General features: G+C 42.9%; 1 protein-coding gene across 1 annotated transcript; it reads right to left on the reverse strand.

Annotated features, from left to right (window-relative positions):
* Positions 1 to 39,027: 39,027 nt before the first annotated feature.
* IFI44 (interferon induced protein 44) lies at positions 39,028 to 59,018 on the reverse strand. Its single transcript, XM_079776110.1, has 9 exons — positions 58,928 to 59,018; positions 58,249 to 58,697; positions 55,715 to 55,751; positions 52,375 to 52,570; positions 50,198 to 50,344; positions 43,850 to 44,021; positions 42,459 to 42,559; positions 40,172 to 40,346; positions 39,028 to 39,291 (listed from the first exon to the last, which is right to left on the reverse strand). Exons 1-9 carry the CDS (start codon positions 59,011 to 59,013, stop codon positions 39,248 to 39,250), a joined length of 1,407 nt encoding a protein of 468 aa, XP_079632236.1. The 5' UTR covers positions 59,014 to 59,018; the 3' UTR covers positions 39,028 to 39,247.
* Positions 59,019 to 72,089: the final 13,071 nt, after the last annotated feature.

Here is a 72,089-nt window from a genome sequence, read left to right on the forward strand (position 1 = left end):
TTTGCAGTCTCATCAGTCTACTCTGGCATAACTTCTTCCTTCTAGGTTTATATTTGCCATTATTTTAATTCTTAATTCTATTTGCCATTATTTTATTACTAGAGGCCTGGTGCATGAAATTCGTGCATGGGGGGGGGGGGTGTCCCTCAGCCCAGCCTGCACCCTCTACAATCTGGGACCCCTCTCACAATCCAGGACTGCTGGCTCCCAACTGCTCGCCTGCCTGTCTGCCTGATTGCCCCTAACCACTTCTGCCTGCTAGCCTGATCACCCCCTAATCACACCCCTGCCAACCTGATCAACGCCTAACTGCTCCCCTGCTGGCCTGATTGCCCCCAACTGCCCTCCCCTGCAGGCCTTTTCCCCCCGAACTGCCCTCCCCTGCAGGCCTGGGTCCCCCCCAACTGCCCTCCCCTGCAGGCCTGGTCACCCCCAACTGCCATCCTCTGTCAGCCGGTCACCCTTAACTGCCCTCCCCTGCAGGCCTGATCACCCCCAATTGCCTCCCCTGCTGGCCATCTTGTGGCAGCCATCTTATGTCCACATGGGGGTGGCCATCTTTGACCACATGGGGGCAGCCATCTTGTGTGTTGGAGTGATGGTCAATTTGCATATTACTCTTTTATTAGATAGGATGTGTTTCTTAACTCACACAAATCATTTGTGGAGGCAGGGCATGAATAAATGTGAATTTAAATAACAAATGTTCTTTTTATCTAGGTATCCACAGGCAAATCTCTCACTGGTTCCTCAGTATATCCTTATTGTGTGTTAGGTGTGTAAAATTGCTAAAGAAAAGAACCCTCAGTGGCAAGGAGAGGCCACCATCATTATTTTTGGGCAATGCTCTATTCTAACCAGTTTCCTAAGCAAGCATATGCCCTGTGCATCTATAGTTTCCTAAGCAAGCATATGCCCTGTGCATTTATTTCTTTTCAGTATGAGCACAGGGATCAATCTAGCCCTTGACTTTTGCATCCAGTTCACAGGACTTACACTTTCCATAAAATAACATTTTCATCAGATTCAGCAGTCAATAGAGTCTAAGAAAATAGTTTAAGTTTGTAAGAATAGGTCAAACTAAAACTTCTTGGCCAGAGATAATATCCATTAATACTTCTTTTTTAAAATATCACTTTTATTTCCTTTTTGCAAAATATGATTTAATTTGATAATCCCTTTTCCTTTAGGTTTTGTCTCAAATGAGTAACCTCTTCAAGCCACTTATTGTAGAAGGATTTACCCCAGCAGTTTACTGATGTGTAAGGAGAAATTCCTCTTTGCTCTAGACGGCACTGCTGGCTCCACTTGAATCCCTACTGTCTCTCCATCTCTCACCTCCACTCAGGGCACCTGTTACTTAGCCTCTCCCCATCTCTCTCCTACTTCTGAGAGTCTGGAATTTTTTTAACCACCTGACTTTCCCATCACAACCCTATTTTTTTCACTCAGTAAATAAATATTAAATGACTATTATGTGCCAGACACCAAGTTGAGGCATCAGGAATACAGAGAACATGGTGGTAAACAACATAGAATAAATGCCTTCAAGGAGCTTATAATCTTGAAGAAGATCAATGAACACAGGAGAGGTTTCCATCAGGAATTTATATTGTTCCTCACTTTTATCACTGGGTTTTTCTCTAAGTTCTATTTAATACTGTACCACATCCCATCCCAGATCTCACATTGTTACTTCTGTTATTTAAATTAACCTTATCAACATACAAACACACACACACACACGTATCACATCACATATATGTAACATGGACTTTACATAAAGGATTATACAAACATCTTCTCTAAGGAGATATTCAACATGACATATGTTTGCCCCACAGAATATCTGACTTAAGCTAGCAATATTAATTAGGAAGAGAAATAAGTGCTCATTTGCTCATAGTAATAGTTCCTAACTAGGGGACCTTTTGGGGAAGGGGGACACAATAAACCCTTGAAATATATGCAGTAAGTAATAAATTGGACAAAATCGTATTCACCAAATTATATTCTGCAATGAATTTTTTGAAATAACTGTATGAACATATTATGTTGAGGTGTGCCTCCAACAGAATATGATAACATATAGTAACAAATAGTGATAATTAAACTTCCTCTTAGGACTGTGGGTCCAGGACACTGGTAGAATATGTTTCACTGACCACTGTGTGGAAGTTTGAGTAGCTAAATTTAATCTTAGGAGCTGGGAAAAGCTGAATTGCTATGCGATTTTCAAAGGAAAACACTGGAATAAAAAATAATGAAGCCAGGAGTCTGTGTGTAGTAGGTGAGGGAAAGGGACTACAGTTTGTCCAAAGTCTGTGCAGTTTTGAAATTCTTATATTTTCCTTAACACTCATAGACTGTAGTCATCATCCATTTCCATGATCTCAGCTTCCTAATCTCTACTTTTCCTTTCTTACCTCTCAGCACCATTCAATAGTTAATTTTTCATTCTAGTATTGTCTTTGATCTTGATATTTAACTCATTTCATCTTTTGTTATGGTTCTGGTCATAATGCCTTGGTATTTATTTTATCTCACCTTACATAGTATCTTAGCTTGCAAAGAGACTAACCTCCTTGTAGGAGTAGTGGCAATGGTGTCTATTGTTTCTCTCTCTCTCTCTCTCTCTCTCTCTCTCTCTCTCTCTCTCCCTCCCTCATGTGTGTGTGTGTGTGTGTGTGTTTTGGTTTTGGGGAATTTAACTTGTCTAGGATCTAAGAGATGAGTCATCAGGAAAACCCGAAATGAACAAGCTTCGCTCCCAGAAAAGTGTCTGTTCATCAGCACAGGATCTTAGTAAACCCCAGACCTGGAACAGACAAAAGTGAAAATCTCTGACTAGATTAGGTAACAGATGTGACTGCTCCAGCATTGTGTACATACAGGTTAGTTAATAGTCATTAAGTAAGTATCCAACATTAATCTATAAATGTTGCTATAAGGAAAGTTCTTAACATAGTATCTGGCGCAAAATAAGTGGCCAATAAATGTTAGCTGAAATGGAGAGGAAGGAAGGAAGGAAGGAAGGAAGGAAGGAAGGAAGGAAGGAAGGAAGGAAGGAAGGAAGGAAGGAAGGAAGGAAGGAAGGAAGGAAGAGCACTGAGGAAAAGTAGAGAATGAAATTCCTTTGGAGTGGTGAACACACAATACAGTGTATAGATAATGTGTTGTGGAATCGTGCATCTGAAACCTGTATGATTTTGTTAACCATTGTCACCCCAATAAATTCAATAAAAAGGAGAGAAGAAAAGAAATTCCCTTGGGACAGAGCTTAACTTCTCTTTTATTATGCCTTGAATTTGAACCTTCCTCACAATCTTCACTCCACAAAACCAGAGCCCTACTGCCTTAGAGGACAATTCTGTTCCCAGCTTTTGTTGGGTTTCATGCCACACCAAAGAGGCTTATCAAAGTAATGCATTTTTTTCATCCACATTGAATTTCTTTCTGAGAAGTACAAATAAATGAAATTTTGTTTATTGTATTTTAACTAAGGTTCTAGCATCTTAGTTATGTTTAAGAATCTCTTATGGATTACAACCTGTGCACTTTCTTCCTGGCCTGCTCATTACGGTTCTTTCATTTACTTATCCAGCCATTTATTCAGTGACTCAGTCTGAAACCAAGTCCACAAGAGGTGAAATGATTTGCCTGGGTTGCAGAATGTGTGGTTTGATGGGGACTTAAGCTGAATGTTCTGCCATAATTTGAGTATTCTTGCCTTTTGTTATAATTTCTTATTTAAAATTCAATTTGGAGAACTTTGTATACTTTGCATTTCAAATGTGGACATTAAAATTGACTAAGAAATGAATCTTCTAAAATTATAAAAAATTAACAGAAAATACACAGACAACCCTTACAAATTCTTTTCTGATTTTACTGCCATCAGTGTCAGTAGACTTTTATTTTAACTACCATGTTACTTTCTGTGAGTAGTACACAAATTTTACAAATGTTTATTTAAAATATGATCTGACAGATTCTGTTCTAAATTCTGTAATTGTGGTGAAAAATTTACTTTTTCCTGACCAGGGAGACTAGAACAGGATTTGATAAATCCCAATGGTATAATAATAATGCATACTAGCTACGACATATTTTCAAGGATTGGGCTAAAGCTCAGCTATAATATGGTTCTGGAGTTTGCCATCGAATGCTCTTTAGATAATATTGTACTGCAAGTTCTTTGGGACATAGAAAGTAGATTGTGAATGCTTTAATTTCATTTTCTCTACTCTTGTGGACACGGGAATTTACCAAAAATTAAAAATTTTCATGGTTAGCAAAATGTAAATAATTTTGCATCTTTCCAGAAACATAAAGTGAGAAATTCACATTGGCCAATGTCCTAAATGGTCTTACAAATATAATATCACTAGAGGCCCAGTGCACAAAATTTGTGCATGATGGGGGGAGGGGGGCGGCGGTCCCTCAGCCCAGCCTGCACCCTCTCCAATCTGGGACCACTTGAGGGATGTCTGACCACCCATTTAAGCCCAATCCCGGTGGGCAGGTGGACATCCCTTTCACAATCCAGGACTGCTGGCTCCCAATCACTTGCCTGCCTCTGTCTGATTGCCCCTAACCACTTTTGCCTGCCAGCCTGATCACCCACTAACCACTCCACTGCCAGCCTGATCGATGCCTAACCGCTCCCCGTCCGGTCTGATTGCTCCTAACTGCCCTCGCCTATTGGCCTGGTCATATCTAACTTCCCTTCCCTGCTGGCCTGGTCTCCCCAATGTCCCTCCTCTGCTGGCCTAGTCACCCCTGACTGCCCTCCCCTGCAAGCCTACTTCCCCCCAAACTGCCCTCCCTGCTGGCCTGATCGCCCACAACTGCCCTCCCCTGCAGGCCTGGTTCCCCCCAATTGCCCTCCCCTGCATGCCTGGGTCCCCCCTAACTGTCCTCCACTGCGGCCTGGTCCACCCCAACTGCTGTCTACTGCAGGCCTGGTCTCCCCCAACTGCCCTCCTCTGCAGGCCTGCCCCCCCCCAATTTCCCTCCCCTGTAGTCCTGCCCCCCCAAGTGCCCTTCCCCTGCTGACCTTGTCTCCTCCAACTGCCCTCCTCTGCCAGCCCAGTCACCCATAACTGCCCTCTCTGCTAGACTGATCGCCCACAAGTGCCCTCCCCTGTAGGCCTGGTCCCCCCAAACTGCCCTCCCCTTCAGTCCTGGGTCCCCCCAAACTGCCCTCCCTTGCTGGATTGGTCTCCCCCAACTTCCCACAACTGCCCTCCCCTGCAGGCCATCTTGTGGCAGCTATCTTGTGTCCACATGGGTGCAGCCATCTTTGACCACATGGGGTGGCCATCTTTGGTGTTGGAGTGATGGTCAATTTGCATATTACTCTTTTATTATATAGGACAATTCACTTAATATTATAATTCATTTCTAGAAATAGGGATTTATTTATTTCTGACTAAGAATCTCCTTATAGTCTCCAAGTAAAATAATAACACAAGGTTGAGCATTGGGACAGATAGTATTTTTTCAAAAATTGCTGCACCCATATGTAGCTCATTTCCCATGGTAATCTTACAATATGATGTTTATAACTGTTCCATCAAGGGGTGAGATGTATTTGATTTCCCCTTTACCTAGATGGACCTGTGTAACTCCCTCCACCAATAGAATAGAGTAGAAATAATGCTGTGTGACTTCCCAGGCCAAGCTACAAAAGACAATTCAATTTCTCTTTCTTTTTTGAGGGGCACGCATTTGAAACTCCAAGCCACTCCATAAGAGTCTAGCTATAATGAAGCTTTGATTCAGCAGAGACCACGTTGAGAGAGAGAAGTGCCCAATCAAGGAGCCCCAGATGTTTTAGCCCTCAGCAATTTGAGTCTTTTCAGCACAGCCTTCTGACACCTGAGTCAGACGTCTTTAGCTGACTTCAGCCCCTGACCACTGGACTGCCTCAGCCGTGCTGAGTATAAAGGAAATGAGTTATCCTCACAGAGTCCTGCCCAGACTGCTGATTCTTGTTATGTAAGCAAACTAAACGTCATTTTAAATCACTAAGTGTTGGGTTTGTCACAGTCATAGTAACTGGAACAGAGATGTCCACTCTATGCAATTACACTGGGCGGAACAAATATGGCAAAGAACAGCTGCAAAATTCATTCACTTATTCATGCATTTCCATAAATATGCATTAAGTACCTCACATGTGCCAGTCACTGGGCTGTACAGTGGTAAGCAAAACAGGCAGTGTTGGCCCCCATGGAATTTAAAGCACTGGAAATATGCTGACAACAGGCAGGCCTATGAACCGTCTGATACCCTATCACAGTGGGCATTATTAGAGGGAACTAGAAAAAAATCATTGTTACAAAATGATTGTGGGAATAGCTGAAATCTTTTCTTTCTCAGTGGTGACATGTAGTCTCTGCCAATCAAATCTCCCTGTGCACAGGAAGAATTTACACCAAAGGACATTAGGGAAGAACAGGTGAATAAGATAACTCAGATCTGGTGTTTTCTAGGCATCTCTTTCTTTATATTAAATTGTGTATAACAGACACCATAATTGTATCATGTAACATTTTACGATGTTTTGAAATCTTTGGGTCAGATTGGTCAAAAAAGTATAATTCTAAGACCTTACTATTGGTTAATTCAACACATAGATGATACTGAGAGTCCCAACTCAAATCTACAGTGTAATTTGGATTGTTTTAAACTCTTTTAAGCTTTTTATTCATATACAATATGCTTCTTGTAAATAACAAAGCTAGGAAAAAATAGAAAAGCTTTGCACAGTCTAGTTACACAAGCTTAATCCAACAGAAGCTCTAATACTCATCTCAATACCATGATAAACCTCCAAACAGCTGAAATATTTTATTGGGAGAATGAATCATATTATTCCATTTAGATTATTTCAGCATTAAAGGATATGGCTTATTCATGCTACAGATGGTAAAGTCGTATGGTCAGGTTAATGCTAAAATGACAAATGCTGTGCCAAATTTGAGAATATATGAAAAATTTTAATTAGAATTTTATAAAACTCAGAAAAATTTCCAAAGGATTCATCCTTATGAATGAACTTAAAACAAGTTTGGAGCTGATATATTTGCTAATATGCAGGCAGTGTTAAAGGGAAAACAGGTGGCTGGCGCATAATTTCCACCGTGGTCTCCTTTTTAAGGCTGGCTGTGGAAGCCAACCCTATTTGCCTGCGGGGGGTTGTTTGTTTTCAACAAAGAGCAATCAGAAGTTTGCTTCACTTTGTCAGGCATCATGACACACTCTCAATCTTTATGCTACTTTTCTTAGACCAAGATATCTGACTGGCCCTCTAAAAACTATTTTTAGATGTGTTTATCTCTCCTACTATTCATGTATAATTGTTCTTTCTTCACAGATTTGTCAATGAACTTGACTGGAAGATTACAGGAGAAAAAAAAAAAAGCATTGTTCAAGGGGGAAAGAGGAAAACCAGAGAGATGTTGATTGTTGATCAGGCATGCCTGCCTGACCTTTCTTACCTTGATAGCATCTTACAAGTTACTCTAAGATGCTAAACCATTGTCACCAGGAAGTAACACTTCAGTTATAAAGGGGTTATAATAAATGCAGTAAAATGTTTTTTTAAAATATGCTGTAAAAAAAAGATAAATACAATGCAATTCACATAAAGCCTAATGTATTATGTACACTCTGTGCTTAATAAATGCATTACTCATAAAATATACATTCACAGTCCTCCTTTCTTATCAATAAAGCAATCAAGCTGAGCATAAGATTACCCAGAAATTCTTTTCCCTCTTATATAAAATATAATCGCATTATCTCATTGTTAAATCATGCTCAGATGAACAAGAAACAAGAAATAGGTACCTTTACTTCATTGTATAAGGTATTTCATATTTAGCCTACAAAAAAATACTACATGCATTTTTTTGGACTTTCATGTTTCAGAGTATGGAAGAGAAAAAATGCAGCCTTTTATTCCTAACCCAGGAACTAATCTTAAAGTATAATACAGATCAGTAATTGAGACTGGTTAGAGTTACCTTGAAGCATTTAGAGACTTTCTGTGCTACAAAGACCATGTATTGATTATCAGTAAATGGACAAAATGCTAGTTCCTGATCTCTAAAGAATTTGACTCTGTTTTGCTTGATATTCTTCTCCATTTGTCAGATTGAACAACCCATATCCACTGTTTGCAATGTTCAGCATCCAAATTACATTTCTCCAACAGTTTGCCCAAAGAATTTCTTAAGCTGAGATCAAGACTCTGTCTTCAGAATGAGGATTAAATTGAGTGTTGGAAATGTGGTCCCTCCTGATCTACTATTTTTCATCTGGACAAATGACCCCTTAGTTGTGTATCTTCATACTCCTGTATTTTCTAAGCCCTATTCTATTGATAAACAATTACTTATCAGGCTAAATTGGCTGTGGTTCATTCCAGTATATAGTTAGGCAGATTCTATAGAAAGCATGGAATGTTAGCAGAATCCTTGTAGTCAAAATTATGGTTGATTATTATGGGAATAAGGGAGACATTAGAAAGACAAAACAATGCACAACAGATTTTACTTCCTCCTGCCCCCACTTTATCCCACCCCAAATTCAGACTTGTTTATGATTATTCACAGCATACCGGAAGACTTCACAGCTCTCTTCCCTATCTGCTAATGCATCTTGGTGTACTTTACTATCAAACATGTCATTTGGAAAGGCAAGTACCAATTTACATAAGGCAGGACTTTGTATAGCTTTCACATTCCTTTCTCTCTCTGACAGACAGGAAATCGTGGGTCTCATTTTCCAATCCTTATTAAAAAGTGTGATTCTGGTTGTTTGGAAGGCTCATTAGAACCATTGCTCTGTGATGGACTGCACATTTATAAGGAAGACAGATTGTGTGGATGCATCAGTCCACTGGCCATAATGAAACCCAAGTGCATCCCCCATAAGCCTTAAAATTTAGATCTTCATTTGCTTTTGTGAAAAATGAGAGCCAAGACCATGAGCATTTGAAAACACAGCTAGATTCTTGTCTTCCCAGTAATAGGAGTGCCGCACTGTTGCATATATGACCTTCAGGGAAAGCAAAAGATAAAAAAAAAGAAGCAGTTAACCATGTAATGTTTTGCAACTAGAGCACCAAGACCAGACAAGAAGCATGCTCAGCAGAAGGTCATTAGCAAAGGTTTAAGGATGTACACAGGAGCAAGCGCAGAGACTTACCATCTCATCAGTGACGAAGCACTGGTCTCTTGGGTGACAGTGTCAAAGGCATTTAATTTCTATAGTCTTCGACTTCCCCTTCCAAAAAGATTAGTCACATGGTGTCTTTATCGAGGTCACAAACTGTCAAAAGTAAAGTTAAATGAAAGTTAAATAAATCCACAGATATCATACCCCTGGACTTCAAATTATCCTACAAAGCAATAATAATCAAAATGATGAAAATGACCTTATCTTCTTATATAAAAGAGTAATATGCAAATTAACTGTACCTCCACCACACCCACAAGCCACACCCACCAGCCAATCAGGAGCAAGTATGTAAATTAACCCAACCAAGATGGCTGTGGCTACGGAGAGAGTAGGAGGCTTGGGTTTCCCCAGCAATGGAGGAAGCCAAGCTTTCCACCTGCCTTAGTCTGCCTTGGCCTCTGCTTAAGGCTACAAAGTTTCAATTATAGAAGATAAATAAATCCCAACAAAAATGGCTGCGGCCATGGAGCAAGCAGGAAGCTTGGCTACACTCAAGGCTACAAAGTTTTAATTATAGAAGATAAATAAATCCCAGATACCAGGGCCTCCCCTTGGGTCGCCAGGGGGCATGACCAGCCTGCCAACCACCACAGGCCCCTCACCCAGGCCACCCCATACCCCAAGGGAACCCCCACCCTGATCCGGGACACCCTTCAGGGCAAACCAGCCCACCCCCACCTGTGCACCAGGCCTCTATCCTATCTAATCCTATCTAATAAAAGAATAATATGCAAATTGACTGTCACTCCAACACACAAGGTGGCTGCCCCCATGTAGACACAAGATGGCCACCACAAGATGGCCAGGAGGGGAAGGAAGTTGGGAGGGACCAGGTCTGCAAGGGAGTGCAGTTGTGGGCGAACAGGCCAGCAGGGGAGGTCAGTTGGGAGGGACCAGGCCTGCAAGGGAGGGCAGTTGGGGGCGATCAAGTGTGCAGGGGAGGGCAGTTAGGGGTGACCAGGTTGTCAGGGAAGGGCAGTTGTGGGGGACCCAGGCCTGCAGGGGAGGGTAGTTAGGGGCAAACAGGCTGGCAGGGGAGCAGTTAGGCATCAATCAGTCTGGCAGGGGAGTGGTTAGGGGGTGATCAGGCAGGCAGGCAGAATCAGTTGGAGCAATCAGGAAGGCAGAGAGGTGAGCAGCTGGGAGCCAGCAGTCCTGGATTGTGAGAGGGATGTCTGACTGTCCGTTTAGGCCAGACAAATAAAACACGACCACACAAATACATGTCTGCAATGAGGGGTCCCAGATTGGAGAGGGTGCAGGCTGGGCTGAGGGACACGCCCCCCCATGCACGAATTTCATGCACCAGGCCTCTAGTCAACAATAAAACAGCTAGAACACTAGTAGTTCTGATCTTGGGGAAAATGAAGCAAGCAAAATGCTGCTAATACAGTGAGTAATCCAGGGCTTCCTTTGATTTTTTAAAGGAATGTGTTTCCCCACCTCTAATGAGCTATGTTTTCTATTCCTAGAGTCTCTCTCAGATGAAGACCCTATGAGGTAGAAAGCACACTGGTCTTGCAGTCCTAAAACCTTACTTTGCCTCAGAGTCTGTCACTTACTCACTGGATGAATCATATAACCCCACGGGGCCACAGGCATTACCTGTCCTGTATTATGGAGTTGTTATTTTAAAATATATATGTAAATAAAACATGGACAAGAGATTTCTGAAATTAATTTGACTTTTGTGACCATCTAAATCAATCTCTTCATTTTTGTGACAAATTTAAGCAGAAAAGTTAAATAACTTTACCAAGGTTACCCAGTATTTAAGTACCAAAAGTTGAATTAATGCCAAATTATGATATAACAAGATCATTTGTATGGTATTTTTTATTATTCGTGTACTTACATAAATTAAAACTAAGAGTACCATTTATCCCAATTAAATTAAAGTCCAAACACTTTAATAACTGATATAATTTATATCATATCTCTTCTGAAAGTTACCTTAAAAAGTCCTGACTTAGAACTAGTCAAAGAGTCAGGGCCAAGTGTTAGACATACTACTTTGTAATTGATCCTTTATCCTATTCTATTTTTCAGTCTCTGCTTCTCCTACCTCCAGGTTTTAAGGAATTTCTTTCTCGGATCTGCCTGCTCTACCCCATATTAACTCATGCACAACAGAGCCAAGCGGGTATGGGCCAGCATGTCAGCTAACCAGTAATTCCAAATACAGATTTAGGCTCAGCTGGGACACCACACTTTATAAGCTAATATGACGGTGGGCAAGCATTAAGTAAAGACGACAAGGTGGTATCCTTACAAACTTAAATAGCAGTGCCCTTTATGATGAACCTTTGAAGTTTTCTGGTAGGCTAAATATCATGACTAGAAGCTTCCTTCTGTACATCTGGCAAAGCCTTCATAAGTATCTACTGCTATTTAGCATTGGCAAATTTACAAATAAAACATACAATTACTCTTGAAAAGGTGCAGCATTTTCCCCAGGTGTCTCCAGCTGCATGGATACCTGTATTTCCTAACCCTGCCAAAATATTCCAGGAGACATAGCTCATTAAGTGATAAAATATATCCATACTTCCACAGCTGCAAATGAGCTCAATCCCAGATGGCCATTGTAAGAATTAAATGAGATGATGCTGTGAAAATACTTGAAAACACTGAGGAGGCTTACCATTGTAAACCCTTATTGTTCTTAAAGTATGATTTCCTCATTTCCTAAAACTGCTGAGATAGGAAGATATAGTGAGATATTAACTGGCATATTTTTCTTTTCCTTCCTTTTTGCTCCGTGGTCATTTTCCTTAGAGTAGCTCATCACAAGGGGAAGTGGTACTAAAGAAGAAAGATGTTAAATTCTTGGCTTTATAAGTCAAAAAGCCCAGTCCTTTGGTAAATCCAGGGGTAAGAGTGTAAGTATTTAAAATAATATGGGACACACTTTTTCCTCTGCTTTTATGCCCCACTTCATAAAGATCATCCAAATTTGGAAGAAAGAAGACTTGGATAAGAAAGGGCCTTAATCACTGTTCCAGGTGGCTTATGCCCCGCCTTTAGCCTCAGAGTCCCTGGGAGGATAAATTGGGGGAAGTTATGGACACAAGAGGTATGGGCCTCATTACCCTTCTGGAGTCATGGGCCTGTAGAGAGAGCAGCTACAGAGAAAGGACAAGAACACCTTAGGCATTCTTACAGAGCTCCGGCAGGCCCCAGCAGGATGCTGAGAATTACCAAACATTGTCTGGATTGCTTTTCTTTTCTCCTGTATGGCATGACTTTGTGGAAATGAGCTGCACCACTCTAAGGATTCTCAGAGTTGAGATGAGACAATTTATGTACGTACCAATACTGTACGATTGAGTTCCAAACTCAGATGCTATAAAGGGATAACATTATCTGAAGGTTGAACACCTCAGTGTATGCCAGCACAGGGCAGGTCCCTCTGCCCACTGGCACCACACCAGTGGGTCATTGTCCCAGGATCAAAGAGAAGAATGAAGAGAAGGGAAATCTTGATTTCCATTTAGTTTAAACTTGAAATGATCTCTCTCCCCCACAAAACAAATCCCTGAATTTACCTAAAAGTGTAAGAGGGAAAATAAGCACCTTTCCTGCCTTCAGTTGGCAATATTGGCTTGAAATAAAAATTAAGGTAAGTTATAGGAAAAATAAGTTACTTTTCACCAAATGATTATACAGTTGGTGAAAATTAGTATCTTATATTTCTAATAAGACAACATTACATAAAATGTAATGGCATTGTTTGGCTCAGAGATTCTACTCCATAGTTCTTGCATGCATTTATCTTCTCTGGACCCCAACAGCACTCTTCCACAAATATTATCAAATCGATTAATGAAATTTTTAAAAAGTAAAAAACAATAGGGAAATTTTCCATAGCATTTATTTAATTAATACTTTGAAAACTTTGTTTTTCCTTTACCCCTAGCACCTCATCATCATAATTTTTAAAACTTCCCCTCAAAATGTACTTTATTGAAGCCCTCCTTTCTATAGGTACCAACATATAAAATGGACACAAATATCTAGAAAAAAATAAATTCTGCATTTAATCTTAATTATTCACAAAGTGACTCTTCTTCCCTGCCCCACCTCCACGGGTCAGATTGGCGTCCCTACTCCACCATGAGCTCAGGATCAGTCACGCTGCTTGTTTTGACCAACAGAATGCTAGCAGATGTGACACAAAAATAAAGCTTGGCAGGTGCTTGGCTCTCTTGTGCCTATGATATCACCGTAAGAAGAGCTCCTGCAGATTGGTCGGCCTAGACCAGAATACACACACGTGGAGCAGATCTGAGCTCAAGTCTCAAGGAGCCACTTCCAGCTAGACCGCCATTTGAAGCAGAGGCACCCAGATGCTCTCACCCTAGACCTGTTCATCCCAGGCCACCATGGGCACATAGGCAGGAATAAATTGTTGTTTGCCACCTAAATTTTGGGTTGATTTTGTAAGCATCAATAACTCATAATATAGGACCTTAGTGTCACCTGATCCTTAACTCTCAACTTGAAATAGTAACTTTGCCCGGAGAGGATAGATAGCTTGTGCACGTGCACCGGGTGAAAGCGGAGGAGCTGAACTTCCCATGCACACACAGATGGACGCATGCTCATGAAATCACATTTACCTTGAACTGCTTGGGCATGCTTTGCTTTATAAAATCATCAGCAAGGGAGAACCATGTTTCATTTTCCCTGAACACTGTATAGGGGCCTGGAGCCAGCTCCACTCCTGAAGGTGGAATCCACAGACAACCATAATTCCCAGGACTTTCTTACACAATGCTCAGTAAGTGTTTGGGTTGGGGTGCTCCCTCCCACAGTAAAGATTACTCATACCTTTGCTTTAATTAACAAGATGGGAATGTTCAATCCTCTAAATAGTGAGCATCAATCCCTTAGTGGAAAAAGAAGAAAAAGGAGGAAGAGGAAAAGGAGGAGGAGGAGGAGGAAGAGGAGGAGGAGGAGGAGGAGGAGAAAGGAAAGAAAGAAAGAAAGAGAGAGAGAGAAAGAGAGAGAGAGGAAGAGAGGAAGAGAGGAAGGAAGGAAGGAAGGAAGGAAGGAAGGAAGGAAGGAAGGAAGGAAGGAAGGAAGGAAGGAAGGAAGGAAGGAAGGAAAGGAGGGAGGGAGGAGGGAGGGAGGAAAGAAAGAAAGAAGATGACAAAGAGGGAAGAGAAGGAGAAGGAGGAGGAAGAGGAGGAGGATAACTAGAGGGAGAGAGAGAAAGGGAGGCAGAGAAAGAAGGAGGGAGGGAAGGGGGAAGAAATAAGGAATATTGACAAGAGATCTAAGAAGTATACCATTCTCCAGCTCAGCTGCTTTGACGGCAGTAAACAGAGCAAAGGCATGATGGTCATTATGGTATTTTTGGTACCATGCTTTCCTAATAATAATTGTCATTGTGCCCGTGTGATAGAAGGCATCTAGGTGTAAAGATCTGTTTGTAAGGGGAGAGGGGGGTGCAGAGTGTGGAAGGACATGTGGCTGGAATGGTGAGTGGATAGTTGGGAGGAGAATGGAATTTGCCTCTTTTCTAGCATCCCATGTCCCATGTGAACAGATTCCAGAGGGTACACAGACTGCAGACATTATCAAAACACACACAGACACAAATAAATAAAACTACAATAAAACTGCAAATGTGGCATGAAACGTGAGGAAAGGAATTCTGTGCATTCCATACAGATTGTTCTCTTGAACTTAAATCTATCTTCAAACAGACACAATCTGTGCTGTAGTTGTCTTGGGAATATGATTCTATAACAACTTTTTCCAAAAATAATAAACATTCTAAGCAGAATTGCAATGACTTTATGTATGTTTTCTAGCAGAAAATAAAATGTAAAGAAGAATAAAAATTTGGGTGATATAGTACCCAAGCATACTGTAAAGAATACAAGTTTAAATGTTTTAAAAAACATTCAAGGAAAATATCAAAGGCCATATTTTCCTTGCTAAACATAAGGAATTCCCATGGAAGTCAATGGGGTTTTACATAAAAATCAATGGCAAATTATGCTCCTTAATGAAAGAGGAAATTATAATTATAGCACCACTGGTAGCATCACTATAGTTAAGGCTGAGCAGTCTTTTCCATTATCACTTATCAGGATTTAATAGCTCAGCTGTTTTGAGTCCTTCCTTGCTGAAAAGCGATATACAACTCATCAGGCTGGATTATAATTAGTTATTATTGTTGTTATTACATAAACAACTATTTTAATCAGTAAAGCATTTTTAATTATGAACTTAAAGAGACTATATTTTCCTAGTGACAGGCACAAGGGTGGGGAAGGAGAGAGAAATAAGTAGACATGCTTCAAAGACGGAAAATTGAATGTGGCAGCTCTCACAACTAGAATAGCTCCCTTATCTTTGATGGTGGGCACCAGTGTGGCCAGCGATGACACAGAAGCTCCTGGGGGAAACAACACTGTAGGAGACGCAGGGAAGGCCATTCACTGGCTTTTAGCAACCCATTTTTCCTATTACGGACATAAATGCATATGCAAAGCAAACACGAACACACTACAGGGCTTCTAGAACTTCTCAGCACCTCCTTGACGATGCCAATTGTATTTTTCTGGGTGAAAGTTCGTCATCCTTGCCTTATATGTGTTTTACTGTCACTCAGTCTGTAGGCTTGTACACCTTAGAGGTGGACGCACCTGAGATCATAGATCCCAAGGGGAGTTTTCAGGATATGTTGCAAATATCCTTTTCTTACCTGTGTAAGTGGCCTCCAGAGACCAAGATATAGGTTTTTATGCTTACTGCTCATGGTTCATAGGTAAAGAAACTAAAACAGCAAAGTCTTTTTTTTTTTTTAGCAATTTTTATACTCAGAACACCAGTTTCCTAGCCCTTGGACAGGCCACCTGTGGCTCTTTACATCGAAAATATTCATTAGCAGGAGGAGGGGTGTGTATTGTTTGAAAAGAATGTGAAAGGAAAAAGTAAATGATACTTGTAAAGTGTCCATGATGTTCATGATGCACTTTACCTACATTACTTTATTTAATTCTCCTAACAACCCTTATGAGTGGTATTTTATTCTCAATTTACAGAGAAGCAAAATGAGGTTCAAAGAAATTAAGTGATTTTTCCCAGACGGGTCAGTTCGTAAGTGGCAGAGACCAACTTCAGTCTCAGGTCTTATGGGACAACTTCAGTGCTCATCCGATTGTCCTTCTTAACCTCCAAGTTCATACCCTCCTTCTCCTCTCAACACTGTTCATAGGAGTTTCCATCCAAAACTGCTCTTGTCAGGTCCACTGCAACCTCCATGGCCCACTCTGTCAGTCATGGCTCCATTTCCATCCTTCACAACTCTCAGCAGCCTCCAAAGTAATTGCCCCCCCTTTTTTTAGGGGGGGGGTTGTCTCCGATCTTCATTGTCATAATTACTATTATCCTGAGATAAGTGTTCTTCCCTTCTCCCTGGTGTCCTTTGATGGCCCCTCCTCCTTCTCCTCTTCCTCCTCCTCCTCAGCCTTCTCTTCCTCTTCCTCCTCCCCTTTCTCCACTCAGCCTCTAAAAGTCACAAGGTTCAATCTTGGGCTCTCTTCTTTTCTCCTATCTGCTCACTCCTGCCCTGGGGGCTCCTATTCAGTCCCAAGGCTTTTTCTTCCCTTCTCTGTGCTGAAGACCAGACACCAACCCACATTCTCTACTGAGATGGGGACCTATACATATAACTACCTAATCAATAATTTCATAGATTTCTAATAAACATCTTATATGCAGCATTCCACAAATAAACACTTGCTTCCCTGTCCTCAGAAAAACACTTTATTATTTCCCTGTTTTCCCATCTTAGTGAATTGTACTATCCCTCTTATAGTCATTGAAAACCAAAAATGATGTGTTATCCCAGTCTTCCTCTTGCCTTCCATTTACAATTCATCAACAAATCCTGGTGATTCTGAATCTAAATAATATCTGAAATCTACCCATTTTTTTTTCAGCATCACTGATTTTCTTTTCAGCATCACTGTTCTAGGTTTACAATTGCCTCCTGCCTGGGCTCCCAGCTTTTACTCTATTTGGTAACTTAAGTGATTTTTTTTTTTAAAAAGACCCCCCCCCCCAAAAAAAAAAAAAAAACACATAAATCAGATCGAGTTATTTCCATGATTTAAAGTGCTCCATGAAAATAAAAAGTCACATACACACACATTCAAAAATCTTTCCCACAATCTTTAGTATAAAATCAAAATTCCTTTTCATATCCTCACCTTAACCTCACCTTTCTCAGTCCCCTTCCTTATGCCTCACCCTCACTCTAAACCAGACATTGGGTCTATTGCTCTGAGCATCTCCCCTTTCCTCTTGCCCCCATAAGCTGGAAGCCTCGCCATTTAAGGCTTTTGAGCTTACTCTTCACTCTGCCAACAACACCTTGAGCTTTGCATAATTGGATCTGACCTGTGCTTGATTTCTCAGCCAATCATCATCTTCTTAGGAAGACATTCCAGAATAAGCCTGTTAATGCTGGTCCTGAACCATTTATTCTCTGGGCATTTGCATTTGCATTAGTCAGCTCAGGCTGCCATAACAAAATATCATGGTTTGGGTGGCTTAAACAACAGACATTTATTTTCTCACAGTTCTGGAGGCTGTAAGTCTGACATCAGGGTGCAAGCAGGGTCAGGTTCTGGTTAGAGCACTCTTCTGGGCTTGTGTTCTCACAAAGTAGAAAGAGAGCTTTGGTGTCTCTTCCTCTTCTAATGGCACCAGTTCTATGGAATCAGACAACTATCCACATAACCTCATTTAACTTTAATCACCTCATTAAATGCCCTGCTTCCCATACAGTCACACAGGGAGTTAGGTCTTCAACATGAATTTTGAAGAGGCACATTTTAGTCCATAGCAGCAGCCTTTGTAGAAAAAAGTTCACCACTCCTGATTTTTACCAAAGAATATGGTATTTTTATTCTACCATATTGTCCATCTATCTGGCACATATATTTTACTGGTGTTTAATGTTCATTTTTCATAAAAATTATTATGTATATGGAGATGAGTCAGATGAGAGATAACCATGATTTTGGTTATAAAACAGCACCCAGGCCCAGCTAGTGTGGCTCAGTGGTTGAGTTCACCCTTGAACCGAGAGGTCATGCCCAGATTTCAGGATCAATCCCCAATAAGGGGGCATGCAGGAGGCAGCTGATCAATTATTCTCTTTCATTATTGATCTTTTGATCTCTCTTCCTCTCTGAAATCAATAAAAATATATATTTTTAAAAAACAGCACCCAGTTACTTTAATTTTATAATATTTATACTTTTGTTCTCTCTTTAAAATACATTGTTAGAACAGAGAAAAAAATCTAAGAGTAGAATGATTTTCATGTTTGTGCATGGTAAAATGTAAAGATAGGTAATAATGGAATCAGAAAGCCCTTCCAGAAGCCTGAAAGGAACAAAGCAGCTCTTTAGTGAGGGACTAAGAATACTTTTTCCAATACACACATACTTTGTTTTCTCAGTTTTATTCACTGTTTGTTACATTTTTAGAAGTCATTTTACAAAATGTGTTTGTTTTCTAAAGTCTGACTATGCCCTAAAAAAATGAAAGAAAAAAGTAGATTAGCCCAAAATTATCCAGGTCTAGTTTTGTTCATAACTAAAGAAATAGCCAATTAAAATGTAGTAGATTCTTACTAGCCTATCTAATAAAGAGGGAATATGCTAATTGACCATCACACCTTCACAAGATGGTGGTGCCCACAGCCAATAAAGAGGGAATATACTAATTAACTGCCATGTCCTCACAAAGATGGTGGCGCCCCAAACCACAAGATGGCAGTGCCCAGTCCCCTCAGCCCCGCTCATCCAGCCTCAGTCCCCCAGTCCCCTCAGCCCAGCCTCAGTTTCCCAGGCCCCTCAGCCCCATCTCAACCAGCCAGAGTCCCCCAGTCCCCTCAGCCCCACAGGGGAAGGCAGTTGGGGGCAATGGGGCTGGCAGGGGAGCGCAGTTGGAGGCAATTGGGCTGGCAGGGGAGCAGTTAGGCGTCAATCAGGCCGGCAGAGGAGCTGTTAGGGGGCTATCAGGCTGGCAGGCAGAGTGGTTAGGGGCAATCAGGCAGGCAGGCAGGTGAGTGGTTAGGAAGGCAGCAGTCCCAGATTGTGAGAGGGATGTCCGACTGCTGGTTTAGGCCCTATCCCAAAGGGGTCCCAGATTGGAGAGGGTGCAGACTGGGCTGAGGGACACCCTCCTCCCCCCGTGCACAAATTTCAAGCACCGGGCCTCTAGTGGAATAATAATAGCAGTTAGGAGTAACAACAAATTGAATATTTCTTAGAAACCTAGTGTTGAGTGAAAAAAATAAGAAATCAGAAATCAATAATATAATACTATATGAAAATTAAAAATGTGTACATTCACAAAACACTATGTATTTTGCAAATGTACAGACAATGTCAAGATGAACTATCAACTACATGTGCATGAATGCCTAAGGGGGAGATTGATTTGGAAGTTCAGGGAAAAAAATTTTAAATAAGAGAAGGGTTTGCAACCAGTGATGATGGTACAGACAAGTGGCTCAGATATTGCACCTGAGTTTATGTGTATAAACTGGAAGGAAAAGAGGGAGGGAGAGAAAGGAGCATGGAGGTGGAAGTAGTAATACAATGACGGTAAATACAACTCTCTTCTAACCTCATCATTTCATTGAGAGTTTGGTCCTAAGTCCCTCAGGATGTGCTCAGAGGACCCTTCTTGAGTGTGGACTAACATTGCAGAGTGCTAGGATCAGAGAGGCAACTAGTACAAGCTTGACAGAAGGAGGAGACATAAAAGGAAGGAGCTGCCAAATTGTCCTTTTTCTTTCCTTGAGCCTCTGAGTCTATCCTGACTTATTTATGCCATCTACTGGCCTTTTCAATTAACCGCCTTTGCAAAACTCTCGCTTGTTGCTTGATGGGGACAGCATTAGAATTATTTGGGAGCCAGTACTGAGTCTCTTCACTCAAATACTCCATTTCTTCCTAAAGATATCTTCTCTGAAGCAACCTTTTGCCCCCATACTGGCAAGTTCTTTCTTAAGCTTTTTTTGTTGTTTGTTAGTTAAAATCTGCAGAATTAACTCCTTTGTTTAGAGACACTCTTTCAGGGAAAAACTGGATGCAGTTTCTGACATAAGCAAATTTGCTATATACACTAGCTTTGAATTTCCTTTTCTAAAGCTGAAAACTTGCTTTGGAACGAGGTGTCCTTATATCTACCTAAAATGCATTTAAAATACTTTCTCATTTGAATTTCTAAAATTTTCATAAACTGTTTATAATCTTGGGGATAGATTTCTAGGGTTTCTTTTTTTTACCTTTAATGTAAATTTCTGTACTGTAACAATCTTATTCACAATTGGATGTGTATTATCATATGTCCTTATTATCTTATTGCCATTTCCTCTGTCTTTCTTTTTTAATTTCCTCACTTATCAGACTATATTCTCTGGCTCAACTTATCAAGAGAAGATAAATGTCAGTATTTTTAATGCTGTTTCAGCCAGATAGCCAGTCACTTACTTCATTACTGATGTTCCCCCTGGACATGTGCAGAGTCTAGTCAAATCGTCTAACTGTTCATAAACAACAGTCATTCATTAACCAATGTAAAATTTCTACAACAAAAATCCTGTCTCATTCCACATTCCCTTCTTGACAGAACAGTGTGTCATATTGAATCATTTCTTATTCATGCTTAGTGTCTGCTACTCTGAAAGCCAAAAAACATCAAGCAAATTATTTCTGGAGCAAACAGTGAGAATAAGCACTAAACTGACAGACCACCTTCTCTTCCTTGAAGATGTGGCTACTAAGCAGCTGCAGAAGGTTCCCAGCTGAATATGGTCCTCAGAATATTTCCAAATCCAGTATGACCACAGTGCTATTGCTACCTGGAAAGAAAATTAAATCAGGGAGGACTTGAGCTCCTAAGACAGGGATCTTGCAACTATATGGTACAATCTTAGGACAAATTCACCCGCCACCTGTTTTTGTACAGTTTGTGAACAAAGAAAGCCTTTTTACATTTTTAATAATCGATGAGAAAAAAATAAAAATAATAAAATTTCATAATGCATGAAAATTATAGAAAAGTTAAATGTTAGTGGCCATAAAAAAATTAATTGGAACACAGACATTTCCATTTATTTGCATTTTGTCTCTGACCGCTGTCATATTGCTGCAGCAGAGTTGAGTAATCACAATAGAGACTTTGTGGCCCAAAAAAGTTGAAAATATTTTCTAACTGGCCTCTACAGAAAACATTTGCTGACTCCTGCCCTAAGGTCAAAACTGGTTAAAGAGAATTGAGGTGCTATGAAGTCATGGACAGAGTCTAGAGCCTGAGACATCAATGAATGGATTTCCAGGGAAAACGTGAGAGCCAATGCATTCAACCCCTTCCCTCTCAAAATGCATTGCTCTTTCTTCTTCATACATGTAATCCTTTCATCATCACATGCTGGTTTCAAGAATCTTGAGGTCCCCTTACTGTGTGAAACCACATCAGACTAAAAAGCATCTGCACCACAAAAGAAACCATCAACAAAATGAAAAGGCAACGAACTAAATGGGAGAAAATACTTGCAAATCATTTATCTGATAAGGGTCTAATATACAAAATGTATATAGAACTCAATAGCCAAAAAAAATCTAATTTAAAAAAAAGGCAGAAGATCTGAATAGACTTTTTTTCTGAAGAAGACATGCAGATGGCCAAAAAGTACATGAAAAGATGCTATACATCATTAATCATCTGGGAAATGCAAATCAAAACCACTCAAACCTGTTAGAATGACAATTATCAAAAAGACTAGAGATAACAAGTATTAGAAAGGATGTAGAGAAAGGGGGAAGCTTATCTATTGTCAGTGGAAATGTAAATTGGTGCAACCACTAAGTATAGAGGTTCTTCAAAAAAAAGAAAATGGAGCTGCAAGCATATTCATTTTATTGGACTTAGCTTTATTGCATTTTGTTTTGTTTTTACAAATTAAAGATTTGTAGCAATCCTACATCCATTAAGTCTATTGATGCCATTTTTCCGACAGGTTAGCTTTTCTTTAGGAAAAAGGTATGTTTAATTAAGGTATGTACATTTTTTAGACATTATTGCATACTTAATAATTAAAGTATAGTGTAAACATCCTTTTTATATGCACTGGGAAACCAAAAAAAATGTGTGACTTGCTTTATTGCAACATTTGCTCTATTGTGGTAGGCTGGAATCAAACCTGCAATATCTCTAAGTTATGCCTATAATACATGATCCAGTATTTTAACTTCTGGTTATTTATCTGAAGAAAACAGAAACACTAATTCAAAAAGGCAATGCCCCATGTTCATTGCAGCATTATTTAAAACTAGTGGCCCAGTGCACAAAATTTGTGCAGGGGGAGGGAGGGATGTTCCTCAGCCCGGCCTGCACCCTCTCCAATCTGGGACCCCTCGAAGGATGTCCTACTGCTGGTTTACAGGGATCAGGCCTAAACTGGTAGTCAGACATCCCTCTCGCAATCCGGGACTGCTGGCTCCTAACTGCTCACCTGCCTGCTTGACTGCCCCTAACCACTCTGCCTGTCAGCCTGCTCGCTCCCAACTACCCACATCACTGGCCTGCTCACCCCCAAATGCCCCCCCTGCCAGCCTGATCACCCCCAACTGCCTCCCTTGCTGGTCTGCTCATCCCTACCTCCCCTCCCCACTGGCCTGCTTGCCCCCAACTGCTCCCTTGTTGGCCTGCTCACCTAAACTGCCCCCCCCCCACTGTCCTGTTCACCTCCAACTGACCCCCACTGACTGCCTGCTCACCCCCAACTGGCCCCCCTGCTGGTCTGCTTACCCCTAATGGCCCCACCCCCCACCAGCCTGATCACCCACAACTGCCCTCCCCTCTTGGCCTCTAACCACCTCTACCTCAGCCCTGCCACCATGATTTTGTCCAGAAGAACATCTGGAAAGTCTCCCAATCTAATTAGCATATTACCCATTTATTTATTTTTTTTTTTTATATTTTATTGATTTTTTTACAGAGAGGAAGAGAGAGGGATAGAGAGTTAGAAACATCGATGAGAGAGAAACATCGATCAGCTGCCTCCTGCACACCCCCTACTGGGGATGTGCCCGCAACCAAGGTACATGCCCTTGACCGGAATCGAACCTGGGACCCTTGAGTCTGCAGGCCGACGCTCTATCCACTGAGCCAAACCGGTTTCGGCCATATTACCCATTTATTAGTATAGATAGAGGCTTGGTGCATGGGTGGGGGCCGACTGATTTGCCCTGAAGTGTCCTGGACCAGGGTAGGGGTTCCCGTGGGGCATGGGGCGGCCTGAGCAAGGGGCCTGTGTTGTTTGCAGGCCAGCCATGCCCCCATGGAGTGACGGTTCCCACTGGAGGTGCATGTTCAGCCTGGGTGAGGAGCTGAGGGCTGTTTTCCAGCTGGCCACAGCCCCTTCAGGGTGGGTGGCGGGGGGGTCCCGCTGGGGTGCCTGCCCAGCCTGGTGAGGGCCTGAGGGCTGTTTGCAGGCTGGCCATGCCCCTAGTGACCCAAGCTCCCAGCCCCTCCTTTTTTCCTTTTTGTTTTCAGTGCCTCCTTGAGCGGATGCCAGGGCTGGCTAAAAGCAGGTGTTTATTTACCTTCTATAATTGAAACTTTGTAGCCTTGAGTGGAGGCCAGGGCAGGCCAAGGTGGGTGGGAAGCTTGGCTTCCTCCATCGCCAGGGGCAACCCAAGCCTCCAGCTCCTTGGCCGCTGCCGTCTTAGTTGGGTTAATTTGCATACTTGCTCCTGATTGGCTGGTGGGCATGGCTTGTGGGCGTAGCAGAGGTATGGTCAATTTGCATGTTTCTATTTTATTAGAGTAGATATTCAAGACATGGAAACATTCTAAGTGTCCATTGATGGATGAATGGGTACAGAAATTGTGATATCTTACCTTATAATAGACAAATATGCAAATTGACCGCACCTTCGCTACATCCAAGCCACGCCCACTAACCAAGCCACGCCCACCAACCACGCCCACCAGGAAACCGTTGCAGGGACGTTGGGGTGTGGCGGAGCCCAAGGCCGGGAAAGCCTCGGGCGGAGGCTTTCCCGGCCTTGGGCACCAGAGGGGAGCCTGCACCGATTGCAGGAAACCACTGGGGGTCGGCTCCTTCGATCCTTAGCAGGGATGTTGGGTGAGGCAGAGCCCAAGGCCACCGCCCGGGGCCAAGCCCTGACCCTGAAAAAGGCAGAAGGTGGTGGCCACAGCCAAGGCCTGGGTCCACGGTGCCGGCAGAAAACTGGTGCAAGCAGCCAGGTGAATGAAGGTCTATTGCATGAATCTTCGTGCAAACGGGCTACTAGTATATATATATTTGAATATTACTCAGCCATAAAATAGAATGTAATCTTGCCATTTGCGACAGCATGGATGGACCTTGAGACATTTGCTTAAGTGAAATAAGTCAGACAGAGAAAGACAAATACCATATGATCTAGCTTACCTCTGGAATCTTTAAGTGCAAGTCATTTATATGCTCTGAATAAGGTCTGTGTTTATTTTTCTGGATACCAGTCCTTTATTGACATAAGTATTTCAAAACAGAAAACATTTTTTAATTTTAATCTAATCCATTTTTAATTTTTTTAAAAGTTTACATGATTTTTGTGTCCTGTTTAAGAAGTCTTTGTCTGATCCAATATCATAAAGGGTTTTCTTTTAAGCTTTCTTCTAGACATTTAATAATTTCAGCACTTATATTTAATTTTATGACCCATTTTGGATTGATTTTGTATATAAAGTAAGACACTTTCTTTTTTAAAAAAATATATTTTATTGATTTTTTACAGAGAGAAAGGGAGAGGGATAGAGAGTTAGAAACATAGATGAAAGAGAAACATCGATCAGCTGCCTCCCACACACCCCCTACTGGGGATGCGCCTGCAACCAAGGTACATGCTCTTCGCCGGAACTGAACCTGGGACCTTTCAGTCCACAGGCCGACACTCTATCCACTGAGCCAAACCGGTCAGGGCTAAGATACTTTCTTTATCCCCACATGTATTTACCTATTTGTTCCGCTTTGTTTTGAAAGACTGTCTTTTCCCATTGAACGATGTTGGAACTTTGAAAAATTCATTGAACATTTAAGTGCCTTTTCTGATGCATTTTTATGGCTCCAGCAAGGAAGGGTCACATTAAAACAGCAGGTCACCTATTTGAGCTTAGGCAGAACGGCTCTTAATGACTCATTTTTAGGAAAGTCCCTTAGAGATGGAGGCAGTTTTCTTGGTGACTTGGCATAGCTGAGAGTGTACCTGATTCTCCACCTGTTTGCATATCCAAGTACCTTTTGGTAGGCATCTGGGAAGAATAAAGTAAACAACATATTTTTAAAATATATTTTTATTGATTTCAGAGGGGAAAGGAGAGGCAGAGAGAGAGATAGAAATATCAATGATGAGAGAGAATCATTGACTGGCTGCCTCCTGCACGCCCCACACTGGGAATCCAGCTCGCAACCCAGGCATATGCCCTGACCAGGAATCCAATTGTGACTTCCTGGTTCATAGATCTATGCTCAACCATTGAGCTATGCCTGCTGGGCACAACATATTTTTTAAAGATATTTTAAACTTAGTTTTACTGTGCATTGATGTCTTTCTTTATCTTTGATTTTGGTGAAGAGATTTGATTACCTAGAAGTGTCATATAAATTCATAAATTATTATGTAAAAGAGTGTGTGGTTTACAATTAGCCCTTGTGAGTCATTGTCTTATAATCCTGTATATTATTCTAAATTTCTGCAACATATTTATAATAACTGGAATTAAGGAAAAATAGCAATAATAAATGTTGTTCAGCATAATTAATGTATTGTGGTTTTATGACTTTATACTGGTTCTTAATGCAACCAATTCATTTTGTGACTAACAGCATAAAAAGAGGAAATGTGAAATTAGCAGCTAAACAGAGCCACCTAGCCATCATTCTGATCAATGTTGAAGCTCACAGGCCTGCATGGAGATGACTCCCTCTCAGTGTAGTTGTGTTCCTGGATCTCAAGTCCCCTCTCCCACTGCCCTTCCTGTGTCTTACAACCTGCTTGGTCTGTCATTCTCCTCCCCCCTGCCCAGGTCTCATTGCCGATTATGATCTTGTCTCTTCTTGGTTGCACAGACTTAACCTGGTTAAAGTAATGAAATATTCTCACTTCTCTGGACATACAGTCTTGTCATTTGAGCCCACAAATAACAAACTGGAACCAATTATAGATATTTGGTACACCATTTGGTAATTTTAAATGATGTAGGAAAACAGAATTGGACTGAATCTTATATCCCACTTTGATTCTACTCAACTGCAAATGGTGACAAAATTTGTTTTGAATAGAAAATGAGGGAAAGGTGAGGTAAAAGTCACAGAAAGACAGTTTGTAACTTACAGGTGCCAATGTCTTTATGTCAGTACTTTTCCCACCACTTGCTCATCAAATATGCTTTTAAATTCAAATTATATCACTTATAACCTCACTAGTAGCCCTGTGCATGAATCCGTGTGCCAGTAGCTCTCTGTGGGGCCTGGCCGCTCCATGCCTGCTGCCCAGAGGCTCTCCATGATGCAAGCATTCCACGCCCTGGCCTGGCCAGAGGCCCACCTGCGGCCGGGCACGGAACGCTTGCCTCATCACCAGCGCAACAAAGCAAGCATTCCACCAGGCTGCTCACACTGCCTGCTCTCAGTGGTCACCCCTCCCCCGCCGGAACTGAAGGACTCCGGCGGGGCTGAGAGGACTGCACACCGCCATCTTGTGGCTATGGGCGCCACCATCTTTTGTGATGGAGTGACGGTTAATTTGCATATTACCCTTTTATTAGATAGGATGTGTATGCGATAGATATTTTATGGAATTTTAACTTCCTGGCCTATATATGCAAATGTTTACATTGAGATTTTTGTAGGTATATTATTATAGAATTTTAGACCTGGAAAGGAGCTTGGAATTACTCTTGTGAACTTCAAGCTCTCAATTTTACTAATATAAATGTTTAAATGTTACAGAAGTAAAGAAATTAACTTCGGATCACAAAGCTATTTAACAATCCTGCAAAATGCTGACTCTGTGCCTCCAGAGTTCCATTGTAATGCTACCCTTTCAGTCCCTAGAATCTAGCCCAATACCCTGCGCAGTGGGGATTCATATGGAGAATGATCATGGAGGATGAAAGGAATCGAATCTCTTGAATACAAGCAGGAGTCCATTCCTGTAACTTAAAATTCACATGGTATTCAGTGTAAACATATTTTCCATGCATATTGAATGCATAGAAAATGTAGCCCAGATGAGTATCAAATGTTTTAAAAACAAAATATGCCTGGAAAGGAGCAAAATTAGAACAGTAAAGGAGTGAATCTCAAAAACCCACCGTCTGAGACTCTTGAAGAATACCCCAACTTTGTGGAGGTTCCAGAAAGAATAGTGGCAAGTTTCTAGATACTGGGATCTTGGAATGACTGAGGCATATAGTAGTGGCTACATGCCGGTGGTAGTGGCTTCCCATTCCTGTCCTTGACATTGCTATGGTGTGGTTAGAATGTATCACTTTAATCCAAGCTGGGTCCTCAACAACCCCAATCCACATCCTTGCAAAGAACTGCCTAGCCATCCCAGCAATCACTAGGATCAAACTTTGTGCAAATGTCACCTTCCTAAAACACTTGAACAGCTCATGGCACATGAATGCTCAATAAAGGATGTTGTTGAACAGGTGAATTATCTTTTCCAAAGATACTGGCATTCACCTGGGCTACATTTTCTATGCACTCAATCTGCCATTTGATACACGGGGAAATAGGTAGTCTGAAGCTATGGATACTGCAGATAATGACCAACCCTACCATTTGTGTTCATGAATCAGTTTCCATGCCAGCTGTAAAGGAAAAGCATACTACTCATAACTTTCTCACCATCTGCAGCCTTATCTTGAAAAGAAGATGGAAATCTTCTCTGAATTTGGAAGAAGAAAAGTATCTTTTAAAAAAAATTCAATGCACTTAATTTTTAAAATAAATTACACCCATGGCAGCAGTGGTGGGTTCTCCAAAAAAAAGTAAAATCCTGACATCCATTTGCAGCTCCAACCTGCCGGTGCCTCCGGGAGAAAGTCCTCTTCATACCACATCTCCGGGTTAATAGGAGTGCTCCCTGGTGTCCAGACAGAGAGAATGTATGTCTTGAGCCCTGGGCTGAGTGGAGGCAGAACACCTCAGGTAATGCCCTATGGGAGCAATTCATAGTCCACACATTTTGGCACCAAAACAAGTGTTGAATCTTTGGGGATTTTTAGTCAAGCGACAGCCGAAAATGTTTTTATTATTAGGAGAAGACATATACATACATCATTATACTGTAAAGCAAAAATTACTACTATGAGACATATAAAATATTATAAAGTATTGATGGAATTCTTCATTTGATTGATAGTGTGAGAAAAGTTACATAATGGTGTGGTATTCAAATTGAGCTTTGAACAATTTGTTGAATTCTAATAGGAAAAACAACATCATAGAGAGAGATTGTGTCCTGTGCTGCAGGAGTAGTAGCAGCATGAACATTTATCCTGTGTTTAGGAATGTAGAGAAGGCCAGAGATTGGAATGCACATTTGGGGGCAGAAAAGGGGGTTATAGGACGGTCAGCTGAACTTTTGCCTCCAGATCTGTTCTTCAGAGAGGCACCCAATTCCATTCCATATCACAGAGCAGCCCTATCCTGTAGACTGCTTTGCCCGGGCTCGCACCTCAGCTGCTTTAAGTTGGCCAGCAGGAGATGCCAGCCTGGGACTGGAGGGCAGGGGTGCGGAGATCCTGCGGTGTTGGCTCCTCTCTCACTCTTGAGCATGACCTCTAGCAGCAACTGGGTCTTCCTTGTAGCTCCAGCCTCCACAGACGGCCCCACCTGTGCAGTTTCACTTCTCACTAGAAAGCCCCCACTAAGGTTAGAGTTTCATCCAAAGAGCTTTGGCTTCTTGGTACTGATAACACCATCTCTTCATGTTCTCTCTGTCTTACAGGTGGTAGTGGCTTCCCATTTCAGTTGAAGGAAATCAGAATATGTCACCCACAATTCTGTATGCCTCTTTGACATAAAAATTTTTTTGAGCTAAGGGTAACGAAGCAGCAGGAAAAGTTTTCTCTACCCTCTCCTTTGCGGCCTAAAGGCAGGATGTAAATTCTCCCTTTGCTGGAGACAGATTCTTAGCCCAGAGACAGCACCAGAGCAATCCACAAACAAACCTTACTCCATTAATTCCCTTCTGCATATTTACCTTCCCACAGTTTGCCATCCTTGGGAGCCTAAAACTGTTTTCCTCTGTGCAAACATTTCTCTACAAATTCATTGCTCTTTGTTGAAGATACTCTATGAGCTGTTCTAAGCCACAGCTTCCAGTTACTTTTTGCTGAGGTGTTGCCCCCACGTGATCTGTGCTATACATTTAATAAACCATTTTTCTTTTGTTAACCTTTCTTTTTGTTAAAGAGCCCCAGGTGAAAGTTGAGGGTTGGCAGAGGTAAAGTTTTGCTTCCCCTCCATGGCGAACATTTGGCTTGCTTCTCTACCCTTCATTTGACGTCTCAGTTTTCCCATAACTTGTGTAGCCAGATTTCTACACTAAATTGCTCGCTTAAAAGACCTGGATTTGCTCCTGTTTCCTGCCTGTGGCCTGATGGGTGCCGGTGGCCATTAAAAGGGACTAATGAAAGGAGTCAGGCTTCCGCTTCACCTTTCTTTGCCTTTTCCTCCTCTATCCTCTACATATAAAAACAGCTGGTTTTGTTGCTCTCAATTGGCTTTTAATGAATCAGGTTGACATCCTATCAGCCTTCATATGTTTTCTAATCACTTTATTTAATTTCCCCAAACATTATTGAACATCTGTTACGTGCAGAAACTATACTAATTGAACTCCTGCCCACAAAAAGCAGTGTGCCATACACACAGCCATGTAGCTAAAGAATTGACATACAGTATGATAATGCTTGACAGGTATCTACAGGGAGTCAACAGAATACAAACACCAGAGAAAGCAATTCTTGATTGGCAGGTAGTAAAGGGGTGTAGGGAGAGGAATATTATAGAAGGAAGATCTGGGAAAGATAAATAATGATAATAGGCATTTATTTAGTGCTTACAGTGTTTCCCACACTTTTTATAAGTGCATTACATATACTCTCTCATTTAATCCTCAAAACAACTCTCTGAGGCAGGTACTATAATTATCCCCATTATCCAGATGAGAAAACAAGGTAAATAGAAAGTAAGTAACTGCCCCAAAGTATGAGAAAAAGCATGAAGATGGGAGGATGCATAAAATAGGAAGAAGACATCACTCAGTGGAGTTCTTGTTTTATTGTTTGAGATCAACTATATTCCAGATTAGGAAAACCATCCTAAGAAGTTTTGACTTAATGTTAACTAGCTGAAAGGAATCCATTTTAAATCTCTGTGAAGGAAACACCAAGTCATGATTTTATACTAATTTACTATAGTAATTAATTTGCAAACTCTTGGCTCTTAGAAAATAATCCTAAATCAAATATAAATTAAAATAGAAGAGGTGTTACACTATAAGAAAAATTTTTCTCTTATTCCACAGGTTGTCATTTTGGCTGTATAAATTAATTTACCTATAAGTAGGTTCAAAATTTCATAATTCAGAAGTAATGTAATTGGGGATCACATTTATAAAAAGCAAAAGGCAAACGTATTCATTTTATGTGTTCACTGATCACCGTACACCTTGGTTATAATACATTCAAATTCCTATTCTGAAAATTGACAAACATGCTACCATAACATGAACTCATGTTAGCTTGAAATGCGAATAGGCATGAATATAATGCCAGGAATAAGATTATTAAAATGTAACACAGAACACAGCATTTCCAAATACTATCACATAATCAACACAAAGAGTAAATTACTTACCATTTAAATATGGCATACCTTTTACAAAATTATGCATTTTTAAAGTTTTCTGTTCTGATTTCTCTTTTAAGAATCAGAAGCCTTAGCAGCTTTTACTCCAGCTTCCAAGTTTTAACCTTTTGCACTCGGATGTGGAGTGTGACTCCACATGGTTAGCATTAGAATAAAGGAATCGAGAAAAAAGCAAGCCAGTGCAAAGGGTTAACCTTCAGCATTCTCTCCATTTAGTAGAGCATTCGCCACTAGGGGGCAGACGTGACCACGCCATTTAATATGCCTCAATTTAAATTTTGAATTTGAGCTACAGTATGATCTTGAAGTAAAAGGTGTATTTTTCTTTAAAAGTGAATATCACAACAAGCAAAATTAAACTTTGATAATTTAACTTTCAGCTTATTTTGTTTTTTTATGAGCTACCAAGTCCAGGTCTTATCTTTGTTATCAACTACAATAAAATTAAATTTACAAAGATTTAGTAAGTTTTCAGTTTGCTGTTATATAGGATTAACAATGTTTATCAGAAACTGACTCTATGTATCTAAGTATATATACACTGATAATCTAGTTATGTATACTATCTAATTTAATTCTTACAACATACCTATGAATTAAGAGCTATCATCCTCATCCATAAAATGAAGAAGTTAGAAATTTCAAAATTATGTGACAGAGTAGAGAGAGATTCAGACCCATTTTTTATAGCTCCAAAGTTTTTGTATGATATGACTCTCATTTTTTTCTGTTTTAATTATCCTATCTAATAATAGAGTAGTATGCAAATTAACCATCACTCCGCGACAAAAATGGCGGTGCCCATAGACACAAGATGGCGGAGCCCAGGCCCGCAGGAGTCCCCCAGTCCCAGGGAAGGCTGCCGCTGAGAGAAGGCAGCGAGCAGCCCAGCCTGTTGGCCTAGGAGGCGGCTTTGCCCTCCAGCCAGATCCTCTTCTAGCCCTGAAACTGGCCGTGGGTCGGGGAGGCGCCCACGCTCGGCCGCCATGATCAGCTTCATGCCCGACCCAGGCCGTGGGTCTGGAGGCGCCTGCGCACGGCCGCCTCCATCGGCTGCCCTCCCGGACCCTGGCTGTGGGTCTGGAGGCGCCCGCGCACGGCCGCCTCCATCGGCTGCCCTCCCGGACCCGGTCCATGGGTCCGGGAGGAGCCCACGCACGGCCGCCTCGATCGGCTGACCTCCGCGACCCGGTCCATGGGTCTGGGAGGAGCCCGCTCACGGCCGCCTCGATCGGCTGACCTCCGCGACCCGGTCCATGGGTCTGGGAGGAGCCCGCGCACGGCCGCCTCCATCGGCTGCCCTCCGCGACCCAGGCCGTGGGTCCGGGAGGCGCCCGCGCACGGCCGCCTGGATCGGCTGCCCTCCCGGACCCGGTCCGTGGGTCCGGGAGGAGCCCGCGCACGGCCGCCTGGATCGGCTGCCCTCCCGGACCCGGTCCGTGGGTCCGGGAGGAGCCCGCGCACGGCCGCCTGGATCGGCTGCCCTCCCGGACCCAGTCCGTGGGTCTGGGAGGAGCCCGCCCACGGCCGCCTCCATCGGCTGCCCTCTGCGACCCGGGCCGTGGGTCCGGGAGGCGCCCGCGCACGGCCGCCTCCATCGGCTGCCCTCCGCGACCCGGGCCCTGGGTCTGGGAGGAGCCCGCGCACGGCCACCTCCATCGGCTGCCCTCCGCGACCCGGGCCCTGGGTCTGGGAGGAGCCCGCGCACGGCCGCCTCCATCGGCTGCCCTCCCGAACCTGGTCCGTGGGTCCGGGAGGAGCCTGCCCACGGCCGCCTCCATCGGCTGCCCTCCTGGACCCGGGCCGTGGGTCCGGGAGGCGCCCGCGCATGGCCGCCTCCATCGGCTGCCCTCCCGGACCCGGGCCGTGGGTCCGGGAGGCGCCCGCCCACGGCCGCCTCCATAGGCTGCCCTCCGCGACCAGCTGCCTAGATCAGCTGCCCTCCGCGACCCCGGTCCGTGGGTCTGGGAGGCGCCCGCGCTTGGCCGCCTCCATCGGCTGCCCTCTGAGACAGGCTGCCTGGATCAGCTGCCCTCCGTGACCCGGGCCGTGGGTCTGGGAGGCGCCTGCGCACGGCAGCCTCCATCAGCTGCCTTACCAGACCTGGGCCGTGGGTCTGGTAGGCGCCCGCGCTGGGCCGCCTCCATCATCTGCCCTCGGAGACCAGCTGCCTTGATCAGCTGCCCTCCGCGACCCGGGCCGTGGGTCTGGGAGGCGACTGCATAAGGCCGGAGCGATCAGCTGCCCACAGTGGCCTGGGCATTGGGCCTGCGAGGTTCCAGTGCATGGCAGGAGCCGTCTGCTGCCTGTCCCAGCCTGGGCTGTGGGCCTGGGAGACCCAGGCTGCCTATACACCTCCCTCCCACCCCCCCACCCTGCCCCCTCTGAGATCAGCTCCCATCTGCAGCTGGGGGGTGTAGGCCTGGGAGGCAGCCGTGCCCCCCAGAGCTATTCCCTCCAAGAGGCATCCTGGGGTGTCAGGGTGCACCCCCATGGAGTGATCCCCCACACACACTATAGCCTTGGAACTTCCCTTGCCGCCAGCCGAGTGATTGGAGAGGGAGGGGGTTAGTAATCTGGGCGATGCTGCCCAGCAAACCTCTCCCATTGAGTAGAAAGTTCTGACCAGGTTAGGGAGGTAAATGGGTTTTGTTTAAAATCTTTAGGAACCACATGGAAATGTCTGAGATAGGGTTTCACATCAGAAGTAACTTACAACTAATTTCTGAAGGCAAACCTGGACATTGCAGTTACATTACTGGAGAGTACCCCGAGGTCCGGAGGTTGGCTCTGCAGAGGTGGTGCAGAGTGCTCCCCACCCTGGTTCCTCAGCACCTTGGGCAGGGCTTGAGCCCACCCAGGAAGGCCTTTTCCCCTACAGTTTTCACCAAGGCAGGGAGGTTTTGTAGACATGAATAAGAAGTGCCCATGCACAAGTCCTGAAGATGCCGGGGCCGGCAGAAATGACAATCAAACCGGGAAAAGAGCAAAACCAGAAACACCACCGATCCCATCATAGATCATCTTTTTCTTCAGATGACTGTGTGTTTCCCTCTTCTTTGTCTTCTGGAAGCAAGACAGATTCAAGTACTGACAATTCTACCAACGGAAAAGTTAAGAGAAAGAGAGGACAGAAAAGGAATAAAAGGAAAAAAGAAAGAAAGGACAAAAGTTGAAACATCAAGAAAAAGAAAGAAAGAAAAAAGAAAGAAACAACCACATCATATCACCTTTCTAAGGTCTCATGAAATTCCTGTTTAAGTTTATTTTATGACACTTTTAGTTTGGGTTTACATTTTTTACTGGTTTGTGAAGACCACGGCAGGTACACAGTCCAATATGTTAAAGAAAAAAACCCTATCTACTAAAGAGGTAATAGGAGGGGAGAGCATTTGGGGGTGACCGGGCTGTCAGGGGAAGGCAGTTGGGGATGACTGGGCTGGCAGGGGAACAGTTAGGCATTGATCAGGCTGGCAGGAGAGTGGTTAGGGGGTGATCAGGCTGGCAGGCAGGCAAGCAGTTCGGAGCCAGCAATCCTGGATTGTGAGAGGGATGTCCGACTGCCCGTTTAGGCCCGATCCTAGGATCAGCTCCCGGGTCGCGGAGGGGTCCCAGATTGGAGAGGGTGCAGGCTGGGCTGAGGGACACCCCAACCCCGTGCACGAATTTCGTGCACCGGGCCTCTAGTGAAATATAAAACACATGCAGAGAAGTCCATAATATACAAATGTACAACTTAAATATAATTGTGTAGCAAATATCCACTTCACCACCACCCTGTTCAAAAAAGGGGACATTTTTAGCTCCTTCAGAAGCACCAGGTGAGCTGCTCACTCTTCACAATCCCTTCTCCTTGAAAAGTAATTATCATCTTCATTTGTATAGTCATCATTCCTTTCTTTTATTGAGAACTCTGTGAGATTCACATAAATCTATTCAAAGCATATAGATTCATTCATGACTTTCTTCTTTTGTCATTATTATATTTTTAATGTTTATCTATAATTTTATACAGTTACAACTCTTTAATTTGTATTGCTACATAAAATGAAATACTCTATGTAATATACCACAATTTTATTAACTATTCTACTATTTATGGGCATGTGGATTGTTTTCAATTTTGGATTCTTATGAACAAGGCTACTACAAACATTTTTAGACATGTATTTTGATGTGGATATAACAAGCATCCATGGGGTCTATCTGCACATCTTCAGCTTATTTTTCTATATATAAATAAATCTTTATCGGTGAAAGTTTTACATATGTCCCTTTTTCCCCCCATTGCCCTCTTCCACTTTCCTCCCACACAAGCCTTCACCACCCACTGTCTGTGTCCTTGGGTTATGCACATATGCATATGAGTTTATTGGTTGATGTCTCCACCTACCACCACCCTTCCCTGCCTTCCCTCTGAGGTTTGACAGTCTGTTCGATATTTCTATGTCTCTGGGTCTGAAAGATATATGCAAGTGGAAGAATATACCATGTTCATGGATTGGTAGAATCAACATCATTAAAATGTCCATACTACCCAAGGCAATCTACAGATTCAAGGCAATCCTTATTAAAATACCAACAGCATATTTCACAGAGCTAGAACACATTCTCTAAAAATTTGTATGAAATCAAAAAAGATCCCGAATAGCTGCAGCAATCTTGAGAATGAAAAACAAAGTTAGAGGAATAAAAAAACCAGATTTCAAGTTATACTACAAAGCCACTGTTCTCAAAACAGCCTGGTACTGGAAAAAGAGCAGGCATATAGACCAATGGAACAGAACAGAGAACCCAGAAACTGACCCAAGTCATTATGCTCATTTAATATTTGGTAAAGAAAGCAAAAGCGTACAATGGAGTCAAGACAATCTCTTCAACAAATGGTGTTGGGAAAATTGGACAGATACATGCCAAAAAAAATGAAATTGACCACCAACTTACACCATACACAAAAATAAACTCAAAAAGGATAAAAGACTTAAATGTAAGACATGAAACCATAAAAATCCTAGAAGAAACCATTGGCAGCAAAATCTCATACATCTCTCATAGCACTATGTTTATGGATACATCTCCTAGGACAATGGAAATTAAAGAGAAAATAAACAAATGGGACTATATAAAAATAAAAAGCTTCTGCACAGCAAAAGAAACCATCAATAAAATAACCGGAGTGCCCACTTCATGGGAGAACATATTTGCCAATGATACATCCAATAATGGGTTAACCTCCAAAATCTGCAGGGAACTCATACAAGTTAACAAAAGGAAGATAAACAATCCAATTAAAAAATGGGCAAAGGGCCTCATTAGACCCTTCTCCAAAATGGAAATACAGAAGGCCAAAGGCATATGAAAAAGTGCCCAAAGTCACTGATCATCTGAGAGATGCTGTAGGAATCCCTTTCACGTCCCGTGTGGTTCAGGGTTCCAGTTCAGGGTTCAAGTTCTGGAGAAGGGCCACACACAAATGAAAGGAGACTTGAAGAAATTCAATTTGGCGTAATGGGGGGCCAGGCGGTAGTCCCACTCTAGTGGGAAAACTACCCCTGCTCTGGCCCTGCCATCCCTTTTATTGAGGTTTTGGGGAAAAACATCTTAGGCAGGAAATAACAGAAACTTACAGAGGAAAAACAAAGGTGGAGGCTGCTTCAGCTAACAATGTCTCAACTAAAGGGTGAGTGGTTAGAGCAATTAAGGTTGTTGACCAGCCTTCCTGGCTTCCTGTCAACATCTCTCTTTTAGTGAAACTGATTTGTTTCTGGCAAGATGCAAATCAAAATAACAATGAGGTACCACCTCACACCTGTCAGAATGGCTATCATCAACAAATCAACAAATGACAAGTGCTGGCCAGGATGTGGAGAAAAGGGAACTCTCATGCACTGCTTGTGGGAATGCAGACTGGTACAGCCTCTGTGGAAAACAGTTTGGAGTTTCCTCAAAAAATTAAAAATGGAACTCCCATTTGACCCAATAATCCCACTTCTAGGAATATATCCCCAAGAACTCAGAACCACCAATCAGAAAGGATATATACACCCCTATGTTCACAGCAGCACAATTTACAATAGCTAAGATTTGGAAACACCCTAAGTGCCCATCAGCAGATGAGTGGATTATAAAACTGTGGTACATCTACACAATGGAATACTACGTTGCTGAAAAAAAAAAAAAGAAAGAACTTTTACCACTTGCAACAGCATGGATGGACATAGACAGCATTATGCTAAACAAAATAAGCCATTCAGAGAAAAGATACGTATCACATGATCTCACTCATATGTGGAATCTAATGAACAACATAAACTAATGAACAACAACAAAAAACATATTTAGCTTTATTGAAAACAATCCAAAAGTCTATTGACAGGTGATTGGGGAAAAACAGTGGTATATCCACAAAATGGAGTACTACTCAGCAATAAAAAGAAGGGACTATTCATATAGGCAACAACATGGATGACTGTCCAAATCTTTATGCTGAGTAAAAGAAAACCAATATAGAGTACATCCTTCCCGAGCAACAGAGGTCAGCTGACTACTAGCCGGCAAAAGACAACACCACACCCTCACCCTAATTTTTTCCTAAAACTCAATAAAAGCTGACCTCTTTTTTATCTCCTCAGACTTGCCTACAGTTTGCCACAAGTATAACCTCTGCTATCTCAAACTCAATTGCTGCTTGAATAACCTTTGCTGTTTAATTTTGAGAGAGAGAGAGAGTAGCTTTTGAATCCCTAGATGCAACCATCTCTGAGGCATGTTCAGTTCAATCTCAGCCTTTTCTATGGTTTGGTTTCTTAATCCTATACTACTCTTTTTTTATTTTTTTATTCATGTAGTTCAGATTGAGTTTTGTCACATAACTAAAATAGTTGTAATTTCAGAGCAATCAAATTATAGTTTCTTTCAGCTGTGGTCTTATGGAATTCATTAATATTAATAGCCACATTCTGCAAGAGAGGCTTGGATATTAAACAAAACATGGCTTTGGGTTAAAGAATAAAGCATTAATTGAGGACCCAATGAGATACTTGAGAAATAAAATAAGAAGATAAAAATAGGATGACATGGGTAAAGATCAAAAGATGCTGACAAGTCATCTATATATTAAAGTCTAATATGTTAAGTGTCCTTCCCTCCATCCAACCAGTCGCTATGATGCGCACTGACCACCAAGGAACAGACACTCAACGTGGGAGCTGCCAAGCTGCAGTGACTTGGCAGCAGTGGTTCTCGGGTGATGCACCCCAAAACCAGAGAGGAGGGAGCCTGATTCCTCGCAGGGCTGCACGATTCCGCCTTCAGCCATAGATTATGTTGTTGCTGTGGCACTGTCTGCCCCAAACCTGATTTACTGCACACTTGCATTTGTGTTCCACACCCTGTATGACAGCAATTTTGCAGAGTGCCCTCTTGCACTCCGGGACCCCTTGGGGGATATTGGAGAGCTGGTTTCGGCCCAATTCCCACAGGCCAAGCCGAGAGACCCCACCTGCTGGAGGGACCCCGCTCACTCTGCAGATGCCTTTCCAGCCACGGCACTGCCCCAGGTGTGGCTAGCCAGGGAGGGACTGAAGGAGGTCGGCTCCAGGGCATGTCTGGCCCATCTCACCCAGTCCCTCCCCACCAGCCACCTTCCAATTAATTTTATTTCAATGTGCACGAATCTGTGCACCAGGTCACTAGCATCAAAATAAACTTTTTCCAAAATCACACACACACACACAGATTTATAAGAAGAAACTTTAATTTTTCACAGGTATAGAACATATATCCAAAAAGATTTTGATTGTTTTTTACAACTTTATATTCAGCTGTTCCAAGTTATTAATATGTATTATGAATTTTTTGTGCATCTTCATTCAAGCCATAAGTAAAATACACCCCTTTAGCTTCATCTACTTGTCTTTTTCCTGTTTTCTCACTTCTACATGGTTGCTCTTCTCTGATAAGTTTTAATATGTGAATGGGATCACATATTTATTTTTTCTCTTGCACACTTGGTAAGTGCTTTTCTCTGATACCTGAGAAAAGAGAAACAAAATATTCTTAATACATTATTTAGAAAATGCAACCAGAAGGAAGAGGAACATTGGCCTACTAGAGGTCTAAGCCAATCCTGACTTTGGGAGTGCATGCACAATGAGGAGAGAAGAAATGGAAAAACCAAGATGGCACAGAGTCAGGACAGCCAAGTTAGTTTGGGGGTTTCCCAGTAGTTTGTGAATAAGAGAATTAGAGAGGATATGATATTCTAATTTGATTTCTCACAACTAAAATAATATTTGAGAATAAACTAAAACTCTATCTCAACTTTGATTGGAACAGTATAGTGCGTATTGTGCACAGATTGGTAATAGAGAATACAAATAATGCTAAAATCTGAGGCATGCATATGAAAGACACTTCCCCCTACCTAGCACCAGCCACACTGCATTGAGAGGCCTCAAAGGAGGGAGAGTTTTCAAGTCAAGTCAAAGAGACAGAAACATAAGATCTCAAGGAAAGGCCAAATGATCAAAGATCACATCTGATGAGGAACAATGCTGATTGAATCCAAAAATAGGTCCAAAGCAAAGAAGCACATTTTGATAGATGAGGGCAAAGACACAGTTTGGGATGTTCAGACAGTGGGCATGATAGAGCTGCATCATTTCAAAAAATTTTCAAATAAGAACAGTGGAGGAAAAGTAGTGCAAATCCTCTAAGTTGTACCTTGGGTGGGGGTGGAAGAATCAATAAATGTGAGGGGGAAAAACACATCCCACCAATGGGTTAAAGGCAGGATTACTCACAGGACAGCAACTCACAGAGACACAGAATTATCATGTACCCAATAGATCCAAGCAGGAAGTAGCCACAAAACTGACATCTTCAAGTTTCTATACCACCAAATGCATTTACCTGTTTCCTCAAGAGGCAGATCCTCTAAGAAGTCATCTGCTGCCCACAGCATCTGTCTCAGTGCAGAGAGGTTCAGAACGTCCTTAATAGGGTCCAGATCCCACTCTGAGGTATAATTACTGACCACCAAGATGTCAGAAAGAGCAAACCCAAGTTTTTTGTGGACTTCCTCTTGCTGAAATACAGAAATTAAAACCCAGAAATCTCAAAACAGTGAAAAACACCACTTAATGTCAATATAAATTATGAAAGCAATAAGAAAAGTAGGCACTTGGCAATATTTTTCCTACTGTGAGAAACGGAGATAGAGATCTGGCCCATAAAGTACTTGTACTACAGAACTTCACAAGTCAAGCTCTAACATCACTGCTAATTGTCACTTAGAATACATATAACATATAACAGATTCAATATGAATTAAAATATAAAGGTAACATGGTTCTATATAAACTAATTTGAAATTGAAGCATTTTAATATACTTACATTAAAGTCCATAATTTCCCTGTTTTCTTTAAAAAGTTATTTTTCTTTTAAAAGTTAAAATAAGGTGATTTTACTAGTTTAATGGTGATATTCAATTTATTTTTTTTATTTTATTTTTCAACTAGGGGCCCGTTTTGCAGGAAGATTCCTGCAAGGCTTCCTGTGGGCTTCCCTCCCACCACTGGCACCTCTCCCACCCCCCTACCTCTCTCGCTGTGGCGGGCGGGGTGGGGTGGGATGGGCATGCGTGCCCCGCCCACCCTGCCGCCACTGCGCGCCCTACTCCCACGGCCACCACCTCCGCCACCACCACAGCCGCGCGCACCGCTGCCACCGCTGCCTCCACGGTGCGCCCCGCCCCCCCGCTCCCCCGACCCGCCATGCCTGCCGCCGTGCCTGCTGCCGCCACCCGCCCGCCTCTGTGGCCGCACGCGCCACCCGCGCTTTCCCTCCAGCAGCCGCCTTGCTTTCTACTTTCCCTCCCTCTTCCTTCTATGGTGTCTTCAGTCTTCACTCCTCCCTCCCTCCGTGTATGCAAATTAGCCACCATCTTGGTTGGGTTAATTTGCATACTCGCCCTGATTGGCTGGTGGGCGTGGCTTAGGCGTACCGAAGGTGCGGTCAATTTGCATATTACCCTTTTATTAAGTAGGATTACAGCTGACATTCTATAATTTTTATATTAGTTTCAAGTGTACAGTGCTGATGTTTAATTAGACTAGTTTATCTGTGCAACCAGATTGCCTGGGATCAGTATAGGGCTCTGTCGCCTCTTAGCACTGTCAATAAGCATCAGCAAATGCTTTTCTCCGTGCACTTGTGTTTTCTCCTCTACCAGATATGATAATGACAACACCCATCTCATCAGCTTGTTTTAAATACTGAATAAGAAGACTGATCACTTAATCAGTTCTTAACAAATATTAGCTATTACTATATTCTCCCAACTGGTGTTCCCACCTTCATGTTCCTTTTGACTCTAATCTATTCTTCACATAGGTGTCAGATTAAATGTGAAGCTGACTTTGTTCACATCACTACTATTTCAAAAAGTTGCTATGCTTCCCTATCATGCACCTAATTAAGAAAAATCACCTCATGCAAATGTTTCTTTCTCACTTTATCTTTCCCTACAATGATCCAGTTTAGTGGAGGCACTAAACTGAACACTCTATGCCTCCTGAAATGCTACTTTTTCCTGCATTGATGAATTCACTAATGCTATTCCCTGGGCCTGAGGTTTTCCCCCTAAAATACTCCTCCATCTTAAAAGCCATTTCCTAGTGCCACCCCAGTAACAAAATCTCCCCTCCCCCCCCCCACCCTTTAGCTCAATATTTTCCTCATCTAAACTTTCACCGCATTTTATTTTTCATTATATCATGATATTTATTATACTGAATCATATCATGTCATATTCTTTTGTCAACTTTTTCTTCTCTAATTCCCCCATCCATTCACCTTCACCTATAAAGCTGCAAGGTTTTTAGCACAGGGGAATTATTTCAATTATCTGTGTATCTGATTAGAGACTATCACACTGGCTCAATCATTGCAGATAATAAACAAATATTTGTTGAATTGAACCTAATTGAATTAAATTATAATAAATATAAGGTATCTGTCAGCAGAAAGATAAGTACTTAATATTTAAAACTTAAAAAATAAGTCTGAATTATCCAGGCAATTGTTTCAAATATTTTAAAACTCATATGTATCTATTTTAATTTTTATACAAAATAATATCATGTGATTATAATGAAAAACCAGAAAAATCTGTTTACAAATGACATCATTCATTACCTTGAGCTTCACAGGCATACATTTGTATATGTCTATAAGGTCTCCTTTCGTAATCAGATCCATGCTATCAACACAAGTGAGTAAAACCACAGGTGCCACACCTATGCCAAATAGATAGGTATTGTTTTTATTATTATAGGCAGCATCAGTATTTTTTTTTTCAGTTAATCAGCTATCAATTATGCAATAGACTGACAATTTCAGAAATTTGGGAAGGTTCCCTACCCTCCCCCCCCCCCCCCCCACACACACACAAAAATCCCTCTGAACTACTTACTGGCACCTGGAATTTTCCTAACATAGCAAGTCCCTTCATTGCCTCCCACGGTAAGAAGTCAGGCTTCAAATGAAACCAGCCCTTGGAAGAGGTAACTAAAATGTATGCTACAGTATTGTTGATTGATTTTATATCTTATCCAACAGTTGTGTTTTTATGAAAACTATAGAAAAGGCCAAAGGGCTCTAATAAACAAGATGGAGAAGAGGCCTCAAGGAAACAGAATATGTCGAAATATTGCAAAATACTTCTCCTATATCACAATGGTAGCAGGCACATCTCTGCACACCACCCTTTCAAGGTTTTAAATTTCAGTGAGCAAGTAAGTCAATCACTCCCTGATTCTAACCTTATCAAAGTTGTGATAAACTGACTCTTTCCCAAACAGAATGAATAATAAGGCCAAGAAAAGCCAGTGTGGCCTGGCCTGCGTGGCTCAGTGGTTGAGCCTCCATCTGAACCAGAAGGTCATGGTTTGATTCCCAGTCAAGGCACATGCCCAGGTTGCAGGCTCCATCCCCAGTAGGGTGCGTGCAGGAGTCAACCAATCAATTATTCTCTCTCATCACTAATGTTTCTATCTCTTGCTCTCTCTCTCCCTTCCTCTCTGAAATCAATAAAAATATATTACAAAAGAAAAGGCAGTGTGGGGCACTTTAACTCCCTAATCCTGCTTACCTTCTCCAAAGCCTTTATGCTACCTCTCTTTACTAAGCATCTTATTTTCCTCTCTTTTTCTTACTAAACTGTTTTTTCTTCTTTCTAATCTTTTAAAGCCAAAGGGGAAGTCTAGGACTGTTGGTAAATAAATGCATGCTAGGATGCAGTGAGGACTGTACTAAACTCTACATATATATTAATTTGTTTAATCCTTACATTAAAACCTCCATTGTTACACTAATTTTATAGATTAAGACACTCTGGCATAGGAAGTTTAAGTCACTTGCACAAAAACATACAACTAGTGAGTGCTTGATTTGAATGAACCACACTGATGGGCCAGGGAATATATAAATATGCATTTTTCATAAGTTCTTCATCCTGTTCAAATCCATTCTATAATATACAGTAGTCTCATCAGTTAGCCTTAGAAGTACAGTGGAATAAGACTCACCACACTTTGTCATCTCCCTTCGAGCTCTTTTGACCTTTGCTACCATCTCATCAGAGAGTTGTTCAATAGAGTTGGCATCAAACACAAATGCCACACAATGGATTCTGTCCTCCAGCAATGGGAAGTCAATATAGTTACTATGAGCTGGTGTGATTGGTTTCATGAAATTAAACTGTATGGTAAACATAAAGGTACATATTAATTCAACAAATATTTATAAGCACATACTATGTACCAGTCACTGTGCAAGTGAATAAAACAGTGAACATAACAAACAAGTCTTTAATAGTATGAAGCTAACAATCTGGTAGAGAAGACAGTCATTATGCAAGTAGCTAGCAGTCCTTTCACATAGGAAAAGCTTCTGTGCAGAAGGGACATGTCATATGAAGGTAAAAATAAAAACAACAAAAACACACAGTTGAGTTAATCTGAATAAGGGAATAAGAATATGACAGAAAGTATCCTAGATAGAAGAAGCAATGTGGACAAAGGTGGAATTGGTATCATCAGGCAGAGTGCAAGGGGGAAAGTTTAAGAGATGCATTTACTCTTAAACTAGAAATCCTCTGTCCCACAAATGTATGTACAAGGCTAATAACTTCAGGACTATTTGTAGCAGCAAAGTTATGTTACATCAATAACATATACTATTCTATCACTTCTCTAAAAAAGAGGAAACCACAAATCTATATTTTCTAGTATATTAAAAAATTGAAGTAAATCATAAATTTTTATATGGATACTTATAGGAAACAGGGAGAAATGCATTTTAACTGATGGAGAAGGAAGATGGATTCTCTGAATATACCTTATTTTGTAGTTTTGACTTTAGAACCATATAAATTATAAACATATATATAAATATAAAACAAAATTACATTAAATTTAAAAAGCAATCTCTAAATTGAATTAAATGAGTGAACTTTTGCATACAACTGGGGTCATATCTACACAGAAAGAAACTATGTCTGACTGACTTTAAAACACAGTAATTTGTATGCTCCTACTACATGATATGTGTTAAACACAATATAAAAAAAATCTGCTAAAATTTTAAAATTGTTTCCAATTTTTATAGGCTATTTTTATTCTATTGATATAAAATATACTTATGACTAGATCATTCATGGTAGTGTTAGATAATTATTTCTGAGATTACAGTGAATATTATGTGATATAAAGCAAATGAGTTGTGACATATTTTGTCATACTTTGTATCCTTGAGACTAGAGATCTTCTGTTCAGATAAAGCAGATACTGATGCAAGATAAAAGAGATTAAGTAAAAAGTATATAGTTCTGTATCTGAATATAGATAGATAGATAGATAGATAGATACAGATATTTTTAGATTTGTCCACTAAAATATCAAGAACCAACAATCCACTAAGTAGCAATGAAGAGTTCTAATGATCCAAATCAAACCAAACCAATACGTCTTAGAGAAACAACTGCTTCAAAATCTGGACTGTAAATATACAAAATATGGTTTATATTTATAGTCATACTAGAGGCCCGGTGCACGAAATTCGTGCACAGAAGGGGGTTGTCCCTCAGCCCAGCCTGTACCCTCTCCAATAAGGGACCAGGACCACAATCCAGGACTGCTGGCTCCCAACTGCTTGCCTGACTGCCTTCCTGATTGCCCCTAACCGCTTCTGCCTGCCAGCCTGATCACCCCCTAACCACTCTGCTGCCAGCCTGGTTGATGCTTAACTGCTCCCCTGCCAGCCTGTTTGCCCCCAATTTCCCTCCTCTGCCGGCTTGGTCACCCCTAACTGCCCTCTCCTGCAGGACTGATCACCTCCAACTGCCCTCCCTTGCAGGCCTGGTCCCTCTCAACTGCCCTTCCTTGCAGGCCTGGTCCCTCTCAACTGCCCTCCCTTGCAGGCTGGGTGCCTCCCAACTGCCCTCTCCTGCTGGCCATCTTGTAGTGGCTTTCTTGTGTCCACATGGGGGCAGGATCTTTGACCACATGGGGCAGCTATATTGTGTGTTGCAGTGATGATCAATCTGTATATTACTCTTTTATTAGATAGGATAGAGGCCTGGTGCACGGGTGGGGGCCAGCTGGTTTGCTCTGAAGGGTGTCCTGGATCAGGTGGGGGTTCCCTTGGGGTGTGGGGCGGCCTGAGCGAGGGGCCTGTGGCGGTTTGCAGGCTGGCCACGTGCCCTGGCAACCCAAGCGGAGGCCCTGGTATCTGGAATTTATTTTCCTTCTACAATTGAAACTTTGTAGCCTGAAGCAGAGCCAAGCCTGGGGCTCCCTCCGCGGCCGGCAGCCATTTGTGTTGGGGTTATAATTGAAACTTTGTTGCCTTAAGCGGGTGGGCCTGGCCAGGGTGTGCGGAAAGCTTTGCTTCCCCTGTTGCCAGCGGCAACCCTGGCCTGCTCTCTCAAGCTCCATTCTGCCGCCATTTGTTTGAATTTGTTTACCTTCTATAATTGAAACTTTGTAGCTTGAGTGGAGACTTAGGCCTGGCAAGGGCAGGCGGAAAGCTTGGCTTCCTCTGTTACCTAGGAAACCTTGCTCTCTGTGGCTGTAGCCATCTTGGTTTGGATTAATTTGCATACTCGCTCTGATTGGATGGTGGGCGTGGCTTGTGGGCGTGGCTTGTGCATGTGTCGGAGGTATGGTCAATTTGCATATTTGTCTATTATTAGATAGGACAAGAATTCAAGGGATACAGCAGATTTTTATGTCAACGGCACTCAGAATCCAAATTGTAGCAGCTCTTAGTGGTCAAAGATGTTACATTTAACATCTTTATGTAGATAAACTACAGTGCATTGAAACACATCAAGTATGTTCAATTCATGAGTTCATAATGATAATAAAATAATCACTGGTCAATATTGGCAGATGTAAAGAAACCAACTTACTATTTCAGAAACTTATTAAAAAAATCAAGCAGATATCCTGACCATCCTATATTAAAGGTATTAACTGTACCACTAAGTAATCAAATAGTGGATGAGGGGAAGTTGTCTTTCACATGTGAAATGAAGAAGCAATGATAGAGATAGAATATCACTATTTTTATACCCTAATAAATAAAGGTATCTAAATGTTGAATGCTAATGAAACCTGAATCTGAATGTGTGTCTACATTCATCTATCAATTTTCAGGATACATAAAAACTAAAACTATATCAAGTGATGAAAACAGCACATTTCAGACTATGGGGAAGTATATGTCTATAGAATAACCAAACAGATTTCTTAAAAATCAAATTGCAGTAAAAATGCCAAAAGAGATAGAGGCAAAATGTGCAATTAAAAGAGGCTGAATCAGTTTTTTTAATCATTTTTTAAAAACTGTTTTAAAAGATGCATAATATGGTACTTATAAGAAAATTAGAAATTTGCCCAATTTGGGTGGTATTTGATAATTATTTAAGGAAAAATTAAGGAATAATCCAGATGTGATAAGGGTATTACAGTTATCCTCTCTAATAAAATGGTAATATGCAAATTAACCATCACTCTGCCACATAAGCCACGCCCACCAGCCAAGCAACGGCCACCAGCCAATCAGGGTGAGTATGCAAATTAACCCCAATCCAAGATGGCTACAGCCACAGAGAGCAAGGTTTCCCAGGTAACAGAGGAAGCCAAGCTTTCCATAGCCGTTGCAGGCCTAAGCCTCCACTCAAGCTACAAAGTTTCAATTATACAAGGTAAACAAATTCAAACAAATGGCGGCAGAATGGAGCTTGAGAGAGCAGGCCAGGATTGCCGGCAGCAACAGGGGAAGCAAAGCTTTCTGCACACCCTGGCTGGGCTCACCTGCTTAAGGCTACAAAGTTTCAATTGTAGAAGGTGAATTAACTGCCACAGAAATGGCTGCCGCCCCGGAGGGAGCAGCAGGCTTGGCTCCGCCCCAGGCTACAAAGTTTTAATTGTAGAAGGAAAATAAATTCCAGATACCAGGGCCTCCCCTTGGGTTGCCAGGGGGCGTGGCCCGCCTGCAAACCGCCACAGGCCCCTCGCTCAGGCTGCCCCACACCCCAAGGGAACCCCCACCCTTATCTGGGACACCCTTCAGGGAAAACCAGCTGGCCCCCATCCCTGTACCAGGCCTCTATCCTATCTAATAAAAGAGTAATATACAGATTGATCATCACTGCAACACACAATATAGCTGCCCCCATGTGGTCAAAGATCCTGCCCCCATGTGGACACAAGATGGCCACCACAAGATGGCCAGCAGGAGAGGGCAGTTGGGAGGCACCCGGCCTGCAAGGGAGTGCAGTTGTGAGGGACCAGGCCTGCAAGGGAGGGCAGTTGGAGGTGATCAGTCCTGCAGGAGAGGGCAGTTAGGGGTGACCAGGCTCGCAGAGGAGGGAAGTTGGGGGCAAACAGGCTGGCAGGGGAGCAGTTAAGCATCAACCAGGCTGGCAGCAGAGTGGTTAGGGGGTGATCAGGCTGGCAGGCAGAAGCGGTTAGGGGCAATCAGGAAGGCAGTCAGGCAAGAAGTTGGGAGCCAGCAGTCCTGGATTGTGGGAGGGATGTCCGACTCCCCGTTTAGGCCTGAACCAGGATCAGGCCTAAACGGGCAGTCGGACATCCCTCCAGGAGTCCCAGATTGGAGAGGGTACAGGCTGGGCTGAGGGACAACCCCCCGCTGTGCACGAATTTTGTGCACCGGGCTTCTAGTGTTTAATAATATGTGTAGACTTTAGTAATAAAAATCTGTGATTTGTATGTCGCGAAAAAAAAGATATACATGTCCATATATATATTTGTGTATATATATAGATATTCATTTAGCTCTATGCTAAAGAATAAAATAATATAAAATAAAATGAATATAATACTGTATAATTGAATATAAAAATAAAATTAATGTAAAATCAAATATACTGTGTTTCTGGATAGAAACACTGGATATGTGAAGATGCAAAACAACTTTGAGTATGAAATTTTAATGCAATTTCACTCAAAGCACTAACAAATAAAACACAAACAATAAAATAAAATACAAACAAGCTCATTTGGGAAAGTATATCTGTGAAAATGGTCAAGAAAAACAAATGTGAGAAATAAATATTGAGTATTGTCCAGTGAGTTATTAAGATATAATGGGTTGCTACAGTAATTAAAACAATTAAATAATATGGTAATGAACATAATAAAGAAATGTATAAATACATCAATACAACAAACTACAGGATACAAAAACCAATCCCTATTTTTGGTAGGAAAAATATGCAAAAGTGTTCAATGAAAGATGTTGCCACAACTGACTATTCATTTGGAATAAGGTAAGTTAATGAATAACTCAAGATCTAAACATTTACAAAAAGAATTGGAAAGTTTTTTTAAAAGACAGACTACCTCTTCTCTTTAATCTCCCCTTTCCTCTTGCCTGGAACACTAACAGTGCTCAGCATGAGCATCTTGAGAGCAACAGGATAAAAGTCACATGTCAGTGCCCAGCTGGTGTGGCTCAGTGATTGAGCATCAACCTATGAACCAAGAGGTCACCAATTCCCTGGCTGTGGGCTCAGTCCCCAGTAGCGGGTATGCAGGAGGCAGGCAATTGATGTTTCTATTTCACTATCTCTCTCTCTAAAATCAATAAAAACATATTTTTAAAAGAAAAAAAGTCACATGTTTTAGCCATCTTGGTCTGCTATAACAAATTATGATATTGTGTGGCTTAAGCAACAAATACTCATTTTTCATAGTTCTGGAGATCAAGGTTTTGCTGACAGATTTATGTCTAATGAGAGCTCCCTTCCTAGTTGGTAGACAGCCATCTTCTTACTGTGTCCTCCTGTGGCTGAGAGAGAGAACATCTCTCTTGTGTGTCTTCTTATATAAGGACACTAATTCCATTCATGAGGGCTTTACTCCAAAAGATTTAATCATCTTCCAAAGGCTCACCTCCAAATATCATCACATTGTGGAGTAGGGCTCCAACATATGAATTTTGAAGGAACACATTCAATCCATAGCACTCTATGCTGAGGATCTCAGAAGAGAAAGTCAGAAGGACCTTGAAAATAATAATCTCGAAGAGCTGACACACTGGCACAAAGCTACCTACATCCAGACTTCCTGCTACATAACAAAAATTACCTATGTAAGTTGAATATCCAAAAACAATTGAGTGTGTAACAACGTTCAGAATTGTTATGACAGCTATGATAGAAGAGACTTTTGGATGTTTTAATTCCTTGTAAAATAAAATATCAAAAAGAAACAAAGGATATTGAACAACTATAGTTTAAGAAAATAAATGCTAATGCACTAACTAGACTAGAGTCTTATGTCCTAATAGTGGGCAAAACATTTTAAATATAAATTATAACTCCTCAATAATTAGCCAAATTATACCTGATATCTGTCAGGAACATGGCCTTTTAAGATGTAGAGTATGTCCTCCATGCACAGTCCTTCTTCCTCACTCAGGCCCATTGAGTCACACAGAATAAATGGCAAGGACTTGCCATTCTTCCCATCCTTAATGGAATATGTCCTGTACTGCAAAGGAGGAAGAAAGGAACTTTAGGAGTTCATTTTATATATATATATTCTATCTAATAAAAGAGTAATATGCAAATTGACCATACCTCTGCTACACCCACAAGCCATGCCCACCAACCACACCCACCAGCCAATCAGGATCAAATATGCAAATAAACTCAACCAAGATGGCTACAGCCACAGAGAGCAGGAGGGAGGCTTGGGTTTCCCAGGCAATGGAGGAAGCCAAGTTTTCTGCCTGCCCTTGCCAGCCTAGGCCTCCACTCAAGGCTACAAAGTTTCAATTATAGAAGGTAAACAAATCCAAACAGAAATGGCGGCAGCCACGGAGCTAGAAAGAGCAGGAGGAGAGGGTTGCCCCCGGCAATGGAGAAAGCCAAGCTTTTGGTACACCCTGGCCAGCTCAGGGCTCTGCTTAAGGCTACAAAGTTTCAATTATAAATTCCAACAGAAATGGCTGCTGCCACGGAGCAAGCAGAAGGCTTGGCTCCACTCAAGGCTACAAAGTTTCAATTGTAGAAGATACATAAACCCCAGATACCAGGGCTTCTGCTTGGGTTGCTAGGGGGTGTGGCCGGCCTGCAAACCACCACAGGCCCCTCACCCAGGCCACCCCACTCCCCAAGGGAACCCCCACCCTGATCCAGGACATCCTTCAGGGCAAACCAGCCGGCCCCCACCTGTGCACCAGGCCTCTATCCTATCTAATAAAAGAATAATATGCAGATTGACCATCACTCCAACACACAAGATTGCTGCCCCCATGTGGACACAAGATGACCACCACAAGATTGCCAGCAGGGGAGGGCAGTTGGGAGGGATCAGGCTGGCAGAGGAGGGAAGATGGGGGTGACCGGGCATGCAGGGAAGGGCAGATGGGGGGGACCCAGGCCTGCAGTGGAGAGCAGTTGGGAGGAACCAGGCCTGCAAGGGAGGGCAGTTGGGGGTGATCAAGGATATTGAACAACTATAGTTTAAGAAAATAAATGCTAATGCACTAACTAGACTAGAGTCTTATGTCCTAATAGTGGGCAAAACATTTTAAATATAAATTATAACTCCTCAATAATTAGCCAAATTATACCTGATATCTGTCAGGAACATGGCCTTTTAAGATGTAGAGTATGTCCTCCATGCACAGTCCTTCTTCCTCACTCAGGCCCATTGAGGGACCCAGGCCTGCAGGGGAGGGCAGTTAGGGGTGACCAGGTCGGCAGAGGAGGGAAGTTGGGGGCAAACAGGCTGGCAGGGGAGCAGTTAGGCATCAATCAGGCTGGCAGGGGAGTGGTTAGGGGGTGATCAGGCTGGCAGGCAGAAGTGGATAGAGGCAATCAGGAAGGCAGGCAGGCGAGCAGTTGGGAGCCAGCAGTCCTGGATTGAGAGAGGGATGTCCGACTGCCCCTCCCCCATGCATGAATTTCGTGCACCGGGCCTCTAGTATACTAATAAAAGGGTAATATGCAAATTGGTCAAGATGCCCTCACAGTAACGTCCAAACAGCAGGCTGTGTGGGGTGACCAGGCTGGCAGGGGGGTTAGTGAGGGATGACCAAATGACTGAACAGCAGGCCGCATGGGGCAACCAGGCCAGCAGATGGGTTAGTGAGGGACAACCAAACAACTGAACAGCAGGCTGCATGAGGTGACCAGGCCGGCAGGGGAGGTGATGAGGGGCGACCAGGCCAGTGGGGGAGGCAGTTAGGGACCACCAGGCCAGCAGGGGGGGGGCAGTTAGGGGTGATCAGGCTTGCAGGCCGGTGAGCAGTTAGGAGCCAGAGGTCCTGGATTGTGAGAGGGATTCCGGATTAGAGAGGGTTCAGGCTGGGTTGAGGAGACTCCTGCCCTCCATGTACGAATTTTATGCACTGGGCCTCTAGTATGTGTGTATATCTATCTATCTATCTATCTATCTATCTATCTATCTATCTATCTATATAAATGTAATGAAGTTGATCAGGAAAAAAACAACACTTTTCAAATCTAACTTGAACAAAGTAACAAAGGCTGAGTGACCTACAATGGACTCACCTGCTTAGATATCCCAGTTATGTCAGAGCCAACCAAAGCCTGGTGTGTTACATGGCCTTGGAAAACAGACTTTACTGCATTGAAAAAACTAGACTTCCCTGTTCCAATCGGACCCAGGAGCAGAATTCGTATTTGGTGAACCAGGTCCCTAGATGGTTTGTAAGTTCTTATTGCAGACAATAAGTTCTCCTTGAGCCTGTTTAGATAAGACCATTTTAACAGTTGATTGAGATTAGATCACATGACTTTACCATAAATTTATCTTGAATTTATTTTCTTTTCTTATACATTATTATTTATTTTTGATTATCAATTTGCCTTCTTATATAGGAAGACATAAAACTATCCTACCTTAAATCCTATTGTAAAAGAAAAATAAGCAAAAATTACACTTTTAACTAAGGCCATTCAGACATAAAATCTTTCAGATTTAAGCAACTAGACCATATAAACTTAGAATTCAATATCAACTATGTTAAACATGAAAATAAATTATCGATCCTATCTAACAAAAGAGGAATATGCAAATTAACAATCACTCCACTACACCCACAAGCCACGCCCAAAAGCCATGCCCAAAAGCCAATCAGGAGCAAATATGCAAATAAACCCAACCAAGATGGCTATGGCCACAGAGAGCAGGAGGGAGGCTTGGGTTTCCCTGGCAATGGAGGAAGCCAAGCTTTCCGCCTGCCTTTGCCGGCTTAGGCCTCCACTCAAGGCTACAAAGGTTCAATGATAGAAGATACATAAATCCAAACAGAAATGGTGGCAGCCACGGAGCTGGAAAGAGCAGGAGGCTAGGGTTGCCCCCTGAGATGGAGGAAGCCAAGCTTCTGCAGCCCTGGCTGGCCTAGGCCTCCACTCCACGCTACAAAGTTTCAATGATAGAAGATACATAAATCCCAACAGAAATGGCTGCCACCACGGAGCAAGCAGAAGGCTTGGCTCCACTCCAGGCTACAAAGTTTCAATTGTAGAAGATGAATAAACCCCAGATACCAGGGCCTCCATTTGGGTCGCCCCACTTCCCAAAGGAACCCCCACCCTGATCTGGGACACCCTTCAGGGCAAACCAGCTGGCCCCCACCCATGCACCAGGCTTCTATCCTATCTAATAAAAGAGTAATATGCAGATGGACCATCACTCCAACACACAAGATGGCTGCCCCCATGTGGTCAAAGATCCTGCCCCCATGTGGACACAAGATTGCCGTCACAAGATGGCAAGCAGGGGAGGGCAGTTGGGAGGGACCAGGCCTGCAAGGGAGGGCAGTTGCAGGCGATCAAGCCTGCAGGGGAGGGCAGTTAGGGGTGACCAAGCCGGCAGAGGAAGGAAGTTGGGGGTGATCAGGCCTGCAGAAAAGGGCAGTGGGGAGGGACCCAGGCCTGCAGGGGAGAGCAGTTGGGGGGGGGCAGGCCTGCAGGGGAGGGCAGTTAGGGGCAAACAGGCTGGCAGGGGATCAGTTAGGCATCAATCAGGCTGGTAGGGGAGTGGTTAGGGGGTGATCAGGCTGGCAGGCAGAAGCGGTTAGGGGCAATCAGAAAGGCAGGCAGGTGAGCGGTTTGGAGCCAGCAGTCCTGGATTGTGAGAGGGATGTCCGACTGCCCGTTTAGGCCCGATCCCACCGGGCAGTCGGACATCCCTCGAGGGGTCCCAGATTGGAGAGGGTGCAGGCTAGGCTGAGGGACGTCTTCCCCCCCCATGCATGAATTTTGTGCACCGGGCCTCTAGTATATATATAAAAGCATAATATGCAAATCAACCTGATGGCAGAATGACCGATCGGCTATGATGCGCACTGACCACCAGGGAGCAGATGCTCAACATAAGAGCTACCCCCAGCCCGCAGGCCCCTTCCCCATCCTTCCCCCTAGCTGGTAGGCTCTGATCGCCCTATGGGGAACAGGAACCAGGAGTTGGTGGTGGCAGATGCAGGTGGCATCAGGGCCCTGATTGCTCCACTGGTCGCCCCACACACAGAGAGTGACTGGTGGCAGCAGGGGGCAGGGCCGGCAAGCGGGCAGGAATGGCCAACCTCTTGGTCCATTCCCCTGGCCAGCAGGCTCCAATCACCTGATGGGGAACCAGGAACTGGGGGTGGGTGGTGGTGGACACAGGCAGCGCTGGGGCCCTGATCACCTTGCCAGTTGCCCAAGACTCAGAGGGCAACTGGCAGTGGTGGGGGGCGGGGCCGGCAAATGGGTGGGAATGGCCAACCTCTTGGTCCATCCCCCTGGCCAGCAGGCTCCAATCACCTGATGCGGAACCAGGAACTGGGGGTGGGTGGTGGTGGACACAGGCAGCGCTGGGGCCCTGATCACCTTGCCAGTTGCCCCACACTCAGAGGGCAACTGGCAGTGGTGGGGGGCAGGGCCGGCAAATGGGTGGGAATGGCCAACCTCTCGGTCCCTCCTCCCTGGCCAGCAGGCTCCAATCACCCAATGGGAAATTGGGAACCAAGGGTGGGTGGCAGTGGATGTGGGTGACGCCAGGGCACTGATTGCCCAATCGGTTACCCCACACACAGAGGGAGATCAGCGGTGGCAGTGGGGAGTGGAACCGGCTGCCAACAGCCAGGGAAGATTGGCCCTGATTGCAGGCTAGGCTTAGGGACACTACCTGTGCAAGAATTTCATGTGCCAGTCCTCTAGTCTATATATATAAAAGGAAATATACAAAGTTTCCCCTCGGGAGTTCAACCAGGAGACCGGGAGTTCGATCACTCACTATGACGTGAGATGACCACCAGGGGGCAGTGTGAAATGAAGGGAGGCCCCAGCTGGCAGCCAGCAGCTAGGGAAGGGAGGCCCCGGCCAGCAGCCGGAAGGCCCCAATTAGCCCTGATTGCCAACCAAGGCTAGGGACCTTACCTGTGCACGAATTTCGTGCACTGGGCCTCTAGTCAATAATAAAACTCAAAACCACAACATAATATATGACTTTTGAAGTTTATGGAAGGAGATCATTCCTACCATGTTCCTGAAATTCATAATAGATATTTCCCCATCTACCAACCACCCCTTCTATAGCAAGTACCTAAAAGAGTTGAAAATGCAACTGCAAGAATTCTTAGCAAAAAAAATGCATACATACAGCCAAATAATTATTTTCCTTCAAGTATATCAAAAATTAAGAATGCATTCCCTCTGGTGGTGTTCTTTTTGTTTTCACATTAGTATTATCAAATGGTTTTATAATTATATAGTTTATTCTTGTTGACAGTGATCCACAAGTTATCTGTCATAATTTGTGCTACCAATTTTATTAACAGAACCTATAATATAATAAGTTTAAGATAATGAACAGAATAATGGAACTGTAAAAACACTGACTTACTCAGCAACCCCTTTTATCTTCCTTGTGTCCAATAAATCTGAGGAAATAAAGAATAATGAAAGTTACAAGTTGTTGAATGGTTGGCTGAATGAATGAATGCCAATGAATTCACTAGGAAAAAAAATACCAAAATAGTCTTTTTGTGAGAACAGTGCACTATAGTGAAAAGCACTTGAAGAAAATTATGGCAAATATCCTGAACATCACCTCATTTGAAGAGGTGAGAGGCAAGGTGAGTACAGCAAGACTATGATGTCTGCAGATTGTTTCTTACCCAATTACTCAGCAATCGTGTGTGGCCCACTCCCACATGGGAGGTGAGCGTGGGGATTCTTTTTGAATCAGAGAAGCAAGGCCTAGAAGCGTGGACAGACAAGAAAAGACTGGGAATACTCTACTTTCTCCTCCATAGTCCAATATCTGAAAGGGATAATGTACAGACACACACACGAAAAAAAAAATACAGAAAAAAGGCACAAGATTTTTTTCCAAAAGTTTCTGTCAATAACGGGGCTTCTGGAATTTATAATTTTATTCCTGACTTTAGAAGAGTATGTGGTTTTCTGATCCACTCATCTGCTGATGGGCACCTAGGCTGTTTCCAAATCTTAGCTATTGTAAATTGTGCTGCTATGAACATAGAGGTGCATATATTCTTTCTGATTGGTGTTTCTAGTTTCTTAGGATATATTCCTAGGAGTGAGATTACTGGGTCAAATGGGATTTCCATTTTTAGTTTTTTGAGGAAACTCCCTACTGTTCTCCACAGTGGCTGCACCAGTCTGTATTCCCACCAGCAGTGCACGAGGGTTCCTTTTTTTTCGCATTCTTGCCAACTCTTGTCGTTTGTTGATTTGTTGATGATTGCCATTCTGACAGGAAAACTATGGTGCACCTACACAATGGAATACTGTGCTGCTATAAAAAAGAAGGAATCCTTACCATTTGCAGCAGCCTGGATGGAACTGGAGAGCATTATGCTAAGTGAAATAAGCAAGCAAATGAAAGAAAAATACCACATGATCTCACTCATTTATGGATAATAAAGAACATTATAAACTGATGAACAAAAAGATAGATACAGAGGCAGTAGAGCATCAAACGGACTGTCAAATTACAGCAGGAATGTTGGGGAGGGGTGGGGGAGATAAGAGATCAACTGAAGGACTTCTATGCATGCATATAAGCATAACCAATAAACGCAAGACACTGGGAGGTGAGGGCATGTATGGGAGTGGTGTGGGGGGGGCAATGGGAAGATATGTACATATGTAATACCTTAGTCAATAAAAAATGAAAAAATAAAAATAAATAAAATGTACACCCACACACACCCCAAAGAAGAAGAAGGAGGAGGAGGAGGAGGAGGAGGAGGAGGAGGAGGAGGAGGAGAAGGAGAAGAAGAAGGAGAAGAAGGAGAAGAAGAAGGAGAAGAAGAAGAGGAAGAGTATGTGGGACTCATGCCTATTCAAGCAGAGCACAGTGAGAGACTCAGGGGTGGGCTGAGGCCTTCATTTGTACCAATGAGACTCAGGCCAAGAATTCTTTTGGTGCCTAAAAGGGAGACTCTTTTGTGGTGGATTTAAAACTGAAATAATTAGGTGTAATGATGCAATCCTCTAAAAAATAAGCATACTGTGTGGGACATTTATAAATATAGCTATATGTATGGTTACAAAGAAAACCTCTTTAAATTACAAGAAGTGGAAATAGTAAAGACTGCACTCAATGACTACAATATAGAATAACTAGAAAATAACAGGCTAAACAAACAAAAAAGCAAACTCTTGGAAATTTAAAAAGCATTCTCTCAAATAATTTTAACATTCAAAAGGAACAATACACATAGACTTGTTAGTGATGAAGATTAATGGGAGAGAGAGAGAAATACCATCTTTTGACCATCAAATTGGCAAATTTTCTAAAGTTTGGCAAAGAATGCAGGAAAATAGGCATTTCTTAACACTCTTAGGGATACCATAGACAACTGAAGCTTTTGAAAAGTCTATCAAAATTTAAATGTAAATAACTCTTAAACAACAATTCCAGTTCCAGAAAGTTACCCTAAAGTATTTTTGTCCACAGCTTTATGCATAAAGATATCACAGGAGCATTGTTTACAGCAGCAAATGTTGGAAACAATTTAAATGTTCTTAAGTAGAAAAAAGGTAAATAAATTTTGGTCTTTTGATATCATGGGGAACTGCATCAGAAAGGATCGAGTACTAATCAACAGAAGCTCAAGCTCTGTTTTTTTGTGTTTTGTGTTTTTTTTTTCCAGAGAATCTCACAATCTTTGTTTGTTTCTCTCTCTCTCTCCTCCTTTCACATTTCCTCCTCCTCCCCACAACCACATTTCAAAAAACTCTGCATATGCTACTTTGGACTATGGTTGTGTCTTAGCCATCAATTTGTGGCCAGGTTTCAGTCTGAGTCACCTAGAAATAAGGACAAGTGAAAGGTCATTTTTCCTTAAAGAAAAACAGTAGGTCAGCATGCAGAAGAAAACTCTAAGATTATGTAGTCAAACTTACCTTCACATCGAAAAACTTCACATTCTTCAAAGGACATTGTCTGATGTTGAGATAGTTTTAATTTTTCAATTGTATCTAAGCTCATATTCACTTTTTTATTTGGTAGATCGATCTTTAATTCTCTCTTTGTAGTATAGTAATAAATAAAATCCTCCAAAATCCCTGGTCCTATTTTACATCCTAAAATTTCAGTCCCTTCAAAGGCAAAAAGGAAGCAAGAAACTCTGGTTTTATTTTTTTCATTCTGGGGTATATATATCCCCAAAACATGATCAGAACTGTAAATCACTATTAGAATGGGTCCTTGACAATAGCATTTTGAAAACAAATTTTTATCAGAAAATCCACAGACACTAGCCCTATAGAGAAGGCTAAACTGCTTCCCTCCCAAACAGTTTTGCAGTTTCTTTTCTTGCAGCCATGTCAAACGAGTTGCCATATTTCTCAACCTAGTGGAAAAGCAAACATATTTCCCATAAATATTGAAAAACAGATAATATGTACTGTCACAAAGCTTGCATTTATGCCTCTTCTTTACTCTACATTTCACATGGAATGTGTAAATGAGGGTGGACAGATAGCAAGAAAAAAACATTCTAAATTATTATTTTTAGAAAGGTTTTTTTAAAGGCAATTGTTTACAAGTGGCTAGGAAAGTGGAAAGCAGCAGGTCTTTTACCTGTTTGTAGAATCCGTACGGGGGCTGAGGCTGAGAGTAGTTGCTCTCTGGACAGCGAGGCAGGCATAAAAAAATAGCAGAGGCATCAGAGACCCGGAGAAAAGGAAACTGAAAGTCAATGGGGCCCAGCCCAGTTGGCAGTGTGCCAACTTCCCTCTGTGAGGTAGCATAAACTCATCCAGCTTATTTTAGATAATACATTCAAATAAAAACACTAGAGGCCTGGTGCATGAAATTCATGCATGGGAGTGGGGGAGAGTGTCCCTCAGCCCAGCCTGCACCCTCTCCTATCTGGGGTCCCTCTAACAATCCAGGACTGCTGGCTCCCAACAGCTCGCCTGCCTGCCTGCCTGATTGCCCCCAATTGCTTCTGCCTGCCAGCCTGATCACCCCCTAACCACTCCCCTGCCTGCCTGATAGATGCCTAACTGCTCCCCTACCAGCCCAATTGCCCCTAACTACCCTCCCCTGCCAGCCTGGTTGCACCTAACTTCCTCCCCTGAAGGCCTGGTTACCCCCAACTGCCCTCCCATGCAGGCCTGGTCCCCCCGCAACTGCCCTCTTCTGCCAGCCCAGTAACCCCTAACTGCCCTCCCCTGCAGGCCTGATCACTCCCAACTGCCCTCCCTTGCAGGCCTGATCCCTCCCAACTGCTCTCCCCTGCTGGCCATCTTGTGGTGGCCATCATGTGTGTTGGAGTGATGGTCAATTTGCATATTACCTCTTTATTATATAGGACAGTGGTCGGCAAACTCATTAGTCAACAGAGCCAAATATCAACAGTACGATTGAAATTTCTTTTGAGAGCCAAAATTTTTAAACTTAAACTTCTTCTAACACCACTTCTTCAAAATAGATTTGCCCAGGCCATGGTATTTTGTGGAAGAGCCACACTCAAGGGGCCAAAGAGCCGCATGTGGCTCTCGAACCGCAGTTTGCCGACCATGGATATAGGATAACTGGAAGAATCAAAGAATCAATGTCAAATAAAAAAATCACTACCTTTATAAGTGACTTTTTAAGGACTTTTAAGAAAATTCAATCAATTTTTAATGTGGACATAGAAAGAAATGTCTATTCTAACTTCAGAACACATCTCAAATTCATCTACTTCTCTCAATCTGCGCTATCAATTTATTCTAAACCAACATATTTCCTTATGTAAATTGTTATTGTTATAATAGCTTCCTAATTGGTTCCATTGCTTTTCTGCTTGCCCCCTTCCCATCTATTCTTCTGAGAACAGCCAGAATTAAATTTGTCTGTAAAATATAAACTAAATCATGTCAATCTCTAACTGAAGCTTCTTCCCTAACTTCACAATGTTTGGAGTCAAAAACTTATGTTCTATGGCTAAATACATCCTGTGGATTTGTTTTGCAGGGCCATCATAATTCCTTTTTTTCTTTTCTTAACTTTTAAATTTGAAAGCTTTTATATCATTGAGCATCCACTCTCTAGTTTCCCATTGTCTTCACAAATCCCCTATTCCTATTTCTGACAAATTTAAATTCCCCACCTGGCCCAGAAAAAAATATAAGTTTTGAGTTTATTAAAAATCAACAGCAACATCAATTTAAAATATTTTAAGCAGCTTTTGGGTATTATTTACTTAGGTAAAAAAAAAAAAACACTAGAAGTAATAATATGCTTTTTATTTGCCAAACACTTTAAATGTATCTTAATATTAATATTATAGCCAGCTTTCAGATAAACAAACAGAATTTTGGAGTTAAATTATTTGCCAAAGATCACTCTGCTATTGAACTGCAGAGCTAAGATTGAACTATAATCTAAGTGAAAACAGAGGAATGATGGATTTGTATGTATATACACTTGTTAAAACTGATAAAATTACACACTTTCAACATGTGCAACTCAATATTTCAATGATCTCAATTATACTTTATTATAGTTGGGGTTTTTTAAATATTTCAAACTTTCCAAATGACATGTTTTTTTTTCTGTATTGTAAGGAAGTTTGTAATAACATTAAACTGGCCACAGTTTTAGGGAAATGGCATTCATAAATATGTTTAAGTAGTGTATTCCATTAATATGAGAGTAACAGCTAAGAGATCACTGAACTTCCACTTGAATAGAAGCTCCTTCTCAAAAGTCATTAATTATCTGTTAACTCCAATGTCTCCAATTGGTGTTGCTAACTATGGTTCTTTCATTCATTTGTGTGTGTTTTTTTCAGTAAAAAATGAATACCTACAATGTGCCTTCACTGCTTTGGAGACTAGCAATATAGCAATAAACAAGACAGACTTACTTCCTGTCCTCATGACAATATACAGTATACTTCTCTGAAAGGCAGGCAGTCAACACAAATGTCATCTAGAAAAAAGTGCCATAAGGAAAATAAATGAGAATAAGATAAAAAAAAAGTGATAAGGGAAAGTGTCTGCCACTTTAGATCATATGATCATGGAAGGTCTCTCAAATGACATGACATTGGTAGGGAGACCCGAATGGAATGAGGGAGAGTGTCATGGAAATATCTAGGGGAAGACTATCATAGGCAGAGAGGGATAAATACCAACAACATTGGGTGGCCCTTTGTTGCAATAGCTGAAATAGGTTTGGAGGAGAATTAAATCTGTGATCACCCTGGTAAAGAAAAGGGTATAGAACAACTATAAGGCTGTTACAATATCAAGTGGGAGATTAACGTCCTGCAGACCAGAGTGACAGTAGTGGAAGCAGTTCAAAAGTGGTCAGATTCAGGATGTCTTTAAGGATAAAAGAAATTCAAGAGAACCTATTTCTGGACTTGGGGTTGGGGACAAGGATAAAAGAAAAGAGAAAATTTAGTGTAACTTCAATAATTTTTGGTTTGAGCATTCGTGGAGCTATTTATTGAAATAAGTATACTGAATGAAGATTTCTTGAAAGGAAACCAAGTATTCTGTCTTCCTTGAAATCTGTAAGTGGATATATAATACAGGTAGTTGGGTAGATGAGACAAAAAACAAACAAACAAACAGGAAAAGGGTCAGGATCAGAGATTAAATTTGAAAATCATCAACATATACTTAAAGCTAAGTGTGAGTTTTAATTAATAAGAACAGTCCTATGGACCACTCCTAGCCCCTCCCCAAAACATTTGGAAGTCATAATTATTAAAATTGTCTATCCAAGATGACTACGAAGGTATGACCAGAAAAGTAGAGAAAGGCCAGAAGAATGAATTACTCCAGGAGCCAAATGAAGAAGGAGGAAGTGGTCAGTTACATCAAATGATGGAACTCTTTCCTTCAAAATCTCCACCATTTATATGTCTGGAAAGACTCTCTTTCATTTTTTAAAAAAGGTTTTGGATATTTTATTTATTAAATCGATTGGGCTGACATTGACCAACACGAACATATAGGTTTCAGGTGTGAGTTTTTATGCTACAAGATCTGTCTGTATCTATCACTCTCTTTCTAAGAAGCTTAGAATTTGAGAAATGGTCTTGTCTCACCACAGGGAGTAGGCATTTCGGTAGTGGTAATAACCCCCTGTGATGGAAATACTGGGAAGTGCTAGATGTGAGAATACAACTCTACTGCAAAGAGAAAAAGAAAGAAGTAAAACCGCTGAAAAGTCTCCACAAAGCTAAGTTACACACTGTGCTCTGTTGCTAGCAAGCCACCTGAGGGTCACCTTCTCTTCAGGCCACATGAATCTTCAAGGGTGAGCAGTTCATTCCCTTATTTTCATGCTCAGTGGGGAGAACCTCTTGCCAAACAAATTGCCTTTTGTTTTTCTCATCAGGGCCTGCTGCTTTATAGGCTGCTGTTGGTAAGACAAACCTTGAAGCTGAACCCAGCAGAGAATCATGAGATTTCTGAAGAGCTGTGATAGAGGAGAAGCAATCTCAGGCAGAGGACACTGGGTGATACATAAGGCTTTCAGATATTCCCAAGTGTAAAGCAAAAGGTCACCACCATCTGAACACCTTCTATGGTCAGACCCTGATAGGCCCAAAAGAGCAGGGGACCCTCTCTTTTTTCATTTTAAAGATTGCCTCAGAACTCAGACAGGAGCAGGGAGGTCTAGCATAGTCTAGCAGATAGCTCTCAGTGCAGTGATAAGGCTGTGCATCTTAGGTTAATATCTGACAAATTCCCTGCATCATCAACTGAACCAAAATAAGCAAGGCTTAGCTCCTTAATAACAAAGAAACAAGACACGGAAATGGGAAGAGCAGTGATTTGGAAGTCTGTACTTACCTCAAATCCTTTCAAAAGATACTGTAGAGTTGGCATTTATTGAGACACAGTTTCAAACCTGTCTCCCACTGCCCCCCAAAACACACAATAATCCAACAATTTAGGTAGTCATTTGGATGAAGCAGCACATTCAAGAACTTGATTATTTCCCAACTCTCCTTCCCTTGAGCCTTTGGAAGACAGCTGCTTTCTGTGAGTTACAGGTGTGATAAGTCCCATTAAAGTCCTGTGTTGGCTTTCCCCTTCTATACTTCTACTGGAATGTCAAAGACCATTCTGTATTTTGGGAGTAATCCAAGTATCTCAGGTCAGTATAAAGAGAGTATGCTCCAACTATTCAGACAGTCTGAGCTAAATTTCAAAGCAGAGTATTCTTCTGGATAATCTATAGATGATAGGCCATTATTAATGAAAGACCCACATGTCACATTGACAAGACTGACAGATAACATTTTTTCTCTACCATGTGAGGTGTGGGCTTCCTCAAAAGGGGATGAAGACTTTGGGCATATTGCTTGTCCTAGCTCTGACCCCCTCAGATAGTACTCAGAATTCCCCCTATGCTAACCATACCCATCTGTTTGGTTCCCCCTTCTGTTCCTCTCTCATACTTCTACCAGTTAGGTCCAATTTCTCTTCCCTCTTTCTTCCCAGCATGGATTACAGTCTTATAGTTTTTATAGAAACAGGAATGGTACACAGCTTTCCCTCTATTACCTTTTTGAGCCATAGTAATTCTATAATTTCTATGTTCAGATTCATTCATGGCCTGGTCTGCTATGAAAATTAAAACATCTGAACATTGTTTTAGAATATATATATTTTTATATATTTATATATACATACTGAGTGGCCAGATTATTATGACCACCCCATCAGTACTTCGTTGGTCCACCTTTTGCCTTCAATACTGAGGCGATTCTTCTTGGCATTGACTCCACGAGATGTCAGAAGGTGATGCGAGAAATCTGACAACATGCCTGATGAATAGCACTGTCCAGTTCTGTGAGATTTGATGGTTGTGGAACCAGCTGCCTGATGGCTCTTTTAACTTCGTCCCACAAATGCTCAATTGGATTGAGATCTGGTGATTGTGGGGGCCACCTAAGCAAGGTAAAGTCTCCCTCATGTTCTTGAAACCACTCCTGCACAATACAAGCAACATAGCATGGTACATTATCTTGTTGGAAGAAGCCATCTCCATTGGGATACGCCATCAACAAGATAGGATGAACTTGATCAGCAACGATACTTAGGTATGTTGTGCTATTCAGACGTTGTTCCACATGAATTAAAGGGCCCAATTCATGCCAGGAAAACATGCCCCAAACCATAACACTGCCCCCACCAGCTTGAAGGATTGTACTCATGCATGTGGGGTGCATGCTTTCAGGCTATTTCTGCGAAATTCTCACTCTGCCATCTGCATGATGCAATTGGAAACGTGATTCATTGGACCACATGACTTTTTTCCAATGCTCGACTGTTCAATCCCTGTGTTCCTGTGCGAATTGGAGACGTTTTATCTTGGTAACTGCAGACAGCAAAGGTGTTCGAACAGACCTTTGGCTTCCATATCCCATACGATGCAGTGTATGGCTAATTTGCCTACAAAGGTCAGGTGGTCATAATAATATATATAATTCTCTGGTTTAAACAATCTAATTCTCATGAGGATAATGTGACTGACTGGGAAATGATGAAAGAACTGTATACAAAGAAGTACAGAAAAAATATAAAAGTTACTATTTTAAGAAATTGCCTAGCTATACTCAGTGTCCATTTGAAATATATGAAATCATACCATGCAGATGAATTACCTTTTCTTTTTCCCTGTACTCCTCAGTCATGGGGATTTTGAGAATCTCCTCTCTATAAATCTAACACTGAGAATAGAACTACTGATTATCTACCAGGAAGAACAGGGTCTCATATCTTTGAATACCACATAAGCATATATATCAGTACTAGAGGCTCGATACACGAAGATTCGTGCAAGAATGGGCCTTCCTTCCCCTGGCTGCCAGCAGCCCCTTTGCTCTGACAGGAGCCGCCTTTCTGCTCCGGCCTGAAGCCGCCTTTCTGCCTTCCCACGCTGCCCAGAGGCCCAGAGCAGCTGGGTGGTGTGGAATGCCTGCATCGTTGCCATGGCGATGATGCAAGCATCCTGCCCCACCCCCAGCTGCTCAGTATCCGTGCATGCAAATTAGCCCACCATCTTTGTTGGGTTAATTTGCATACTCACTCCTGATTGGCTGGTGGGCATCGCAAAGGTGCGGTCAATTAGCATGCTACTCTTTTATTAGGTAGATGCTTATTTAAATAGTAGTAATTCACCCACATTTGAATTACCTCCACAACACAACACCAAATGAAAGACAAATGAGTTCAATGGCTTAAATATATGTTAAATATATGTTTCCTTGCATTTTTAATTAATGTCAGATAAGCATTATTAAATGTGCAAAAGAAATTAATTGTTTAAAAAGCTAAAAAATATTATAATTATTTACGCACCAGTGTTAAGCATAGCTTGTTAGCTTTCTCCCCCACCCACACTCCCATTCCTGCAATCTCTACTTGAAGTTTTGCTTACAATGTCATTTCTATCTCAGTGCCTGGAACATCTTGAATCTATTTGTGGAGCCATGTAGCTGTATATTGGCTATAATCCTAACTCTATAGTCTGGCTCTCTCAGTGCCCTGCATTTTCTTCAAAACCAGAGAAAGATTTTGCAGGGGTTTACAACTGGTGTGTATGTTTTCATCTTGCTTATATTGATAGCAAAAAGCAGATCAACAATCTACTATCCTCCATAAATTGGCCCAGAGACTCTTCACATTAAGGATGGGAATTCCCACAGCTTTTAGGTTTCTATCAGTCTTGCTATGAAGTGGCTACTTTAGCATAAGATTGAGTTTTGTCCCTATAAGATGATTACTCATCAGCTAGTCTCTAAAGCATCTGGGACTTACTTGAGCCCTCCAATCAATTTTGTCATTTTAGTTATGAACTTGCCTTTTTTATGAAGAAGCAACATAATTTTAAATTAATTTTGGGTTGTTGTTTTTTTAAAGAAGACACATCACCCACCATAACTATTCATCTTGATATTTCATTAAGGTGGATGCTGGGTGAATTTGTAAAATGCTATAAACTTCTGTCAGAAACAGCCACTTATGGTTTGTTTGTGTGTGTTTTTTTAACTTTTTTCCGGCTTTATTAAGATACTAGTGGCCTGGTGTATGAAATTCATGAACAGAAGGGGGGTTTCCCTCAGCCCAGCCTGCACCCTCTTCAATCAGGGACCCCTTGGGGATGTCCGACTGCCAGTGGGATCAGGCCTAAACTGGCAGTCAGACAGCCCTCTTGCAATCTGTCACTGCTGGCTCCTAACTGCTCACCTGCCTGCCTGCCTGATTGCCCCTAACTGCCTCTACCTGCCTGCCTGATTGCTCCTAACCTCTCTGCCTGCCTGCCTGATCAACCTTAACTGCCCTACCCTGCCGGCCTGATCTCACTCCTAACTGCTCTCCCCTGCCAGCCTGATCCCCCCTAACTGACTCTGCCTGCCTGACCACCCCTAACTGCCCTACCGTGCCGACCTGATCTCGCCCCCAATGGCCCTCCCCTGCTGGCCTGATCTCATCCCCAACGGCCCTCCCCTGCTAGCCTATCTCACCCCCAACTGTCCTCCCCTGCCAGCCTGATCTCGCCCCCAACTGCCCTCCCCTGCTGGCCTGATCTCACCCCTAACTGCCCTCCCCTGCCAGCCTGGTTGCCCCTAACTGCCCTCCCCTGCTGGCCTGATCTTGCCCCCAACTGCCCTCTCTTGCTGGCCTGATCTCATCCCCAACTGCCCTCCCCTGATGGCCCGATATCACCCCCAACTGCCCTCCCCTGCTGGCCTGGTTGCCCCCAACTGCCCTTCCCTGCTGACCTGATCTCGCCCCCAACGGCCCTCCCCTGCCAGCCTGATCTCACCCCCAACTGCCCTCCTCTGCAGGCCTGATCTCGCCCCCAACTGCCCTCTCCTGCCAGCCAATTTGGTTCTGAATGGTTGGTTTCTATGCCAGTCAGCATCTCCGGGCCTATCTCCAGGCCTGATCAGAGAGGTGAGGCAGATCAGCAGCCCCCAAGGAGGTCCAGAGAGAAACAGGCATGGCTGCTGGTAAAGCCTGGGGAGAAAGAGAGAGGCAACAGCTGATCAACAGCTGCCATGGAGGCTGCAGATAAGACCCTGCCTCTCTCTCCAGGCCACTTTCTGGGCCTGATCTGCAGTCCCCTTGGCAGTCTGACTTCCGGTGTTTGGTCAAGCCTTCGGTCAGTTGTTATGGACCCTGGGTTTTTATATATTAAGATAATTGATATATAACATCATGCATTTTAAAATTTTCAGCATGATGATTTGATACATATATACATTGTGAAATCATTACCATAATAAGGTAAGTTAACACATACATCACCTGAAATAATTACCTTTTTTATATGTGTGTTGAGAACATTGAAGATCTACTTTCTTAGCAACTTTCAATATAATACAGTGTTAAGTATAGTCACCATGCTGTATATTAGATCCCAGAACTTATTCAGCTTAAAACTGCAAATTTGCATGCTTTGACCAACATCTTCCCTTTTCCCCCACCCCTCAGGCCCTGAAAACAGCCATTCTACTCTCTGTTTCTATGAGTTCACCTTTTGTAAATTCTACATATAAATGAGATCATATGATATTTGTCTTTCTCTAACTCAGGGGTTCTCAACCTGTGAAAGGATTAAGAAAAAAAATTATAAGTATCAAACCTTTCACTTACTTTACCCAGCCCCCAACCACATTCCCCACAGCTGTCAGTCTGTTCTCTGTTTCTATTAGTCTGTTTCTATTTTGTTTATTTTGTTCATTAGATTCCACATATTAGTGAAATCATGTGATATAGTGTTTCTCTTAAGATCAAGAACAATACAGGAAGTCTGCTTTCACTACTCTTATTCAATACTAGAGGCCCAGTGCACGAAATTCGTGCATGGGGGCAGTGGGAAGGGTGTCCCTCAGCCTGGCCTGCACCCTCTCCAATCTGGGACCCCTCATGGGATAACCAGCAGTTGGACATCCCTCTCACAATTCTGAACTGCTGGCTCCTAACCGCTCACCTGCCTGCCTAATTGCCCCTAACTGCTCCCCTGCTGGCTTGATTGCCCCTAACCACCTCTGCCTTGGCCCGCACCTGGTACCCAGGATTCCCTCCTCCAGCTGACCACAGGCACCCAGGATCCGGGCTTCCCTCCCTCTGGTCAGCCATAGGCGCCCAGGCTGGCTGCAGCCTCAGGGGATGGTGGACAGGGGGCTTCGCCTGTGCTGCAGCTGAAGTGCTGGTGCCCAGGACCGCAGGGTGGGCGGCTTCTTTGTCTCCCAGGCCACAGCCAGCCACAGGTGCTGGTGCCCGGGACTGCAGGGTAGGTGGCTTCTCTGTCTCCCAGGCCACAGCCAGCCGCAGGTACTGGTGCCCAGGACCACAGGATGGGCGGCTTCTCCATCTCCTGGGCTGCAGCCAGCCTTAGGTACTGGGGCCCAGTTTCTCCATCTCCCCCAGGACGTGGGGCAGGTGGACATGGGGTGGGTGGCTTCTCCAGCTGGCTGTAGCCTGGGATCATAGGGCAGGCGGCTTCTTCGTCTCCTAGATCGCATCCACCCTCAGGTGCTGGCACCCGGTTTCTTGTCTCCCCCAGGACGTGGGGAGGATGGCTTCTCCAGCTGGCTGCGTCTTGGGATCACGGGGCAGGCGGCTTCTTCATCTTCCAGGTCGCAGCCAGCCTCAGGCGCTGAGGCCCGGTTTCTCAGTCTCCCCCAGGAGGTGGGGCAGGCGGACCTGAGGTTTCTGCTGCTGGCTGCGGCCTGGGATCACGGGACAGGCGGCTTCTTTGTCTCCCCAGCTGCAGCCAGCCTCAGGCACTGGCACCTGGTTTCTTGTCTCCCCCAGGACATGGGGTGAACCGCTTCTCCAGTTGGCTGAGGCCTGAGATCACGCAGCAGGCAGCTTCTTGGTCTCCGTGGCTGCAGCCAGCCTCAGGCACTGGGGCCCAGTTTCTCCATCTCCCCAGGACCTTGGGCAGGCGGACCTGAGGCTTCTGAGGCTGGCTGCCGCCTGGGATCGTGGGGCAGGTGGCTTCTTGGTCTCCGTGGCTGCAGCCAGCCTCAGGTGCTGGCGCCGGACTTCTCAGACTCCCAGAGACCAGGAGAGGCTGGGGGGCGGGGCTGCCGCCATGTTTTCAGTTTAATTGCATACTCACTCTGATTGGATGGTGGGCGTGGCTTGTGAGTGTAGCAGAGTGATGATTTGCATATTACTCTATTATTAGATAGGATAGTACTAAAAGTTCTAGCCACAGCAATCAGACAAGAAGAAATACAAGACATCCAAATTGGAAAGGAAGAAGTAAAACTGTCATTATTTGCAGATGACATGCTACCATTCTATATAATAAAGAGGTAATATGCAAATTGATCATCACTCCAACACACAAGATGGTCGCCCCCATGTGGTCAAAGATGGCCGCCCCCATGTGGACACAAGATGGCCGCCACAAGATGGCCAGCAGGGGAGGCAGTTGGGAGTGACTAAGCCTGAAAGGGAGGGCAGTTGGGGGTGATCAGGCCTGCAGGGAGGGCAGTTAGGGGTGACCAGGCTGGCAAGGGAGGGAAGTTAGGAGTGACCGGGCCAGCAGGGGAGGGCTGTTGGGGGTGACCAGGCCTGCAGGGGAGGGCAGTTGGGGGGCACCAGGCCAGCAGGGGAGGGCAGTTAGGGGTGAACAGGCTGGTAGAGGAGGGCAGTTGGGGGCAATTAGGCCTGCAGGGGAAGTCAGTTGAAGGGAACCCAGGGCCTGCAGGGGAGGGCAGTTAGAGGCAACTAGGCCTGCAGGGGAGGGCAGTTGGGAGTGACTGGGCCATCAGGGGAGGGAAGTTGGAGGTGACCATGCCTGCAGTGGAGGGCAGTTGTTGGGGGACCAGACCTATAGGGGAGGGCAGTTTGGGAGGACCAGGCCTGCAGGGGAGGGCAGTTGGGGGCAACCAGGCCAGCAGGGGATGGCAGTTGGGGGTCACCAGGCCAGCAGGGAGAACAGTTAAGGGCGACCATGCCAGCAGGGCAGGCAGTTAAGGGTGACTGGGCCTGCAGAGGAGGGCAGTTGGGGGGGACCAAGCCAGTAGGGGAGGGCAGTTGGGGGGGACCAGGCCTGCAGGTGAGGACAGTTAGGGGTGACCTGGCCTGCAGGGGAAGGCAGTTGGGGGCAACCAGGCCAGCAGGGGAGAGCAGTTAGGGGCGACCAGGCTGGCAAGGGAGGCCAGTTGGGTGTGACCGGGCCAGCAAGGGAGGGAAGTTGGAGGTTACCAGGCCTGCAGGGGAGGGCAGTTGTGGGGGGACCAGTCCTGCAGGGGAGGGCCGTTTGGGGGGACCAGGCCTGCAGGGGAGGGCAGTTGGGGGTGACCAGGCCTGCAGGGGAGGACAGTTAGAGGCAACCAGGCCTGCATGGGAGGGCAGTTGGGGGCAATCAGGCCAGCAGGGGAGCAGTTAGGCATCGATCAGGCTGTCAGAGGAGTGGTTAGGGGGTGATCAGGCTGGCAGGCAGAAGCAGTTAGGGGAAATCAGGCAGGCAGGCAGGTGAGTGATTGGGAGCCAGCAGTCCTGCATTGTGAGAGGGATGTCCCAGATTGGAGAGGATGCAGGCCGGGCAAATTTTGTGCATGAATTTCGTGCACCAGGCCTCTAGTATATAGAAAACACTAAAGATCCCACTAAAAAACTACTAGAACTGATAAATGAATTCAGTGAAGTAGCAGGATACAAAATTAATATTCATAAATCGGTGACATTTTTATACATCAATAATGAGCTGCCCCGCTCATTTTTAAATCAGATTGTTTTTCTGCTATTGAGATGCATGAGTTCTTTATATATTTTGTGTATTAGTCCCTTATCAGATATATGATTTGCAAGTATTTTCTCCTATTCAGTAGGTTCCGCTTTCATTTTGTTGATGGTTTCCTTTGCTGTGCAGAAGCTTTTTAATATGACATAGTCCCACTTATTTATTTTCTCCCTTTTTGAGACTACCCTCCAGGCATCTTTTCCAACCAAAATTCCAAATATACATTTAATTCCACTGGATTTTTAAATGTTCCCAATGTACACAGCCATAGGATTAGAAATTGTGATATCATTTGTCTAACACTGTACATTTTAGTACTAAAAAAGGAAACTCTTGGTAGCCTCAATGTTGGTTCACCTGGTCAGTCCCTTATTCTTTGTCTATTGATCTTTTCATTACTCCTTTTTTCAGAATCTTCATCTTCTTCATAATGTTACTGTATGTTACCCCTTCAAATAAGAAATTCCACCTTGAATCAAATTTTGCATCTAGCAAAATTTTCCTCTGCCAAGATTTTTGCTGAATCTACTCTGGAAATAGATTAATTATGACCCCATAATTGATGAGAAGAATGGTGGCTCTTCAATCTTTCCCAAAGAACAATGGTTTTGGCTATTTTCCTCTGAATTTTATGGAGACAAACATACTTTATTTATTGATCTGTTGCTTCCTAGATCCATGTTATAACCATCCTAACTGATACTTTATTTTTGTTCCTAATATCTACTTCTGGCTCTACTCCTCAATATCTGTGATGACTCTATTCCTATATCTGAAGACCCCCTTTACCTTTTCCATTGAATCATGGCTCCTTGACATTCATTTGAGCACAGCTTCACCTGTAGTTTTACTTTAGGAAAAAATATTTTTCTATAACATCTCTAAGGAATTCTTGCCTTTGTAATACCCAGGACTTCTCAAAGAAGAAAATAATCCTGAGTAAACATAAATTAATCTGCTTTAATATAAATAACTACTGAAGCAAAGCATATTCATTTGAAAAGGCTAAGAA

Source organism: Cnephaeus nilssonii (genome assembly GCF_951640355.1).
Source record: "Cnephaeus nilssonii genome assembly, chromosome: 7".
NCBI classification, from domain to species: domain Eukaryota; kingdom Metazoa; phylum Chordata; class Mammalia; order Chiroptera; family Vespertilionidae; genus Cnephaeus; species Cnephaeus nilssonii.

What these genes read in the sequence shown, in the direction of transcription:
- IFI44 (XM_079776110.1), bottom strand. Translation starts at nt 59,013, where the DNA reads ATGCCTCTGCTATTTTTTTATGCCTGCCTCGCTGTCCAGAGAGCAACT. An exon ending in TAACTGGGATATCTAAGCAG is followed by an intron (nt 50,345 to 52,374) that starts GTGAGTCCATTG and finishes CCTCCTTTGCAG; the next exon opens with TACAGGACATATTCCATTAA. An exon ending in ATGTTCCTGACAGATATCAG is followed by an intron (nt 44,022 to 50,197) that starts GTATAATTTGGC and finishes TTTACCATACAG; the next exon opens with TTTAATTTCATGAAACCAAT.